This window comes from Balaenoptera acutorostrata, chromosome 15 (genome assembly GCF_949987535.1).
Source record: "Balaenoptera acutorostrata chromosome 15, mBalAcu1.1, whole genome shotgun sequence".
Lineage (NCBI taxonomy): Eukaryota > Metazoa > Chordata > Mammalia > Artiodactyla > Balaenopteridae > Balaenoptera > Balaenoptera acutorostrata.
The window spans coordinates 69839409-69911497 of NC_080078.1; positions in this window are offsets into that span (position 1 = coordinate 69839409).

A 72089-nucleotide genomic window follows, 5' to 3' on the forward strand; every position below is an offset into this window, starting at 1 on the left:
ACTGATGGCTCATGAGGCAATGAGGAGGAGGAAGAAGAGGAGGAAGAAGACAGGAAATGGGATGGATCCTTCTAGGGCACTGTGCTGTCCAATATGAGAGTTGCTAGTCATATGTGGCTAGGAGACACTTGAAATGTCACTAGTCTGTATTGAAATGGGCTGTAAGAGCAAAATGCATACAATGATTTCAAAGATTTAGTATGAGAAAAGGAATGTCAAAGATATCAATAATGTTTATATTGATGTCATATTGATATGATTATATTTTGCATCTAGTGGGTTAAATAAATGATACTATTAAAATTAACTTTACCTGTTATTTTCACTTTTTAAATGTGGCTACTATAACATTTAAAATTACACAGGTGTTAACAATAGCCAAGACATGGAAGGAACCTAAATGTCCATCAACAGATGAATGGATAAAGAAGATGTGGAATACTACTCAGACATAAAAATGAATGAAATAGTGCCATTTGCAGCATCATGGTTGAACCTAGAGATTATCATACTAAATAAGTCAGACAGAGAAAGACAAACACCATATGGTATCACTTATATGTGGAATCTAAAGTATGACACAAATTAACTTATTTACAAAACAGAAACAGACTCATAGACATAGAAAACAAACTTATGGTTACCAAAGGGGAAAGGGTGGTGGGGGAGGGATAAATTAGGAGTTTGGGATTAACAGAGATAAACTACTACATATAAAATAGATACACAACAAGGTCCTACTGTACAGCACAGGGAACTACAGTCAATACCCTGTAATAAACCATAATAGAAAAGAATAGGAAAAGAATATACTGAATATATATATATGTATATGTGTATAACTGAATCACTTTGCTGTACACCAGAAACTAACACATCATTGTAAATCAGCTATACTTCAGTAAAAAATTAAAAAGTAAAATAAAATAAAATTACATACATGGCTTACATTATATTTCTACAGGCAGTGCTGCTCTATAGCCTTCTTTCATGAAGAGATGAGGACAGTTTCCTACTTGTATGTAAATAGCATCTTTAGTAGAATAAGAATAGTTTATGCATTACTTACTTAAATATGTCTCCTAAAATATCAATTTCCCCCAAAGCTTTCGTCATATAGCCTTGCCCCTGCTACACACTCACGAATTATGAATTAGTGGATTCTAAATGGAATTAGGCTTGCCCCTCAGAGCATGTGAGACGAAGGGAAATTAATGTGACTCATCTGTAAGATTAAGTTTGATTTAGAAAGCCAATGATTAACATGACAGCCCCCTTCTCTAAATATACAAAGTGGAAAATCAGACTCAACAATCTAAATGGATAGAACCTATCATTCAGAGAGGTCTTGGGTATTGATGGAACTGTAGCCGCTGCTACCATTCTGGCACCTGTAAGTGCACACAGGTGTTATGGTTTTTCCATCATAGATGCTTCCTTCACCCCCATGAGATGGTTCAATGGGAGGGGCCAGTGGAGCTCTCTCTAGGCACAATTGCAAGAGCGCATAGACTGCGTGGAAGTGAGTGGGTTCCTTAGGTCAGGCCCGATGAAGTTGCCTGCCTCCATGCTCCCCATCACCCCAGTACATTGAGAACCTAGTCAAAGGACACTCTCTTCCCCGAGCTTGTGGATCCTGAGCTTATTCTGTGGGTCCTCTTCATGCCTACACCGCCGTGCACGTAGCAGTGACCTAGAAGCCTGGCTGTGTGTTGTTTGGGGAGGGAGACACTTGGCTTAATGACATCCACAGCCTATTGCCAACTGCTAAATTGCAGCGCTGTGGGCCAAGACTGAGGATACCTGTTACTGTAAGACCCCTTAACACGAGAAGGCACGCCAACGACACAGCTCTTGGTCAGAAACTACAACCAGAGGCAAGTCAATAGTGGTGGCAGAGAGGGGAAGGTTCCAGGGCCCCAAAGACAGGTATGTTATCGCACAGCCTTATCTTTAAATACTCAGAAAAGTAATGTGCAATGTTCCCGAAAGCATAAATATGATGGTCCTGGGAGTCAGAGACAGAGATTATTAAGGGCTGAAGCCGTATGTATGCTGGTGAAGTGGAAAGGTGAGCCTTGAGAGGGGTTCAAGCAAGGAAAGGAAGGTGGAGGTAGGAGGCAGTGTTATCAAAATAACATTGACAGCAACCACTGGACTACCGTGTCCATACTTTGCATCAGAGACTATAACTGCTTCACATGTGCACATTGGCGCATATAGTCTTTGGAACCTCTCTGCTGTTGTTCCCTCCATTTGAGAGACAAGGGTACTGTGGCTTGGGGTGGTTGAGTGAGTTGCCCACTATCAGAGCCAGTACGTAGGTAGACCCGGGATGCAAACACAAGCCCGCTTGATTCCAAAGTCTCTGAATTTTCCACTGTGCCAAGAGGCCAAGTCATGAACACGTCCTGTTCTCTTACTCTTCACAAGGTCGAGGATTATGTGAATGCTGTGCACGAAATTACTGTAAAATCACTTCTGGCTGAGCTATGGCGAATAGCAAGTTGATTTTCACTTTGTAAATCTAGATCAGTGGCTCTCAACTTGAGACAACTTTGCCTCCCTCCCCCAGGGGACATTTGGCAATGTCTAGAGACAGTTTTGATTGCCACCACTGGGGTGCGGGGTGCTACTGGCATCAAATAAGTGGAGGTTCAGGGAGTTGTTAAACATCCTACAATGCATAGGACAGTCCCTGCACCAAAGAGCATTACCCAGTCCCCAATGTCAATAGCATGGAAGTTGAGAAGCTCTGCTACAGAGGAACGGCTTGGCTATCTATGTAATCACCTGCCTGGTCCTGTCCCACCCAGGCCACTTTACAGCTTAGTTGACCATTTATTCATTCAATATATATTTATTAAGTGCGGACTAAATGACCAACACTATATTGGTTTCTGTAGACATACATTATTAAAAAACCAAATGATTTGATTCAATATTTGTCAAAAGAGTAGTTGAAACCCATAAGCTACACGTTTAAGGGGTATGTAATGGAGAAACTTTCTGTGATGAAGTGGTTAACACACCAATAGTTTTGAGAATGCAATACATTGGGTTAGCCTTTCAATGTTTTTAGAAAGATAAGGAAGAAGATTAAAGAATGTGTCCATATCAGTTACTAAATTTGTATTTGCAGTTAAATCCACACTTATTCTGTATCCTGTCACTATAATTTTTTTTGTTTAAGCAAATTTACTAGAAAGTCCAAGAGCATTCCTATAACATTGAGGGATTTGTTTGAAATGTATCTGCAAAGAATATTAACTTGTAACCTTCAGATTTCTGTGTTAGTTATTGAAAATGATATTTATATGTTGGCTGGAGTGTTATAGAGAATTGCATTTATTTACTTATAATTTAAATACTGTTTGTCATGAGTTGAAGTGTGCTCACCTATCTTGTGTTTATTAACCCATTGACAAAGACATCACTAAGTTTGTGAAAAACAGTGGTATTAGACTAGCAATACTCTTCAAGGCTTTCCTCCTTGCATCCATTTATACAAGTAAATATTCAAAAATACCATAAGGAGATTAATTTTTAAGGTATCTCATAATCTTCCACAGCACTAGGGATTCAATGGTTAGTAGAAATCAGACGTGGTTCTGAACCCAAATGTCTGACAAGGGGAGACAAAAATCAAGGAAATAATCCCACAGAGAACTAAAACTACAACTACACCTGTCATAGATGCAATGACAAGGAGATCCGTAGCACAGTGAACGAATAAAATTGAGAGCATGGTCCCATCTGAAGGGCCAGGGGAAGCTTCTCTGAGGAAGTGGCAGGTGAGCTGAGAACTCATCAAAGTGGGCAGTAGTTACTCCAGGCAGAGGAAAGAGCTTGTGTAAAGGCCTGGTGTCAGGGAGAGTTTGGTGGACGGTGTGGCAGGAGCTAAGAGAGTACAGATGAGCGAGGCAGCATGTGATGGACTTAAGGGGGCAGATAGGGGGTGCACATTTTGGGTCCAGGCAGGCTATGTCACCGAGTTTACGTTTTCATCTTGCCATCAGTGTGGAATCACTAAAATGTCAACATCGGGAGGGCAAAGAGAGAAGTGAGCATTTTGAGAAGCTCTCTCCAGCCGTGGGGTGGTGAATGGATCATCATAGGAGCAAAGTGAAGGCAAAGAGGCCATTTGGGAGATAACTGTGTCAGTCAGTATAGAGATTCTGATGATTAGGAATAAGATGGTGGCAATAGAAATGGAGAAGACTAGGTGAGTTTGAGAAAGGTTTGGGAGGTAAAATCCACAGGGCTTTATCTATAATGCTTAGGCTATGATGGGGGCAGATGAGGGAGATGGTGGTGTGGAGGACTTGCTCCTGAATTTGGGGTTTTTATCTCATACACTGGGGACATTAGAAACTATGGCTGATGATTCAGTGGATGGGTTCTGATGCACCTGCACTGTCTCCTATGAAAAGAAAAGGGAGAAAGACCTATTTCCCTCTAATGGTATACTTTCTTGCCAGGTGCTTGTTATGGTCTTTAATCCAGAGGAAAAGAGCCATCAGCTCTGAAACAGTAGGGGAAATCTGGGACATTTAAATATTTAACTCAAAGAATTTGAGCCCTGCCAAGTCTTAATCACAATGCAAACCTTTATGGCCCTATTTCCTTCTGTGCCAATAATGACATTTGAAACAGGAAGGAGAAATCTACTGAAAATCAAGATCGCCCTAAGTGAGCACACTGGACAGTGCTTGCTAGGCTGTCTGCTTCAGCTGTTAATTTGCACAGGAATAGCTTCTGGGCTGATTCTGTGATGGGTTTGTTGCCAAGATCAGCCATTTAAAGCTTGCGTGCATTTCTGCTTTCTGCACATGACTTATCACAAGGCCAAGAACGAGTGAATAGGTGCAGAAACCATAGCCCAAAGAAGAAGGAGATGGGACGATTGCCAGAAGCCAAGGAAAGGAGTAGGGATGACTAGAGGAGAGGTGAGGGGCAGAGTCCTCTTAGACGGAGGCAAGGTCTCAGTGTGAAGCCCAGGCAAAGGGCAGCAGCACCCCAAGGGGCCGCAGCCTGGGTCTCTAAAAGAACGTTGGAGTCTAGCCTGGGTTCAAATTCCAGCTCTGCAAGTTCTGAGCCTGAAGATAAGTCACTTCACCCTTTGAACCTGTTTCTTTTGAAATCATAATGTCTACCTTGCATGGTTATGAGAATGGAGTGATTTTGCCATAGATGTTGGGAAACCCTACACTTGCCTCCACGTCTGTTTAGCAAACATCTAGTTTTAAGGAATGAAAGAGTTCATATGAGAGCTCTCCTCTAGGTCCTTTTCTGGACCAAAACGATATGGGCCCCTAGATGTCCGCAGTCTTGGGTTCAATGCGTTAGCTGATTTAGTAACTTTCTCTCTTGATGCAAAGCAGTTGAGGTCGACATTTAGATGAATCTTCCAGTCTAACACACTCATATTTCTGAATCAGCCGGGTGAGGTAATGGGGTGTTAGTCACATGCACACTGAGTAGTTAGGGGGTTTTAAACTACATCACTTCAATTTTTATTATTTCATCTGTTAAAATTAGGTTTTCTCCTGAAATAGCTTAGTGACAATACTGCTGGCCTTTCTTCCAAAAACCATAAAGATGGTCTCTTAAATTTAGAAAACGCTGAAATTGTTGGAAAGTTTTATTAAGCTGTTTAGAATTTAAGACAGCAGCTTACAGCAAAGCAGTTAAGAAATAAACAGCTTCTCAGGGTGTTTTCCAGTCCCTTCATGAAGCAATAACTCAAAGTCTTGTCACATTTGGAAAAGGAGACAGATCAGGTGTCTAAACATCCTAAGTGTCTTTAAGGAAAACACTTTTCCCTCTGGAACCATGAATCCAACGTTAACAACATGGTTGCTTGGTGAATTGTATCATAGCATTTTAGACCTGGGAAATACTTTACAAGTCATCCCTCAGTCATTTTCCCAAGTCAACAAAATTTTTCTTTAGTTTATAAACAAGGGGTAAAGTTTCCCTTGTAAAAATGTTAAAGGCTAATTGCATCCATTGCAATTAGTGAACAATAGTCTGTGTTTCGTTTCCAGTCTGCACTCCTATCTGTGTCTGTCTTGCCCAGGTATCTGAAAAGACAACCACTTTCTCACCTGAAAAGATCTTAACTTTCTCTCTGACAGGATTAGAGTCTCTCTTCTGCCAAAGTTTATCTTTCTTATAACCTCCTCTGTGAGAATCTTTCCTCACCTTTGGCAAAACCATACTCTTACCTGTACTGGGTAATCTTGTGACAGTGACCATTCTTTTTCCTCTTTAGTATATTTCCCTTTGAATGAGTTCTTCAGTCTGAGGTCATATTTTGGGGGGGTCATTAGGTGGACCATCAAGGCTGGCAATTAACAACATAGTACTGTAAGGTATCAAAGAGCTACTGTTAAAGAAACCTCACCTTACAGATGAGATAACCAGGGTTGAGAGAGGAGACACCATTTATCCAAGAACATGTAGGTACATAATGGCATAACCGAAGTCCAAACCAGACCTCCTGACTCTCAGTCCAGCTTTTCCTCATTTAGGATGACATGTCAACAAGTCTGCAATTGACCACATTTTGTAAAAGAACATGGCTCTTGGTTCCCAATAGACATTCACTGAAGTCTTATTGAGTGAATGAATGGATGCTGAATGAGTAAACAAGAATATTTTTTTAGGCATTTGATTTTAAGTAAAACATTCATGCCATGTCACATGGCAGCACTCATGATTAGCAGTCATTGGTCATATATGATTTTTGTGGAAGTTATCAGGGATAAAAATAAGGGTCTCATCCTGGAACTGACTAGAGATAGATCAGTGCAAATCAGGAAACATCTGATTCTGCTTTGATTCCAAATCTTGTTTGCCACGTCATCTAGTTGTGAATTTGGAAGTTAATTAATTTACTAACTCAGTCAAGGCCAATGATTCTGGAAAAGGTAAAACAGTGGTATTGGATTGAAGATAAGAAGACATATCTTCAATTTTCCTGCACTCCGTGGCTCAAGCTTGCCGGGGACTTTCTATTCCTGCCCAGGAAACCGGGAAACTCTCTGTGTCACCTCCCAAAATTTCTCTCCTCCTTTGGCTTCTGAATATCCATTGCTCCCACTGATAGGGGTATTAATACTCCTTTACATCCGTGCACTCAGTGAAATCACTTGGAAATATTTTCCTTTATTTACAGAGGCACCTGCTTTAATACCTATTGACCCTTACTTCTCTCTCCCTAGAAAACAGGGGGCACACAAATGGATTAATTAGAACAAAGTTAAATGAGGTTGAGGACTCCTCCATGGAAACTTATCCCTATGGTATACTTCAAAACTACTAACAGAGGAGAACTCTTAAAAATACTTGGATCTTTGCTAACAAAGAAAGAGATGTGCAGTGTTGCTGTAAGTTGAGTGTCAAATGGCTTAATTAATGTTTACAGTCTGGGGGAGCCAATGATGGATAAATGGCTATGTTACTGGATAGATAAATGGATGGACTCTTGGGCAGAGTGATCTGTAAGCTAAAACATTTCTTATAACAACATGGAGCAACTGACTTGGCTTTTCAAAATGATAAGCCTGAATATTTTTCTTAAGGGCTAGGAAGGCAATGAGTTTGCCTAACTGAAACTTAGTGCCTTTTCTAGAAAATGTCTATTCTCTTTTACTTCCAGAAATTATATCCCATCCTCTTTGCCCCCACTGTAGTTTACTGAACTATGTTTATCTCTTTATGGTGACTTGCCCATCTGTCCCCATGAGGCTATGAGATACTTGGTGGCAGAGACCATGTCTTCTTTTACAAACTTTCTATTTTTATTTTCACTTTTTGTTTTGAAATGATTTCAGACTTACAGAAAAGTTTAAAGAAGCGTATAAGTAATTTCCATATGACCTTCACCTAGATTATCTGCAAATGTTAAAAACTGACATTTCCTTTATTATTCTATCAATCATTCTATCCTATCTATCTATCTATCTACCTATCTACCTTTCTATTTATCTATTTCCCTTTCTATATCTATCTATCTATCTATCCATCCATGCACACACACACACACAAACTTTATTCTGAAATGTTTGAATGAAGGATACCTCTTTGCCTCTAAATACTTCAGTGTGAGTTATCAAAGATCAAAGGCATTTTCTTACATAGTTCAATTATCAAAATCAGGAAATGATCATTCATTCAATACTATCATCTAATCTGCAGCCTTATTCAAAGTTCAACAGTCACCCTACTAAATCCTGGGACCAATTCAGGATCTAATCTGGGCGCGCGTAGTTGCATTTAGTTGTCCTGTCCCTTTAATCTGTCTTGCCCCTTTGTTCTCCTTTAATTTGGAACAGTTCCTTAGCTCTTCTTTGTCTTTCATAATCTTGACATATTGGAACCGTACAAATTAGTTATTCAGTAGGATGCCCCTTAATTTGGGTTTGTCTGAGGTTTCCTCATAATTAGATTCAGGCTATGCAATTTTGGTAGGAAAACCACAGAAGTGATGTTATGTACTTCTTAGGGCTTCATATCACGAGACAAGTGATGTTGATTTGACACCCCCTCTCCCCCATTTTTTGGTGATGTTTACTTTCATTGCTTTATTTAAGTGCTGTCTGCCAGGCTTCTCCATTGTAAAGTTACTATTATTCTTTTTGTAATTAATTAGTATCTTGTGGGGAAATACTCTGAGACTATGTAAATATCTTGTTTCTCATAGTACTTACACCCACTAATTTAGCATCCATTAATGATCCTTGCCTGAAACAATTATTATTGTAGTGGTAGCCAAGGGGTGATTTTCTAATTCCATCTTTTCTTCTCTATTTATTAGTTGGAATTCTGGCATGTCTTCTTCATCCATGTCCTCTTTGCCTAGTTCAGTCTGGTCCAAAGAAGGCATTATTTTGTGAGTTGTTTTAGTAGTTACTTACTTGGTGTTATCATTAAAATATTTGAAGCGAGGACATTGTTTTAAAGAGGAAATTCTGCCAACATAATAGGATGTGTTGTTCAATAAATTTTAAATGGATTGCAAGTTAAGTGGGTCTTTAAAAAATTAGCACGGATAAAGGCATTTTGCAAAATTTGTCAAAATAAACTGGTCCAAGATCCCTTTCCGAGCTCAGTAAAGGGTTCAGGGTCAAGTCTTCATTGTCTTATCTCTCAGTGGGAGGGCGTTGACTCTGTCAGAGATGGAAGACTGCGTAACATCAGGCACCATTTTTTGCTCATAGGTCAGTAAATTGCCCACGTGATACTTGATACTGTGATGACACAGTTGAGGAAGAGTGGGCAATCGTCACAGACAATTCCTACTAATTCTCTTTGTTCTTTAAGTTCATGGTTTTGTTTGTTTGTTTCTCCCTGATCCTCATACAATGGAGTTGATCTATATGCTGCCCCATTATCCTTTGACAGCATATTGTCACATTTAGGCATACATGATGGGGACCACAAGAAGGGTTAAGTAAAGCCATTTATATAGATGATCCAACTAACTCCTCAGAGTCCCACCAACGCCTTCTTGCCTGCTCTCCCTCTCTTTTCTCAAGTTCCTTGGACAGTGCCCCATTGTCCCAAACTTGACCCTGGCTGCTAACCAGTTTCCCCCATGACTCAGTCCAAACACTGCCCAAGCCTTTACCTTCACCCCTCTGGGGTTTTGCATCTGGGCAAATGGCTCTAGTTCCTGGCCAGCCTCTGATCTTTCTTCCTGGAATCCTCCACTGCCACATCTGTCAGTTTGAGGTCTCTGACCCCGTCTGGCTTCTCTTCTGGGCCACTGGCCCTCTCCCAAAGACAGCCAGTTAATGAGTTAGGGTCACATTGCTTCCCTGTCTATCCTGACTTAAAAAGGGGAAAAATCCATTTCCCATTTGGTTCTTCAAAAGAGACTAGAATTTCTCAAAAAGAATTTCCACTGAGAAATAAGGATAAAACAGAGACCAAAAGATTAAACAAGTAAACAGTTTTTTTTTTTCTTAATGAATTTATTTATTTATTTTTGGCTGTTGTGTCTTTGTTGCTGCTCACGGGCTTTCTCTAGTTGCGGTGCGTGGGCTTCTCATTGTGGTGGCTTCTCTTGTTGCGGAGCACAGGCTCTAGGCATGAGGGCTACAGTAGTTGTGGCACACGGGCTCAGTAGTTGTGGCTCGCGGGCTCTAGAGCACAGGCTCAGTAGTTGTGGTGCATCTAGTTGCTTTGAGGCATGTGAGATCTTCCCGGACCAGGGATTGAACCTGTGTCCCCTGCATTGGCAGGTGGATTCTTAACCACTGCGCCACCAGGGAAGCCCCAAGTAAATAGTTTAAAGAGACCCCAAGTTTCATATCAAGTTTAATTTTGAGCACAGGTTATATTAAGTGGCCCAAGTTAGAAAACAGGGACCCAGAGTACTGATGACTACACCATCCTTCAATTTTATCTTTTAGGGAAAGCCTTTGGTGGGGGAATGTCTTTTTGAATTATTGAATGTTTTCTTGTCTCAACTTCTAGGAAAGGGACAAAAGTATAGCCTCACAATCTCACAGTCTCAATGAGAGCTAAGCATAGGCCTGTGGTGATCAAAGACAAATCACCTGGGGCTCATACAAAGTCTGAAATAGAGTAGGTGACCCAGTGAATGTGCACTTGAATTTTCTTAGAACACCCTCCTTAAAACTTCCGTAGATCCCTGAATTTCCAGTATTTAGGCATTGGGACTATAGCTTCCAAACTGGAGGACTAGAAAATAAAGTTATATGCAAATAGGCAACTTTCAGTTGGCATTAGAAACTTATACCAACCTAGGTCCACATCAGGCAGCCTGGTGTCTACCCAGTACATTCCTTTCTAGGTGGTTGGAAGGACTCAGGGCACTTTATAGCTTTTTGTGCATAAATTCCTAAGACCTGAGATTGCCAAAGGGTTTTGAAAAGGCAAGTGGAAATATGGAAGCAGGGTTAATGTGGTGTGTAGCTGTCTCTGGTAAGCTTGCCAATGGCCTCATCATTTTCCAGAAAGAAATCAAGCCTTTAATTACTGCCTGATTTCCACATTAACATGTATTTTCTCTTATTTTCAAACAAAAACTTGGAGTCATCAGTTAGACTTACAAACACTGAAACCTTGGGGGAATTGTTCAATTGCTGAAGAGTTTCTTCATCTGTAAAATGGGATCATGGCTTATCATATAATGTTGTTATAAAGATTAAGCGAAAAAGAAGGGACCTTGCAGGGAACCAGCTTGAAATAACTTGGAAGTGGTTTCATTCCAGAGTCTCAGGATAAGAGCTCAGCCCAATTGACACACTGACTTCAACCTTGTGAGATGTTCAGCAGAGAACAAATCAAGCCCCCCTGGACTTCCAAACTTACAAAACCATGAGATAAATGAGTCTTGTTTTAAGACATTAAAGCTTGTAGTAATTTGTTATGCAGTGGTAGAAAACCAGCACACATTCCTTCCTTCCTTTTTCTTGCATTTGTAAACATTTATTCTTGGCATAGTCTGTGTTGGGTACTGTTTCAGACACCCTATAAAAATCGGGACATTTAATACACAGAACACTGCTAAGGAAGTGCGTTTTCACATCCCCATTTCCAGAAGGATGACTGTAGGGTTATAGAATTTTGGAAACCATCTGGTCTCTCACCCAAAGCCTTCTGCAACACCATGTTATCTCCACTTTCCCCTCTTCCCTGTAAGATTTGGATTTTCCTCTGCCCACAAGGCTGAGTGGGGTTGAAGAACCTGAGGGCAGGGGAGGAGTGGGGAACATTACTTCTGAGGTTACCATGGAGATAACACAGCACCGAGGTGGGAGCAGCACTTGGCGACTTCTGAAAACCTTGGATTATTGTCCAGCTTGCTTTCATCATCTTCCTCTCAGTTCTTCAGAACTGTATTTGGCAGAGTCAGCCGGAAGTCCTGCTTCTGATTTGGAGCGCAGGAGAAGAGATTGTGATAACAATAACAACTAACACTTAAAACATACTTATTCTGTTCCAAGCATTAATTAATCTTCAGATCTATCCTCTGCCTTGCCCAGAGGACTGCCATGCCAAGTCATATTGGAACCCGAGACAGAAGGAAATATGTGTGCCCTGGATTCAATGAAAGCAAACACATCAACAATATTTTCAAAATTGACTTCATTCCTTGTCTCATTTTCAGTTGAGAGAGTGCCATGTTGATGAATTTTCTTCACCAAGTGACAATCTTACACAATTTTTAGTTAACTTAAGCTGAAGTAAAATGATCATAAATTATAGTTTGGTATAAATAAAACACTTAAACTGAAAATAATGTCACTTTTAGTCCACTTACACTTCAATTTTCAATATTTTCCCAACTATTTTAATGTTCTGCAAAAAAATTAGCCACTAATAAAATATGTAAAAACATGTGTATAGAGACACACATTTTTCCTGTTGCCTCAAGCTCCATATGACTCAACAGAGAAATGGTCTTTATTTAAAATATTGATATTTTGTTCATCGTTGATTTGTTTGGATTAATTCTGATTTCTTACAAAGATATTGCATTAAATTATTATTTATCTTGAATACTGCGTTTCTCGGCATCCCCTTAAATTTGACACCTGAGGTGAGTACCTCACTTGCCTCACCCTAGTCCTGGCCCTTGCTCAGGGCACACACACAGCTTCTAGAGAAACATCTCTAGACTTTTCTGTACATTGAAGAAAATCCTGATATTGGCTGCCTTATTCTTCAGGGATGTATTGACAGATTTTGGCATTTCAAAACTCTCAAAGTGTATTGCCTTCTTGGTAACTTTAGTCTATCCTAGGCTAGATTAGAAAAACACAGGGCTTCGCAAGGATTCGGTATGGAAAAAAAAAAAAATCTTGCAAAGACCATAGTTGCGCTAGTGTAGCTGGAATTGTAAGTTTAGTCTGAGACACACTCAAACTAATATTTAAGGGGATCCAGAAGGCTGCTGAGGGCCAGTTTACAAGCCGAGTAAATGAGCCTCCTAGGAAAGAGAGAAGGCAGGTGTTCAGTTTTCCGCAATGTTAATTATTTGACCAATGGTGTCTTTATTGTTTTAATAATAATAGTAAAAAAGCATCAGTGCAAATATATTCTGGGTCATAGAGACAACTACTCTCTACTTATATATTACTAGACACTAGACACCTTTATTTCCCAGTACTCCCATTTGTGTTTATATCAAAAAAAAAAAAGATGACAAGAGATTTAACTGCATAACTGAGGTGTCCATTTCCAAGTGAAGGTCAATTAATGTCCTCAATCCATTTGTAAGGACAAAGCTTCAGTAACAGCTCAAACAGGCAAACGATGTGAGAGAGTGGGATGGATATTGACTCATCACACAGTGCATTGTAACATCAGCTTGCTGGACAGAAAAGATGCTGTCGAAACAGAACAATCAGTGCGCCATGTTTAGATTTCAAATGGCAATTTAGTTTCAGGAGCACAACACAAGACCCACATTGAATTAATATTTTAACTCAAATGTAATGGCTATTGTTGTTTTGTTTCTGTTCCAGTTGTGAATGGGCCTTGTATTATAGTTATATATGAGACATGAGGATAAACAGTTAATACAAAGCTTTATGTTTGTATACATTGAAGATATATTGTGATAGAAATTATATCAGAGCTTGGCATGCATGCAATCTTTTTCTTCCTTCAGACAAGGGCCATTATGTTACCCAAGTGTAAAATTCTGGGGCTGAAAGCAATATCTTGGCTTCATAGTGAATACTTGGGAAGGAGAGAGAAGGTGGTTCTTAATCCAGATGAGCTTATAGCTTGTGGCTCACAGTCTCTCAGCCATGATGGAAGAGACATTTGGGGGCACTGAGTCTCCTGGACCCCCTTCAACCATAGCTGCAGCCTTTGCCTAAGGAGGAAACGGGTCTGAGCAGCTCTGTAGTTTGTTCACAAAGTGTTAGAGAGAAGTTAGAAGGGCTCTTGCTTCCTCCTTACACCAAACAGCCTAATGAGATTGTTAACAGCATTGTGAGAATCCATTATCACCGTTACGTTTTAGCAAGAGGGTGTGTACGTGCGGGGGTCGGGGGGATGCGGCAAGCCCACATGTGGACAGAGTGCAGAATTATCACTGCCGCTACATTTCCAAATCCCGGAGCTGTGAATTTGGCTGGTCAGGGTCTGGGCTTCCAGCCAACTGCTAAGCTGTCCAGGTAGATGACAAACTAATTAGGGAGCTGCGAACCAATTAGCACTTGGGCTGGGTTGGCTGGTCTGTCTTAAAGATTCCTTCACTGAATGTTTGGCAATAAGAACCAGCTCCATGCTCCCTCCTCCCACTGTCTAGATGGGTCATCCAATCTGTCTTGGAAAGGGGGGTGCTTTAGCCCTAGAGACATTATTAATGTTCCAAGCAAAGTTTCAGTCCTACAATGTTAGCCTTCCTTTGAAGGTGACAGTTGCCTCCCGAGAGATGACCGTCATGCTTTAGGGCAAGTGGAATGGGCCAACCCTTCCACAGTGAAGAGGCAAAACAAAGCAAGCTCTCCTGGGAGACTGGAAAGTAAATATCTCCCTGACCAACATATTAATCCATATGTCACTGTCACCTCTGATACAGATTCCATAAATGGGTTTATTTTCTTATCTTCTGAGGCATCCTTGACCTCCCCTTCCGTAGATCATAGACACCTGACTTTGCTGCTCTCCTCCCTGGAAAGCTCTGCCTTTTGCCTTCACTGGTGCAGGTCCCCTACACCCATCCTGCCCTGTTGGCTTCTGTTGTCCTATGGCTGAGGAGGAGAGGGACACCACAGAGGGGCATCTTCTGCTTAATTAATGTTTCCTGTTATATTTTAAGAGCTATTCATGCATCTGTGGAAATGGTTTACTTCTGATCAGTAACAACAAATAGTCAGGAAACACATTTCTCATTTTTTTAGCAAGTATGTTATTTTCTTAGTATATAATACCCACTGAGTGGCAATAAAAATTGGGACAAAGGAACAAGGGACTCTGTCCACCACTAGAATCTTTAATAGGAATGAGTGATTTCTAGGAATCACCTCTGAGTGCCTGAATCTAGATGTTCTCCTGAGTGTGCACCGTGGGGGTGTGTGTCTGTGTGTGCACGAGTGTGTGACCTAGGACCACAGTCTTACTTATAGCATGTCAGCCATTCCATCCTAAATGGAGTCTGACCCCTCCCATTCATAAGGAAAGGTGATTTTAAGAGACCTCCTCTTTGAGAATAGATGTGTCATGGCACTCAGGGCAGTGTTTCCTTGGTTCATGGTTTGTGTGCATGATAATATGTTTGACCTCCCTTATTCTAGAAGAAACAAATAAACAAAAAAATGATGTGTATGGATCAAATGGTAATTCTCATCCACCTTTGTATCAGCAGCCTCTGCTGTTCTCATCTTAGCACCTTGACATGTCAAGACAAGCCAGTAGAGTTTTGCATGATGGGGAACAGGACATTGGATTGAAGACAAAGAAGCCTCTTGGGATAGGATTTACTCAAAATGTGGTTTATTTCTTTCTCCAGATCCAATCAATTTACTGTGGAGTACTGTGTTGAGAGAAGGTCTGAAGTGTGTTCCAGATCCTCCATCAAGCATGCTGGACTCTGTGCACCAAAACTGTCATGGAGGTAGGAGGTGGGGACGGTGACATTTGTAATCTCTGCCTTAAGGACAAGAGAGAGTCAAGATAAAAATAAAAGATTGATTAATGGGTTAGATCTCATTATAGTTCTTATTCTTCACTGTTCCCTGCATCCACACGTGCACATGCTATGGCCTTATCATAGGTGGAGTACATTCCTCTTACCCTTGACTTTGGACTTGACCATGTGATTTGGCTTGACCAACGACATGTGGGTAGAAGTGAGAGCCAGCTGATTCTGAGACTAGGACTTAATAGGACTTATCTATTTCTAGTTGCCCTATTCTGTCTCTGTTCCCACCATGGATGACACATGCCTTGGCTAACACCCTGGTCCCAGGAGGAGGTTGAGAGATAGAGCAGAGCTTCCCCAGCCAAGCTTCTCTAGCCAAGCCTAACCAGGTCAGCTGAACTCTAGCCACTCTGAGACATGTAAGTCTTGATAGTTTGTTACACAACAGGAGTGAACAAGACAATCCACAAACAAAAACCTTGGTTACAAAATGAAAGTGTGACTCTGAGTACAGAAGAGTGTCATTTTCCCAGTCCAGCATCAAGTGACTTACATCTGAGTCCCAGGGCAAGGGGACTGAAAACAAATACTTGCCAGTAAAATGGCAAGAGGTGTTTCATTAATAAATCATAATAAAGACTCAGAACCTGCTAATGCCAGGCAAAGCAGGGTTTTAGCCCATATTGAAGAATGTAATACTTATGGGGCTGGGTGTAAGGGTGTGGTGGTTTCAAAATATGTCTGTAAATTCTGGACACTCTTACCACCAAAAGGTGGAGTCTGATTCCCTGCTCCCTTGATTACGTGCCAGTCTTAGTATTTGGAAGTGACTTGCTTCTAATAAATATTATGTGTTGCTGTGACACCATGTGGCTTCCAAGGCTAGGTCATACAGCTCCATCTCTCTCTCTGTCTCTCTTCCTCTGTCTCCCCCGCTGCAGTCACTCCTGCCCTTGGAACCCAGATACCGGGCCATGGGGAAGCCAACCAGTTACATACAAAGACCACATCCAGGTGGTCCAGCCCTAGCTCCAGCGAAGGTTCCATCTAATCCTCAACATTAATTGTCAGAGATGGATGTGAATAACGTTCCAGATGATCCCAGCCCCCTGTGATGCTGAGTGGATCTGAGGTGACCTGTTCTCTGAGCCCTGCTCAAACTGCAGATTCACGAGCAACATGAATGTCATTGCTTAAGTAGCTAGGTTTGATGCCGGAAACTCCATCTCTGTGCACCAGTGTCGAGTCAAATCTCAGAGACAGAATTTTGAGGGAAGTAGAAAAGAATAGCTTTATTGCTTTGCCAGGCAATAAAAGAGGACACAGTGGGCTCGTGTCCTCAAACACTGTCCCAACCCAGGGAGATTTGGTGAGGAGTTTTATAGCACTGGGTCAAGGCCGGGGTCGCTGACAAGGATCAGGGTGTGTGCAGGGCCTGAATTCCTTTAATCTGGCCTCAGGTGGTCTCCTGATGAGCTTTTGTGGTTCTCGAGGTTATCAAACTGTGACCTTCTCTCTGGAATGAAGACTGCTTCATTAAGTAGTTAACACCTCCGTTTGTTGGGGGTTTTAGTTCTGTAGAAGAACTCAAAGATACTGATATATGTATCCCTTGAGGGGGAACCAGGACCCTGCCCCAAGGCTGCACTCTTGTTTCTTGACTGCTCCTCCGTTGTCTCTGCATCCCCTCCCTTCCCTGATTAGCAACTGTTTGAATCTGCCCTTTGGAACTCCGGGAAGGTCATGGAGACTGGAGCCTATTTCCTACAAACAAGAAATGGGGGACACAGAAGGGAAGACCCACAGGGTCTTGTTCAGTTTCAGGTTTGTGGGGTGATATTTTATGCAGCCACAGGTAACCAGAATGAGGGTGTTTCTTTTTGAGGGATAATATTGGCCTGGGGAGGACACAGCTGTATAAACCAGCAAGCTCCATGACTGGACCAAGAAGAAATCACTTTCCAAGGGCTTGAGGAGGAGGTGGCCCTGGCAGCTTCAGCATGGACAGGAGATGCACCCACATTTCCCCATGACTTGAAGGCACCAGGAGCCGGAGCAATGAGAACAAATGCTGCAGAGTAACAGAGAAGTCCATGTGTGTAAGAATCCAAAGACACCCTGGGGGGCCACCCCCAAGTGTGTGTGCGGCCTGGCCTTCCCATACTCTGGACTGATGTAGGTCCGTGTGTGTGACTGGCTTTTCCTCCTGGGCCGCCTTGGCCTGGAAAGCTGAGCTTGCACATTTGTTATGACACTCCTGTTTCCCAAAGCCCTCGCATACATCATCTGTTTCAGTGCTCACATTAACACCTGTGAGGTAGGTATTATCATTCCCAGGTCTCGCAGCCTGTAAATGGCAACTCTGCCAGGAGATCGAGTCTTGGTTCATTCTCTGGACAACAGCTGCCCTGGAAAATCAAATCTTATTTTTAATGTAAGTCCAGAGAAAGCTTCTTAAATTAACTCTGGGGTGAATTTTAACCCTTATCCTAAACCCTCAATGATTCATCCATCCTGTGAGCTCAGAGCGCTGCATAGTAAAATCCCATGAATTCAATTTCCATGAATGTAGACTTTGGGGTGGGAACCAGATGGATGGTCTCTCCTTGATAATGTAGACACACTTAGTCTGGCCCGTTGAACCAAAGGTTTTATGTTAAGGCCTTTCTTCAAAATAATCTCTAAGGCATGCACTTTATAAATGGAGGCCACATAAGCCTAAGGCTTGGTGGTGGGTCTGCCTTGGTCTTGCAGGTGTCACTTTCATACCTGCCTGAGGAGCAGGCCTGCCCACAGGTGCTTAAGGTCCTTCTAGCTTGACCCCTTGACTCTTTTGCACTGTGTGCAAGGTCTGGGTTTGAGGACACTGATTCCTTCTCATTGGCCTTTCCCACCTTGGAATCTTGCTTCGTAGGCAGATCAGCATCTTGGCTGATACAAATTCTGTCTCCAAGGTTCAGGAGAGCTCACACCATGCCTTAATGACATTGACCACAGACCTAGGTCCCAGATATCTGCCAGGCAGCATGGGTCAATGATTGACCCTGGTTTGGCCTTCCCATAATTATACACCCTGGAGAACTCCTGCAGTCAGTCTACCAGTTGGATTGTTTATTAAATAATCACTATTCTGCTGGTGAAATGGTGCCTCTGCAGAAATTGAACCTGTGGCTGGTAAAGAGCAACCCCCATTCCATACCTCCAAATCCTCCTTCCTTAGTATAAGTGTTGTCATTTGAAATTGATGATACACAGTTCAGGGGATTGCCCTTAACTATTTGGAGTGTGAATTGGAGGCAGTTTGCCAACATCTATGATTTCTTAAAAATGCACATAAACTTTGCTCCAGCAGCTAGATTTTCAGAAATGTATCCTACATCTGGGTGTCATGAAACATCTGAGGAGTCTTATTGTAACTTTGCTTACAAGGATCAAGTATTGGTAACAACCTAAATACCCATCAATGGAAACTAGTTGAATAATTGGTTTCATCAATACATGGGAAAGTGCTCAGTCTTTACAGAGAATTAGGGGAAGCTTTAACAAACTTTGTAAGACATATTTTCAAGTAAACACAAAGAACAAATGAAAAGAACAATGACATGATTCAGAAAAGTGTGTAAAGTCAAGCACAAAGAGCACACACACAGACATACATGTCAGTCCTACAGAGAAGATTTTGGAAAGATAAAAGAGAAACAACTGTAGTAGTTACATCTGCCATTCTGGAATGGGAAGAAAATTTACTTTCAGGATACTCTTTCTGATGTTTGAAGTTTTATTTAGTTTCTTTCTTTCTTTTTTCATGTACATGTATTAATTTTTTAAACTAAAAGGAACCAAAAGCTAAAAACAATATTGACATAGAAAAGTTGGTTCAGGATTGTCAATATGTAAGGTATGAAAGCACAGATTTTTCAAAACTGAATCACAGGGCTTCCCTGGTGGCGCAGTGGTTGAGAGTCTGCCTGCCAATGCAGGGGACACGGGATCGAGCCCTGGTCTGGGAAGATCCCACATGCTGCGGAACAATTAGGCCCGTGAGCCACAACTACTGAGCCTGCGCGTCTGGAGCCTGTGCTCCGCAACAAGAGAGGCCGCGATAGTGAGAGGCCCGCGCACCGCGATGAAGAGTGGCCCCCACTTGCCGCAACTAGAGAAAGCCCTCGCACAGAAACGAAGACCCAACACAGCCAAAAATAAATAATAAATAAATAATAAATAAATTTTAAAAAAAAACAATAAACTGAATCACAGGAAAGTCAAGGGATATTCACACTTTGGAAAACAAATTGCGTCCCAGTCCAGGGAATAGGGTTAGGAGGAGGTGGATGAGTTTGATTCGAAGACTTGAGGCCTGGAGAATTTTGCTGCAAAATTGTTCTTTATATCCTAAATTGGTCATGGTCCTTGGGTTGACCACATTCAAAATTTTATCAATGCACCTTTTCTTATATTATAGAGAAATGCTATATAGCACTATTTCCAAATCAGATTTGGGCCACTTTGTACCAGCTGGTGGAAGCCAACCTCAAAGTGGCATACATGGTGCTGCCTGCTGGTCCATAGCTTTATTTCAGAATGTTTCCCACTTTCATGAAAAATACCATCTTTGTTTTCATTTACTTTTTTTTGAGACTATGATTGGAATTTTACAGCTCAAAGTTTTCCAGGCTGAAAATTTAGGTGTAGTCCAGGGGAAGGGAGCAGCTGCAAAGACCCTCGCCTCCTCCCCCTCCCCCAACCCCATCTTCTTCCAGGACCCCCCACTTACTCCTCCCACTTCAGTTGGAAAAATTTAACACTTTACCTATCTTGGGATTTGGGGTAAATTTTTATTTGAAGGATTGAATGCCGCTACTCAAACACATTTGGAAAATAGTCTTTTATTGCAGTTTGCACATAATGTTGTTTCAAAATAAATAGAACCCAGACGAATTCAGAAGCTAATGCTAGTGCTGAAAATGTGACTTTCCTAAATGTAATATAATTGAGATAAAGATGGCAATCGCTGGGCTTGAAAAGAGGTGACAATTTGAACAGAAGAAATATGAGGTAGGGTCGAGCACAGGGTTTTTAGAGCCAGAATGTCTGGGTTTGGACTCCAGTGTTGCTAATTACTAGTGATGAGACCTCAGGAAATCACTTACACTTTCTGCCCTCTTGTTCTCAAATATACAACATAGAAGTGATCATTGTGGTAGCCACAACCGTAGCTTTGTTGTGTAATTAAATCAAATACCTGAAGGGCTTAGGCAATGGCCCACGCACAGTAAGGGTTATATAAACATTAGCTCTTGTCCTTACCTTCCTCATTTGGCTTAATGCCATGTTCAAGTGTGAATCTGCATGAAATATTGGAAACATTTAATTATTTGGAGTTTTGTGATATGTTTTGGCTTTGGGGGAATTCAATCACTCTTAGGATATGGAAATGGATTATTCAACTTCTAAACATTTGAATTCCATACACATTGTTCAGGAACACACTAAACAAGACAGGTGAAGCCGTTCTGTCCAAATATCTTGGTAAGTGTTTTAAAATTTATTTATTTATTTATTTATTTATTTTTGGCTGTGTTGGGTCTTCATTGCTGTGCACGGGCTTTCTCTAGTTGCAGCGAGTGGGGGCTACTCTTCGTTGCGGTGCGAGTGCTTCTCATTGCGGTGGCTTCTCTTGTTGCAGAGCATGGGCTCTAGGCACACAGCCTTCAGTAGCTGTGGCACGTGGGCTCAGTAGTTGTGTTGCACGGGCTTAGTTGCTCTGCGGTGTGTGGGATCTTCCCAGACCAGGGCTCGAACCCATGTCCCCTGCATTGGCAGGGGGATTCTCAACCACTGTGCCACCAGGGAATCCCTCTTGGTAAACTTTAGATGTAATTGACATGCAGTGAGGTCTACAAATCAATTGTTCAGATTGATGAAATTTTGCATATGCAGACATCTGTGTAACCAGCACTCAGACCACAATGGAGAAAGTTTCTAGCAGTCCCAAAACACCTGCTCCTTCCCAGTCAATATCATCCATACAGGGAAGTCTCTGACCTCTAGCCATATAATTAGCCTTCTCTGTTCTTAAACTTCATCTAAATGAACCATTCAGTGTGCTGTCTTTTGGTCTGGCTCCTTTCCCTCAGCACATCTGTGAGGCTCGCCTATGTCAGTGTGTGTCTCAGCTGGTCCATGGTGTGGATATACCACAATAATTTCATCTGTTCTGTGGTCGACCTTAAGGTTGTTTCCAGTTTTGGGCTTTTTGAATTAAACGGTTTTGAGTATTCTTGTTTGTGTTTTTGGTGAACATCAGCCCCCATCGTTCTTGGGTATATTTCTAGGAATGGAATTGCTGGGCCATGGGAAGGCTTTAGTTTGGTTCAATATATAGAGCCGACCAATTTTTTCTTAGCATCTCCTAAAGCAAGTTAGGCCATTCTCATCCCAGAATGGAGGCCAACCTTCATGCAGCATTGTGGCAGTTTGGGCTGTTCTGTGGATACATTCACTGAGCAAAGAATCCTTAAGCACCCGGGGGAGCATTGCACTAGCCGACGGAGGGGGTCCAAGAACAGACATCTGAGCTGGAGACCCTCAGACCTCAGGCTTCGTTTCTGCAGTTTCTATGGAGCAAGGCTTCTTCTGGCAGGCCAGGCCCCCTGCCTTCAGGGACGCCTCGGGCAGTGAGGGTGCACCTCTCCCTCCTGGCAAGGTGAAGTTCCACATTTCTGAGTCAGGCAGACGAATCATTTGTGAATTTATGACAGAAAAAATATTCTTTAAACAGAGTCTTCCCTGATTATTGGAGCAAACTTGACTACTAGAAACTGCTTCTCTCCATCAGCTCCTTGGTAACAGAGGTAAAAGTTTCTCGTTTTGCTTAACCCCCGATGGTCCTGTTTCTTGCTATACAAGGGACCGGATAAATGCATGGTGAGTGCAGTGGAAGAGATTGCTCCGCCTTTTAAATGTCTCCTCAGTACTGCTTGTCATTCACACAGTTCAGACTTCAGGATCACCTTCTCTCCTCCTACCTAATCCTCATGGCTTTTTTCCTCTATTCATCTTGTTTGGAACTAGACCCATGGTATGGAATAAGAATAATAGCGGTTAAAGCACAAATTCAGGGGCCATATACCCACATTCAAAACCCTGTTTCTGTTCCTTAATAGCCATGGGGTCTTCATCACATACCTACACTGTATGTAAGTTTCCTTGTGTGAATAAATAGGTTAATATGCATAGAAGTGCTCAAAACCATGCTAGGCTAAGTCCTATATAATTAGGACTAATTATTATTCAAGAGCCCAGAGAGGACACAATGTTCCCACCGCATGCCTGCACTGGTAAACATCATGAAAAACAAACAAAATAAAAATAACAAAAGTTCTTTGTTACTCCGATAAAAAAGTTATAATCTACTTTAATTTGCATTCATTTTATGCACAATAAGATTAAACATATGTTCATGATCTTTGTTTTTTTTTAAATTTTTATTTCATATTGGAGTATAGTTGATACACAATGTTGTGTTAGTTTCAGGTATACAGCAAAGTGATACAATTTTACATATATATATTCTTTTTCAGATTCTTTTCCATGATAGGTTATTATGAGATATTGAGTATAGTTCCCTTGCTATACAGTAAGTCCTTGTTTATTATCTATTTTATATATAGTAATGTGTATAAATTAATCCCAAACTCCTAATTTATCTCCACGCCTCTTCCCCTTTGGTAACCATAAGTTTGTCTTCTATGTCTGTGGATCTATTTCTGTTTTGTAAATAAGTTTATTTGTATCGTCTTTTCAGATTCCACATGTAAGTGATATCATATGATATTTGTCTTTCTCTGTCTGACTTACTTCATTTAGTATGATAATCTCTAGGTCCATCCATGTTGCTGCAAATGGCATTATTTCCTTCCTTCTTATGGCTGAGTAATATATATATGTACACAGTGGAATGTTACTCATTTTGTTTTTTATTTTAACTTCTAAAGCCATATAGAATTTATATTATTTTATGGCAAAAGTTAGGGAGCAAACATATTTTTTAAATTGTTTAACCAGTTGCTCTCTGAACTGTGGTTAAGATCCACTGATATGAAACCTCACCAGTTCTTTGAACAGTGGTGCACATGGCTTATCTCAGCGTGGTCCACCTTTTCTTTCTTCTTCCCTACTGTTACTCTCATCCCTTCCTCCTGGGCTCTATCTTCATGCAACTTTCCTCTATTCCTGGGGCTTGTTTAGGTCTTTACACCATTGTACACACCTGCAATGACTTCCTTCACTCTCCACCCTCATCCAGCACTTCTAGGAAAATGAGACATCTTTTAAGATCCAGGGAAGGTGCCACCTCTGCTGTGCATCCTTTAATGCTATAGAAAATAACCTCCTCTTTGGGCTGCAAGCCCTTCATGAGCAGTGGTCCAATCGTGATCATTTCTATATCCTCAGCTCCTCTGGTAAAAGTCAGATGCTAGAATAAATTCCCTTCAATGAATGAATTAATGATTGGCATCTAAGCAAAGCATCATGCCTGTAGAGGTAAGCTACAACAGGGACATTTATTGGTTCTCTTCCCAGCACTCAGGACTGGCTTCTCCTCCTAGAGTGCGCTGATTGCCAACAGGGAACTCACCCTTCCCCCATCCCCCCACTGTGCATTTGTGATGAGATTGACAGTCAGCCCAGAATGTGTAATTGACTTAGGACAACCAGCCCACTCTGGCCACAGTGATAACTTCAGGACCCAGCATGTAACCTGGCCGGCATCCTTAGCCCAAGGGGACATGTTCTGAGGTCGCAAGGAGAGGACAGCCTGTTTCTTCAGAGAATGAAATCAAAAGGTGCCTCCCTCCTTCCCCCCAACACACACGGGATGTGAAAGAGGAAGGAGGTAAACCTCAGAAGCTGTTGGTGGTCCTCATCAGACCTAAATAAGAGCTTTTCAGAAAACGTTGCCCATGCTGAACAAACACAGCCAAGAAATGATGAGCTAGAAACCTATTCTTCAATATAACATTTAAATCCTGGATGGTACTGCACCGAAAGTGGACTCCCTTGAACCACTGAGTTACATGAGCCTTTGAATTCCCCTTGTCATTTAAGCTACCCTGAGTTGAGGTTTATCTTAATTGTAACCATCAAAGCAAGATATGGTCAGTTAATGCTGTAACTAAAGCTAACCATCACCAACCATGGAAACTAACATTTCTAGACAGCTTTCTAGATACCAGGTCACTGTTAGCAAAGCAATTTCCCATGTATTTTATTAGTTATCTCTATAGATTAAATGTTTGTGTCCCCCCCAAATTCATAAGTTGAAACCTAACCCCCAAGGTGATGATATCAGAAAGTGGGGCCTTTGGGAGCTGATTAGGTCATGAAGATGGAGCCCTCATGAATAGGATTACATCGTGTTCTTTTATAAAAGAGACCCCACAGAGCTCCTTAGCCCCTTCTACCAAGTGAGGGCACTGAGAAGGCACCTTCTACAAACCCAAAAGTGGGTTCTCACCAGACACTGAACCTTGCGCTTCCCAGCCTCCAGAAGTGTGAGAAATAATGTTCCTTTTTGCTGTTTAAAAGCCATCCAGGTTATAGTTTATGTTACAGCAGTCTGAAGAGTCTAAGACAGTTGCTTTGAATTCTGTGACATTCCTAGCCTAGTTCACGGCACAGAGTAGCCCTCAATACACAATAATTTCCATAACGTCACTTTTACCCAATACCCTTCAGGCATAAAAATCAACAATTTGATTTAGGATAATAAAATAACCACTTACAAGCATGAGCTGTTATCCTCAACTTTAGAGAATTCATGGAGTTTAAGAAGGCATCAGATGGAAACTATAAAAAAGTCGCATACCCCAGCTGGATGCAAAAGTGAAACACCAAGTGATCCTTTTTGGAGAAATTCAAATAGTCACAGCCCTGGGAGATACAACACAGTCAGAGGAAACACAGCCACGTCTCACCAATGGTGGTCCAGCCCATATCTGACCTGGAGAGATAGTGCTGGAAAGTCAAGCATTGGACCTGGCCTCGTGGGCCTTCTATTCTAGTGGAGAAAACAAACAATGAAGCTAAATGTGGTCATTTCACTTGTAATAAACTGTGTGCTTAGGGATGCTCCAGTAGAGAGTGGTCATGGGAGGCCTCTCACAATGGATGGCTTGTCAGCTGAGATATAAGGTGTGAGAAAGGGTCAGCCAGGCAGAGGACGCGAGGAAGAAGAGTCCAGGCGTCTGAGCCAACATGTATAAAGGCTTCAACTGCTACATGGAAGAAAGAGATGCACAAAATTCCATCCGCCTCCAGAGAGGACAGACATGGCAGTTTACAACTTGCGAGAGCCGGGATGTGGTTATGGAGAGGCTTGTGAAAGATCAAAGGTGGGGACCTCCAAGGACAGGGGTGTAGCTGGGACTGACGGATGCCTTTAAACCTGCGCCAGCAGTGACCACAGAGATGGCTGAGGCCACTGACACCAGCATGACCCTGGCTTGGCAGATACTGACATTCCTCTACTCTGTGGTTCCCACAGTGCTGGGGCTATTCATTAGGAATGAGCATTATTAGTGACCAGACTCAGGGGAGGGAAGAGGCCACATATGCAGAAAGTGGGAGGAAATAAGGCAAGTGGGAGAACAGGAGGGCAGACCACATCACGGTGCTAGGGTCCCAGGGTCAAGGGTGCGGGGTCCTCTGGTTCAGAGGCATCGAGTTAAACCATGGGTGCTTGAGCCTAGGGACCCACTGTTGCTCCTGAGAAAGGAAGTGTCGGGATAGTGGGGCAGGGGACATTGGGTTGGGGTCATTTCTTATTGTGAGGACCTCACCTGCCTCCTCTAAGGGGCGCAGACAGTGTTTAGGGGTACCACCTCAGCCTGGGTATGATGCTGGTTCCCAGAGAACTAAGTACCTTTCAATTATACTAATACTTTGCAAGAAGCTACTGTGTTCCAGGCACTACAGCAAACAGTGCCTCTATATTGAGTGAGTACATAATGTGTTATCAAACCCGGGATATTTTTTTTCTTTCTTTCTTTCTTTTTTTTTGGCCATGCCACATGTGGGATCTTCTCAGTTCCCCAACCAGGGTTTGAGCCCGTGCCCCGTGCGGTGGAAGCATGGATTCTTAACCACTGCACCGGCAGGGAAGCCCCGAACCTGGGACTTTTAAGAATGATAGGGAGTGGGATAATTTCTAAACTCACTGGAGTTCCGGGACAACTGATAATTACTAGGTAAACTGGGGTGAATGGTGGCCTTGTATATACCTCCCTGCCCTTAGGATGGTGTTTGTTGATGGACTTAATGTGTGATGGGTATTAAAAATTGTTTGCCATCATCTTGTCCGTTAAGAGGTGAGCAAATGGCAGAACTGGAGAGTCAAGAATATACTGGGGGGCCTAGACTTAGATACTCCTTGATTCATATTCTCCCACCACTGTTTACTCTGAGTTGTTTGACCTCTCTGAGCCTCAGTTTCTCCATATGTAAAATGGGAATATTGATTATGATACCTCCTTTGCCAGGTGTTATGAGTTTGAAATGAAATAATGTGTACAAAGGGGTTAACATGGTGCCTGGTACATAATAAGCAGCAATAAATGTTAATTTACAGGATTAATTCTCAGGGATGGAGAGTGACCAATAAAAAATTGCATCAAGACTTTGTCAAACACACCTTCAACAGAACTGTGTCACCCAGCTCCAGGACCTGGTAGATACTCTCATTTACAAAGGGCATGCACACACACACATACACCCCTCCCCAGAGCATTTTCCCCCCTGTTCCCCAGGGGAGAACGTCCTGATCCACTTTCCCTCCTAAGAGGCTGAGTGGAGAAGGCAAGGGGAGATCCGAGGTACACATAAGCTCCAATTCAATCTTTCCAATCACTAGGGATTACTCACCACCAAGTGACAGATGAGAAGAACTTAGTAATTTGAAGGGCTGGGCAAATAACACATAATCTAACATGTTGCCATCGCTGGTTTGGAATTACTGAGCATTGCTCATTTCAGCATTCAGTGAATTGTGCTGTCCTGAACTGGGGTTGGCAGTTCTGAGGAAGTCCTGAGATTAACCCAGAGGCTGAGACTCAACTCCAGGGATTCATACCTTAGCTGGGTTTCAGATCATGGCCGTTGGCTTCTGAGCTTTTCCAGCACCTATATAGCCATTCCCTACCTATTTCCTGTCTTCAGTACTTAGCATAGTTTCTGTTTCTTGGTCCAACCACAGAATGGAATAAATATGACAAGAGTGCTAGGCAGGAGGTACATGAAACACTGGAAGGGGCACAAGATGTTTTCTTTGGGTACCAGCAGATCAGCGGAAGCTAAACAGAAAAGAGGCGACATGCAAATAAGACCTTGGAGGATGAATATGAGCAGGGAGTTTAAGGAACAGAGAGAAGGAGGGGCATTAAAACCATAGGAATGATATGAACACATGTATGGAGACAAGGTGTGTCTGGCAGATAGACCAGTGTGTATACATGGGTAACTTTTAAAAAAAACATTTTATTTTATATTGGAGTATAGTTGATTTACAACGTGTTAGTTTCAGGTGTACAGCAAAGTGACTCAGTTATACATATACATATATCTATTCTTTTTCAAATTCTTTTCCCATTTAGGTTATTACAGAATATTGAGTAGTATTCCCTGTGCTATACAGTAGATCCCTGTTGGTTATCTGTTTTAAATATAGTAGTGTGTATATGTTAATGCCAAACTCCTGATTTATCCCTCCCCCCACCTTTCACCTTTGGTAACCATAAGTTTGTTTTCTAAGTCTGTGAGTCTGTTTCTGCTTTGTAAATAAGTTCGTGTGTATCATTTTTTTAGATTCCACATGTAAACAATATCATATGATATTTGTCTTTCTCTGTCTGACTTACTTTGCTCATGCAGCTCAATATCAAAAAAAACAAACAACCCAATCAAGAAATGGGCAGAAGACCTAGAGAGACATTTCTCCAAAGAAGACATACAGATGGCCAGGAGGTACATGAAAAGATGTGTAACCAGTAGGATGTTGTCAAAATTAGAGTAGCCCTTTTACAGTGAGGTTATAAAATACTGCTTGTACTTGGCTCTCTCTTAGCCCACTAGCTGTGGAGAAACCAACAGCCCCACCATGAGGACACTTGACAGCCCCATGGAGAGGGCCACTGACTGAGGAGCAGAGACCTCCTGCCAATAACCAGCACTAACTTGTGAGCAGGTAAGGGAGACACTTTGGCAGTGGATTTCCCAACCCAGTCAAGTCTTCAGATGAAGGCAGCCATGAACAATAGCCTAACTGCTACTTTGGGAGCCAGAATCACCCAGCTAACCCTCTCTTGGATTCACAGAAACAGTGTGAGATAATAAGTGTTTAATGTTTGAAGCTGCTATGTTTGGGGATAATTTGTTATGCAGCATAGGTAACTAATACATAGACCACCAAAGTTACCTCTATGTAACAGGGAAGAAAAAAATATGACTCCATGTTGGATCTGTTTTTTTTACTTTGACCTTTGCTTTCCATTGCTTTTGTTCTGTCTATAACTATAAGCATACATAGTGGCCTTCCTTGGGGAACCCTGCTTCTCTGCCTGAATATTAAACTAGAGTGCCTTTGTTCAGCTCACAGGGAAACACCCTGACCCTGCCCACCTGTGAATGACTGCAGAAAAGAAGAAATTAACACACCCCCTCTCTGAGGCTGGCCCAAATCAGGAGATATTTTGCAAGACTTATGACTTTTTACTTTACTTCCTCACCTCCTCCCCCTCTCCATTCTATAAAAGAAATTAGCATCCAGACCCTGATAAGATGGTACTCTAGGATGCTAGTCCGCCATCTTCTCAGACGCCTGGCTTTCCAAATAAAGCTGCTATTCCTTGCGTCAACACCTCGTCTCCTGATTTATTGGCCTGTTGTGTTGCCAGCAGACAGAGAGCTTGGACTCGGTAACATCTACTTTGAACTCTAAATCAGAATAGTCCTATGCTATGTTTTTTTGTTTAGAGCTGCCACACAAAGGGACCTTCATCATGGATGACATTGCTGCAATAAATACAAGAACCCCCAAAGTGGCATATTTGAGGGACATGTGTCATGAGGCAACCTGGACCCTAGATGTTTGTCAATGTGGGTCCATATCTTTGCTTTTCCCTGTACAGACTACACCTTCCTCTCTGCAGGCCACTTCCTTTGGAAGGCTATAGGTTTCTTCTTCCTTATAACTCTAGTTGGCATATGGTTTGTATAGCAACACTGGCTCTAGCCTTGTATGACCTTATTGATTGAGAGTCAGTCCCAATCTTACAGCATATTTCATGAGGCTCAATTCATTTCCCAAGAATAAAGCTGACTGGCTCCACCTGAGTCAGGTACCTGCCCATGAACTTTGCAGGTGGGACCCGGAAGCAGAGTCACCCAGTACCATCATGGCTATCCTGGTCTCTCTTTTAGGATGGAATAGGAGATCCATTTCCAAATGCGGTTATGGAATCTGGCAAGTACTTCAAATGTGTCTAGCATATGTAGCCCCAATTAAGAGCTTCTGAGAAAGCCTGATGTGAGATCAAGATCACACACTCTCTCCGTTTTTATTAACTCACTGGGGTGTGAAACACTCCCTTCTGAATGAGAAGAGACAGGAAACATCCTCCCCCACATGACAAAAGCCTGTTGGCAACAAGGCATTAGGCTACATGACTCAAGCCCATAGTTCTACAAAAGCAATTCCAAACTCTCCAAAGCAATTATACATCATATGATATCATCAGAATAAAATAAATATAAATCCCGGGATTGATATGAAGGCATAAACAACTGCTGACAGCCTATAAATTGTATTAGGAATACTTTGATAAACTCCTAGTTTTCTGTACTTCCTTCATCCTCATGACAATAGCTGTTGAGATTCAGCACATACTGGGGACATATGTGGTAAGTGTCTTGGTGGCAGGGGGGAGTAAGGAAGGTTGGGAATTAAGAAAAAAAAAAAAGAAAGAAAAAAGAAAAAGAAACAGAAAGCACGAGAAGTGGATGGATGAGTGATGACTTTAAGGCAGTGGGGTAGGGGGCCCTGCAGAAGAAGTACATCTCCAGTGGCCAGGGAACTCCCTTTCTCCCTTATGACCTCTCTATAAAAGGAGGTGGCTGGCAGTATCTTTATGACTTTGCTCTTTGTGCTTCCCCTCCAGCCCTCAGCAAAAAGGAGGCAATTCTGAATGGGTTATTTCTTCCAGAAACATTCACTGAACATCCATGGGCTGAAGGGTCACGATCTTGTGCAACTCAAAGACCGATGCAGGAGATAGTTGAGCAGACAATTAAAGTTCAATGAGACCATTGCTATATAATGAGTATTTTTAGGAAAAATTAAATGTGTGCCCAGGGATGTGGAGAGAGCTTTCATCCCTGTTGTTTTGACTCATGGAAGGGGCATTGAATTGTGTCCCCCTAAATTCAGAGTTGAAGTCCCAAACCCCAGTACCTCACAAGGTGACCTATTTGGAAATAGGGTCATTGCAGGTATAATCAGTTAAAATGAAGTCATTAGGATGGACCCTAATCCAATGTGACTGAAGTCTTTATATAGAGGGGGAAATTTGGACGCAGTGACATGTATACGGGGAGAACGCCGTGTGAAGATGAAGGCAGAGATCAGGGTGCTGCTTCTAAAAGTCAAGGTGTGCCAAACATTGCCAGCCAACCACCAGAAGCTAGGGGAGAGATATGGATCATATTCTTCCTTAACCTTCAGAAGAAACCAGCCCTGCTGACAGAAGACCTTGATTTTGGACTCTAGCCTCCAAAATGGTGAGAGAATAAATTTCTGTTGTTTCAGCCATCCGGTTTGTGGTAATTTGTTATGGCAGCCCTAGCAAACTAACATAAGCTTTTTATAGGTTCTAAAGATTAAAAGAGGGAAGGTCCTCCAGGCTGAGAGGCCAGAATAGGGATGCAGTTGCTTGAAGAAAATCAGCTTTCAGGAACATGGCAAGATGCCTTGTGTTGCTGAAGGGAATGGTAGACAGTGGTATGAAGTATGGCCGTAGAGAAAGACCAGGGGGTTGTAAAGTGATGCTTTCTGAGTTTGCAACACATTATTCTAAAACCTGATGTAGAGAGAGGGATAGAGGCATTGGAATAGTTTGAGGGCTGCCCTGAGATGTGTCCACAGCAAGCCTGGTATTAACAGATATTCAAAAGCTATTTGTTAGTGAATAGGCAAGCTTTAGCTACTTCAGTGCAAATAAGCAAGACTTGGAACCCTGGCATATTCAGCCTCTGTCTCCATCCAGGTAGCCTCCTGCATGAATGTTGCTTTTGCTTCCTAATCCCCAAATGAAAGAAGAGCCCTAAAAGTAGAACCCTACAATTATTCCTGGAATGAAACAGCCAGTGTTAGCGCAGGAGGGTGTGGGTCCCTCTGCTTCTGTTTCTCCCACGCTCCTCTGCCTTTCAACCTCACCCATTGGAACTATGGGTTGTCCAAGTTCACTCTAATCTCAATCATACGTTTTGGCACTTAGAGAAAAGTCTAGGATGTGTTGAGATGCCAGAAATGGTAACTAGAAGGGGGGAAAAGAGTGACCAGCAACTCGGAACTGCTCTCTTACAAGGATTGGATTTCTCCACCAATAGCATTGTGGTGGGAGCCAGAGGGGGGCAGCCTTGCAGCAAAATGCCCCGAGTTAAATGCATTCACTTCTTTCCCTGGCAACTTAGAAGGCAGCTAATTTACATGCTACCTCCTATTAGTTTTGGGGAAAAAACATAGCTGACAATAAGGAAGAGAATGCCATCTCTTTCTTTAGCTTAAACATGCCTGCTTCGGTGATCTCTAAGCTTACTGTTTTCAGGCTATAAAAGCTGTTTATGTCACTCTATAAAAGAACATTTGAACTTATTTAGCTATCTGAGTTGAAATGTTTGGGGGGAAAGAAAAACGCAATGGGAATTAACAAAGTGAAGCTGTAACCTGATCGGTGAGGGCTGCAGGGCTTGCATAGAAACTTACTTCATTAGGAATCCCTCCTCCCTGCGCCCCATGCACCCAGAGCAGCCCCCCATGCACAGGAGATGTATGAGCTGCCCAGCACTCCAATAGCAGCCATCATTTCAGCAAAGCTCTCCCAGTCACTCATTTCTCGTGCACTGCTGTGATCCACATTCACTGGGGACCCTTTGGCTCTTAAAAAGCTGCGGCTGCCTGGAGGAGGTGACAAGACGTTGACAAATCTGTGTTGTTTTTCTCCTAAAAACTGTGAGTTTGTGCGAGTGCCCTAGGTAGAAATGTGCTTCCCCCGCATCCAAGGTGCCTCTGTTTTGCTTGCTCTGGGAATGTGAGGCCCCGAAGTTCTGACAGATTAGCTAAGTACCCGCACTGCCTTCTCCCTAAGCAGTGCTCACCCCACTGGTCAGCCACCAGGACGCTGGCCTGGATATCTTACTGGAAAGGTTATAGCATCTTCGAGACAGGCTGACCATGGACCAATTTGCCCAGCACAGTATCCTCTTGGCGTACTTTTAATGGTGCCCCCTTCATGCTCCAGAATGTCCTGGTTTAGATCCTCTATCATATGATCGATCTATTCGTAGAAGTCTATTCATGCTTTTTCGGATGTATTTTGTGCCCAACTTGGGGGGATATGGGAGCTTAGGGACTCAGATGAGTTTGAGTGAAGCATTCTCTTGGTTTAGGTTCCCATAAGAGCAGAAGTGAGTCAAGGAACTGGGTGCAAATGGTGTATTTAGGAGGTGCAGAAGACACCTGTAGGGGAACAGGGGAGTAAGAAAAAGGGACAGTGGCCGAAAAAGGTGTGCTAGCAAACCATACTGTGGGCACCTGGAGCTTAATTCTCTTGAGGACATGCTGGCAGACAATGAATGCCTCCGAATTCTTCCAGGCGTGGGGGAAGAAGGCTCCCAGGGGTGTTTTTCTCGCATTTTTTGTCTGCCTTCAGGAGGGCAAGGCAGCCTTCAGCTGCTTTGGAGAAAATCTATAAGCAGAGTTACAGACACTGGTGCATATTCTGAGCAAACTGAAGGGATATGGCTCAAGGCATACAGGTAGGCACTGATATTATCGGCTACAGGAGGAAAAGATGAAATAGAGAAAGAAAACACGAATGTTGTGGAGTACCCATATTTTTCCTGATGTTTCAGAATTTAGCTTGATAGACACATACTCTCCTTTAGCGGCTCCTTCATCCTAATAGTGACATTATTTTAAGTACAATGTGTCATGTATGTCTCTCCTGCAAAACTGATCTCCACAAGGAAGACCACATTCAGTGTCTTCACCATGTTCCTTCAATGTAGCATGATAATATTTGCTAAATGAATTAATAAATGAATGAATTGTGCTAATTTCTTTCATATAATTTATCACTCTACATTTTCCACTCTATTTAGGAGGTATACATTATTATCTCCAACTTGTGGGTAAGGAAACAAGAAGAAACTTTCCCCAATATCACATTGCTAAGAAGTTCAAATCCAGGTTTGTCTAACCTCTAAGCTCACCCTCTTCCAGCATAATCTTCCCATAAAGGGGAAATATTGATACACTAAGTCCCCTACATACGAACTGTCAAGTTGCAAACTTTCAAAGATGTGAACGTGTGTTCACATGTCCAATCACGTAAGTTAGTTCACATGTCTGGTTACATTGTCACGTGCGTGCATCTTCTACAAGTGGTTGTGCTTTTGTGCACTTTACTGTACAGTACTGTATAGAGTACAGTAGTACAGTATCTTTATGTCAAGCCAAGGATGTCCAGAAGCAAGCGTAAAAGCAGAGGTGATGTAGCTGATACTACTGTACTTTTCAAGGCATGGTACTATAAGATTAAAAATGTTTTATATTTTGTGTTTGCTTGCTTTTTACGTATTATTTGTGTGAAAAGTATTATAAACCTATTACAGTACAGTACCATATAGCTGATTGTGTTAGTTGAGTACCTAGGCTAACTTTGTTGGACATACAAACAAATTGGACTTACGAACGCGCTCTCGGAACAGAACTCGTTCGTATGTAGGGGACTTACCATACATAAAGATCTTCCCGCTTCTTCTGACCTCTGTATTTCAGCAAGCTGTGTAACAAATCCCCAGGTACTGCCTAATCCTAGTTCCCATTGCCTCCCATTCTCTTGGCCCCTCATTCAATTTATCCTCCTATTTCAGAGTATGTCAGACTCAAGCCTGCTCTAACTACTTGAAGTCCTGGCCTGGAAAAGGAACATGTTTTTGTTTAAACCTTCAGGCAAGTGAAAAAAAGCCAAAGTTTCAGAAACTAATGCCTACCTTTCCCTTGAGTGATTCTCCTCATCAAAGAAGTAAAGGCATTTCAGGATGTGTGACATCATTATTTTTTTTCTTCATTGTTCAAAATCTGGTTATGATTCAATGGGGAGGGGAGACCACAGTGTTGGGCTGATAAATGTTCAATAACCAGCTCTCTTGGAAAAACCAACCAACCAACCAACCTTTATCTGCAGCATATGCAAATTTCCATGGTGTTGATATTCCCACTATGGCCAATTTCAAACTACCCACGTGAAGTCATTGAATGCCTATGTCAGGAATAGATGGACAGCAGCACATTATATTATAGTATTTCCACCACATGAATACAATAGATGTAAATAACCTCACATGCATAAATAATAGTAAAACATAGTGAATAATTAGAAAGCAATGAATTTTGAGTATTTATTATCTTCATTTTTTAATGCAACTTATTTCATTGTGATTTATTAATTTAATTTTTAATAATGGCTGTGTCTAACAACTGGTACCAAAAAATCTGAAAGTTTAACAAGCAGCTCTCATGACCTGGTGTAAGCTGACTACAGCACACCATTTTGGAGACTCTTTCTTGAACAGGTACTTCCTTTTGTAGACTCTGCTCAGATCTTTGTCCTAAGTCCATAAGAGGAAGGGGAAATTGGTCAATGACTAACTTAAGATTCTGGCTGAACAGCTAGAGTGAGAACCAACTATCTTCTTGATGTTATCAAAGTCGGAGACCCTTTTTGTATAAGTTAATGTTTGCCACAACCCTCATCCCTGACCTGCCCTCTGGTACCCTGTGTGTCCAGAGGCTGACACCTGAGTACTGTTCATGTTGTCTTGCTTCTGCTTGAGCTCAGCCTAAAGGATGCAAGCCAAATGAAGGCAGAAGAAGAGAAAATTAGGAGGATGGTGTATATATGTATAACCACTCTCTTTCTGCCTCATGGCAGTTCTGACATGAGCCTTATATGACTCCTCTTGGGCAGCCATTACCCATGGCTCTCCCTGGACCAGTCCCAGCTTCCTCCTCTTGGCTTCCTCTGTAGCTGTGACTGTTCCTGGGTTGCTTCATCAACCCTCAGTCCACATCTGTGTAAATAGTCCTTTTATTAAACTATTTTCAGCTAACTCCTTTGCACTGTGCCTTGTATGTTACCCGCACTCTATATGATATACTAAGTACATTTATCCAGTGATATATCCTGCTGTGTTGATCTGTAGGAAACCTAGTAGCCTGATTCCTCATATGGGGGAACACTTTTCTATGTGATATTCTCATTGTGACCACCCCATCACATCCAGGAGTTCCTGAATATCATTCTCTCTGCCCAGTTACCAGCCATAAGTAGGGAAAAGGGGGTGGAGTCAACTACCTTTTCCAATATAGAGTTTCCTTTACCCCCACATGCAACTTCATCCACTCAGATGGGTGTACCATCAAGTCACCTTGGCTCATTAGCTGAACATGACTCATGCTTTGCTCTGAGAGCCAGGCCTCAGCTCCAGTGTCAGGTACTGTCTGTCCTACAGGACCTATAAAGAAACCAAGCACCTGCTAAGGGCATTTCATAGTTCCTATCCTGTTCTTCTGGCACCACTATTCTCTCTGGGTCCTTGCCTTGCTCTTATGCACAACTTTCTCCAGCCTGACATCTTTCCTGGCCCAGTGTCCCATCCCCATGCATGAATTTGGTTGTCAGAACTTCCTAGAATCCATAATAGGTCATCAGACTGTTATGAATTGAGTGTGTACCATGCACCATACACTGTGCTAAGGATTTCACATGTACAGCCTCCTCTACCATGGAAATAATTCAAGGATACTGGCCCCTTCATGATCCCACCCCTCCAATCTATCACCTACCAATCATGCAGGCCATTTGTCTGTTTACACTCAGATGCATTCCCTACCCTTTTCTCCACCTGCTCTGTGTTACAGGGAACTACATTTCCAGGCTCCCTTGACTGATAGCTTCTGGAAAGGCACTGCCAATGAAAGAACTTGGCAGGAGATAGAAGGACAGGAAAAAGGTAAGGTTCTCCCTCTCTCCGCCAGGGGCCTCATCTCTGCAGCAATTGTGCTTCTGTTATGTCACCAGCTCCCTCTGGACAGCCCGTTCCTTAATGGTCCCAGCAAGCCTGCCACAGTTCCAGCTTCTCCAGGGTTCCTGGGATTCCTTCCTTTGTCTCTCCAGCCCTAGATGAGACAGACAGTGGCTTTCTATAGTTGCTAATCTCTGGATTTCCCTCATCATCTCTTTGCTGTTTTGACTCTTTTTTTAAAAAAATTAATTTAATTTATTTTTTATATAGCAGGTTCTTATTACTTATCTATTTTATACATATTGATGTATATATGTCAGCCCCAATCTCCCAATTCATCCCAACACCACCCCCCATCCCCCACTTTCCCCCCTTAGTGTCCATACGTTTGTTCCCTACATCTGTGTCTCTATTTCTGCCTTGCAAACGGGTTCATCTATACCATTTTTTCTGGATTCCATGTATATGCATTAATATATGATATTTGTTTTTCTCTTTCTGACTTACTTCACTCTGTATGACATTCTCTAGGTCCATCCACGTCTCTACAAATGACCCAATTTCGTTCCTTTTTATGGCTGAGTAATATTCCATTGTATATATGTACACATCTTCTTTATCCATTTGTCTGTTGATGGACATTTAGGTTGCTTCCATGACCTGGCTATTGTAAATAGTGCTGCAATAAACATTGCGTGTCTTTTTGAATTACGGTTTTCTCTGGGTATATGCCCAGTAGTGGGATTGCTGGGTCATATGGTAATTCTATTTTTAGTTTTTTAAGGAACCTCCATACTGTTCTCCATAGTGGCTGTATCAATTTACATTCCCACCAACAGTGCAAGATGGTTCCCTTTTCTCCGCACCTTCTCCAGCATTTGTTGTTTGTAGATTTTCTGATGATGCCCATTCTAACCAGTGTGAGGTGATACCTCCTTGTAGTTTTGATTTGCATTTCTCTAATAATTAGTGATGTTGAACAGGTTTTCATGTGTCTCTTGGCCAACTGTGTGTCTTCTTTGGAGAAATGTCTATTTAGGTCTTCTGCCCATTTTTTGAGTGGGTTGTTTATTTTTTTAATATTGAGCTGCATGAGCTGTTTATATATTTTGGAGATTAATACTTTGTCCACTGATTCATTTGCAAATATTTTCTTGCATTCTGAGGGATGTCTTTTCATCTTGTTTATAATTTCCTTTGCTGTGAAAAGCTTTTGAGTTTCATTAGGTCCCATTTGTTTATTTTTGTTTTTATTTCCATTACTCTAGGAGGTGGGTTAAAAAAGATCTTGCTGTGATTTATGTCAAAGAGTGTTCTTCCTATGTTTTCCTCTAAGAGTTTTATAGTGTCCAGTCTTACATTTAGGTCTCTAATCCATCTTGAGTTTATTTTTGTGTATGGTATTAGGAAGTGTTCTAATTTCATTCTTTTACATGTAGCTGTCCAGTTTTCCCAGCACCACTTATTGAAGACACTGTCTTTTCTCCATTGTATATCCTTGCCTCCTTTGCCATAGATTAGTTGACCATAGGTGTGTGGGTTTATCTCTGGGCTTTGTATCCTGTTCCATCGATCTATATTTCTGTTTTTGTGCCAGTACCATACTGTCTTGATTACTGTAGCTTTGTAGTTCAGTCTGAAGTCAGGAGCCTGATTCTTCCAGCTCTGTGTTTTTTCCCTCAAGATTGCTTTGGCTATTCGTGGTCTTTTGTGTCTCCATACAAATTTTAAGATTTTTTGTTCTAGTTCTGTTAAAAATGCCATTGGTAATTTTGATAGGGATTGCATTGAATCTGTAGATTGCTTTGGGTAGTATGGTCATTTTCACAATGTTGATTCTTCCAATCCATAAACATGGTATATCTCTCCATCTGTTTGTGCCATCTTTGATTTCTTTCATCAGGGTCTTATAGTTTTCTGAGTACAGGTCTTTGACCTCCTTAGGTAGGTTTATCCCTAGGTATATAATTCTTTTTGTTGCAGTGGTGAATGGGATTTTTTCCTTAATTTCTCTTTCTGATCTTTCTTTGTTAGTTTATAGGAATGCAAGAGATTTCTGTGCACTAATTTTGTATCTTTACCAGATTCAGTGATTAGCTCTAGTAGTTTTCTGGTGGCATCTTTAGGATTATCTAAGTATAGTATCATGTCATCTGCAAACAGTGACAGTTTTACTTCTTCTTTTCCAATTTGTATTCTTCTTATTTCTTTTTCTTCTCTGATTGCTGTGGCCAGGACATCCAAAACTATGTTGAATAATAGTGGTGAGAGTGGACATCCTTGTCTTGTTCCTGACTTTAGAGGAAATGCTTTCAGTTTTTCACCATTGAGAATGATGTTTGTTGTGGGTTTGTTGTTTATGGTCTTTATTATGTTTAGGTAAGTTCCTTCTATGCCCACTTTCTGGAGAGTTTTTATCACAAATAGGTGTTGAATTTTGTCAAAACCTTTTTCTGCATCTATTGAGATGATTATATGGATTTTATTCTTCAATTTGTTAATACAGTGTATCATATTGATTGATTTATGTATGTTGAAGAAACCTTGCATCCCTGAGATAAATCCCACTTGAACATGGTGTATGATCCTTTTAATGTGTTGTTGGATTCTGTTTGCTAGTATTTTGTTGAGGATTTTTGCATCTATATTCATCAGTGATATTGGTCTGTAATTTTCTTTTTTTTGTAGTATCTTTGTCTAGTTTTGGTATCAGTGTGATGGTGGCCCCCTTGAATGAGTTTGGGGGTGTCCCTTCCTCTGCAATTTTTTGGAAGAGTTTGAGAAGAATGGGTGTTAGCTCTTCTCTAAACGTTTGATAGCATTCACCTGTGAAGCCATCTGATCCTGGACTTTTGTTTTTTGAAAGATTTTTAATCAGAGTTTCAATTTAATTACTTGTGATTGGTCTGTTCATATTTTCTATTTCTTCCTGGTTCAGTCTTGAAAGGTTATACCTTTCTAAGAATTTGTCTATTTCTTCCAGGTTGTCCACTTTATTGGCATAGACTTGCTTGTAGTAGACTCTTAGGCTGCTTTATATTTCTGTGGTGTCCATTGTAACTTCTCCTTTTTCATTTCTAATTTTATTGATTTGAGTCTTCTCCCTCTTTTTCTTGATGAGTCTGGCTAATGGTTTATCAATATTGCTTATCTTCTCAAAGAACCAGCTTTTAATTTTATTGATCTTTGCTATTGTTTTTTTTTTGTTTGTTTCTATTTCATTTATTTCTGCTCTGATCTTTATGATTTCTTTCCTTCTACCAACTTTGGGTTTTGTTTGCTGTTCTTTCTCTAGTTCCTTTAGGGTAAGGTTAGATTGTTTATTTGATTTATTCTTGTTTCTCGAGGTAGGATTGTATTGCTATAAACTTCCCTCTTAGAACTGCTTTTGCTACATCCCATAGGTTTTGAATCATCGTGTTTTCATTGTCATTTTTCTCTAGGTATTGTTTTGATTTCCTCTTTGATTTCTTCAGTGATCTCTTGGTTATTTAGTATCATATTGTTTAGCCTCCATGTGTTTGTGTTTTTTACGTTTTTTCCCCTGTAATTCATTTCTAATCTCATAGCGTTGTGGTCAGAAAAGATGCTTGATATGATTTCAATTTTCTTAAATTTACTGAGGCTTGATTTGTGACCCAAGATGTGATCTATCCTGGAGAATGTTCCGTGTGCACTTGAGAAGAAAGTGTAATCTGCTGTTTTTGGATGGAATGTCCTATAAATATCAGTTAAATCTATCTGGGCTATTGTGTCATTTAAAGCTCCTGTTTCCTTATTTATTTTTATTTTGGATGATCTGTCCATTGGTGTAAGTGAGGTGTTAAAGTCCCCCACTATTATTGTGTTACTGTCAATTTCCTCTTTTATAGCTGTTAGCAGTTGCCTTATGTATTGACGCGCTCCTATGTTGGGTGCATATATATTTATAATTGTTATATCTTCTTCTTGGATTAATCCCTTGATCATTATGTAGTGTTCTTCCTTGTCTCCTGTAACATTCTTTATGTTAGTCTATTTTATCTGATATGAGTATTGCTACTCCAGTTTTCTTTTGATTTCCATTTGCATGGAATATCTTTGTCCATCCCCTCACTTTCAGTCTATATTTGTCCCTAGGTCTGAAGTGGCTGTCTTGTAGACAACATGTATGTGGGTCTTGTTTTTGTATCCATTCAGCCAGTCTATGTCTTTTGGTTGGAACATTTAATCCATTCACGTTTAAGGTAATTATTGATATGTATGTTCCTATGACCATTTTCTTAATTGTTCTGGGTTTGTTTTTGTAGGTCCTTTTCTTCTCTTGTGTTTCCCACTTAGAGAAGTTCCTTTAGCATTTGTTGTAGAGCTGGTTTGGTGGTGCTGAATTCTCTTAGCTTTTGCTTGTCTGTAAAGCTTTTGATTTCTCCATTGAATCTGAATGAGATCCTTGCTGGGTAGAGTAATCTTGGTTGTAGGTTCTTCCCTTTCATCACTTTAAATATATCATGCCACTCCCTTCTGGCTTGTAGAGTTTCTGCTGAGAAATCAGCCATTAACCTTATGGGAGTTCCCTTGTATTTATTTGTCATTTTTCCCTTGTTGCTTTTAATAATTTTTCTTTGTCTCTAATTTTTGTCAATTTGATTACTATGTGTCTTGGTGTGTTTCTCCCTGGGTTGATCCTGCCTGGGACTCTCTGTGCTTCCTGGACTTGGGTGGCTATTTCTTTTCCCGTATGTTAACAAAGTTTCCAACTATAATCTCTTCAAATATTTTCTTGGGTCCTTTCCCTCTCTCTTCTCCTTTTGAGACCCCTAAAATGCAAGTGTTGGTGCATTTAATGTTGTCCCAGAGGTCTCTTAGGCTGTCTTCATTTCTTTTCATTCTTTTTTCTTTATTCTGTTCTGCAGCAGTGAATTCCACTATTCTGTCTTCCAGGTCACTTATCCATTCTTCTGCCTCAGTTATTCTGCTATTGATTCCTTCTAGTGTATTTTTCATTTCAGTTATTGTATTGTTCATCTCTGTTTGTTTGTTCTTTAATTCTTCTAGGTCTTTGTTAAACATTTCTTGCATCTTCTCGATCTTTGCCTCTATTCTTTTTCATAGGTCCTGGATCATCTTCACTATCATTATTCTGAATTCTTTTTCTGGATGATTGCCCATCTCCACTTCATTTAGTTGTTTTTCTGGGGTTTTATCTTGTTCCTTCATCTGGTACATAGTCCTCTGCCTTTTCATTTTGTCTATCTTTCTGTGAATGTGGTTTTTGTTCCACAGGCTTCAGGACTGTAGTTCTTCTTGCTTCTGCTGTCTGCCCTCTCCATATAGGCTTTTTTAAAATTGACTTTGTTGGAAATTTTTATAAGGAGTCTCAGACTGAACTTTTAAAAGGACCAGAAAAGTCATGCCAAGGGCTTGTCACAGATGTCATCTTAGAGATTTAGGTGAATTACCCCCCTTTCCAGGTCCCCCAAATTACTTGAGATTCCTGCACCTGTTAGGAGGTGGCCCTCCTAATTTATCTGATAAAGCTGCTGGGAACCTAAGAGTTTCCAGTCTCCAAATTCGTCTGGACTCTCTGAGGAGGCAGATGGGCATAAGGGTCCTCTGCTGGTACCAACGCTCTCGTTCTTCATAGAGTTTTGGCAAAGCAGAGAAGTCTGCTCTGGGTCCCTTAGTTGCTGCTAGTGTTGGATGGTCTCCTGCAAAGGTGGGGTGCTGCCGTGGCTCACCACAGGGACAAGGACACCAGCAGCAGAATTTCTGGGAAGTACTCCTTGTTTTGACTCTTCTTATATCTTGAAACTAATTCCCTGTATTGAATTCTCTCTATTGAAATACCTGACCTGTAATTTTCTTTCCTGGCTGTACCTTGACTGATACACTTCTCTACTTCTTTTCTTCTACACTCACACCTCTGTATGTGTGTATGTGTGTGTTTAACTTATTGAAAACATCCTCTCCTGTAACTATTTGTTCCCTTTATAACATTAACTAGCAATCATTAGCTATAACTAATTATAGTTATAGTAATAACTATTTGTTCCTGTTTCCTTGTTTATTGTCTGCCTTCTCTGATAGGCTGTGTGCTTTGTGAAGGTAGGCATCTTACCTATTTTATTCATTGCTGTATTTCTAATACTCCAGTAGATGATTGGTTCATGGGCACTCATGTCCAATAAATGAATGAAAAAAATTAATGAATCTTCATTTTATATATAAAGACACTCAAACTTAGAGAGATGAATTAATTTTTCAGATCACTTGATTTTAGGGCTGCCAACCAGCCCAGGGCACTGCCTTCCTCATGCCAACTGATGTTTTTCTTATGTAGTTTAGAATTGTGACCCAGATTCCTCATGGGAGAAGCCAACCTATTTCATCTTAGACCTCCCACTCATTATTTCCCTAGCCCTGTGTGAAGCCTTTATACAGTGTGTATTAGGCTTTTGAGCCCTCCTTCAACAGCATCCTGAGCCCTATTCCCCATTATCGCTCCCATCCCTTGGGTGGGCCAAATTTCATTCCAGCCTTGATCCCCACCCCTGTGAAACTGACTCCCAAGATTCTCAAACAGTGTATAATGTCTGGGAGAACTGAGGTATTCAGATACAGGCCCAAAACAAGTTGTCTCCCCAAATGGCTAATTATCAGAATCTCCCAAAGAGATTTTAAAAAGCAGACTCGCAGGTCCGATCCCAGACTTACTTGTTAGGTGAGAACTGGGGAATCTGTTTTTAAGAGGGTCCCTTGTAGTCTGTGGGTCATCCGGGCTTTGGAACAACTGTCACTGCTACCACAGGAGAACCAACGTAAGGGAAATCACTGGATGCAGGTGGATATAGAAACAAAACAAAACAAAACAAAACAAACAAGAGTTTTAGGTAAATGCAAAGAATGGGACAGTTTGATTCTCAAATATTGTGATTCTCTGGAGCAGAAGGGAGGGATTGCCTGTGCCCAGGATTGCTGACCAATCATGTCCTGGGACTGCTTCCTGCCCCTGGTGTCCATCCTTGCCTCCTCAGCACTTTGTGTGGTGGAGTCCCTGACAGTAACCAGGAAACACTAGAGTGTTGCCTAACCTCCCTGTTAAGTTTGTCAGATAAATTACGGAATATCCAGTTAAGTTTGAATTTCAGATGAACAATGAACAGCAAATAGTATATATAAAGTGTGTGTGTATATACATATATATATATATACATATATATATATATATATATATATATAACATATATATTACATTCAATTTGAAATTCAGTTTTAAATGGTTGACCTGTATTTTTGATTGCTACACGTGGCAACCCTATTCTCTACAGTGGTCAAAAATCAGGCAGGTTGAAGCATTAACCAAGACCATACTCCTTTCTAAGAGGACATTTTGAACTTCTGTTTTTGTGAGTCACTCATGGAGACGGTTATGATGAGGAGGTCCTCTTTAATAAACATGGGCTCTGCGAGCCTTAGCACTGGTAGATCCCATTTTGTACATATTTATTTAGTATATATGGCTGGCTGTTCTAAGGGCCCCAGGTCCACCCCAAAGATCTTGGAGGCAAATACTTAGTGCTCTGGAATGACTTGGGAGAGAAACTCCATCCATTTCAGAAGAGTAGTGTCAATTCAGCTAAACCAGCTCACTTGTTTTAGTTGTCCAATTTGTCTTTTCCATTTTTGGTTACTGAAAAGAAGTTTAACAAATTTGTCTGAGGACATATCCCGCCTTACTTTACCTTTCTCATAAATGTGTATCAAGCATTGAACATTTTCATGAGTGATGGGATTATTTTCTATTCTTGGAGAAGCCTCTGTATTTATCATTTATTTATTCATTCAACAAATCTTTTTTTGAGAGTATATTATGTGCCACATGCTGTTCTAGGTGTTAGGAATGTTGAAGTGAAAAAACAAACATAGTCTCAAGGAATTTGTGCTATGGAGAAAATAAGGAAGGAAGGGGGATAGAGTGTGCCTCTGAGGAGGTAATGGGGTTACAATTTTAAAATATTGATTAGGGAATATCTCACTGAAAGGTGACATTTAAGCAACAATTTAAAGGAAAGCTACTTTTAGGATTCTAAGAACTCTTTAGTGGGTTTGTTCAATCTTTATTCACTTTAAAATGTATACATTTACCTAAAAAGAAGTACTTCACAAAAAGTTTATCACTTACCAAGATATCAAATTTGTAAAATGATATTGGAATCCAATGCATTTAATGTAAATATCCACTTTTCCATTTCAAATGGACCAACTCAGGAATACATAGTGCATTACAGTTATTTCTGATTAATGTTTGACCAGGCAGAGTAGTATTTAACATGCACACTCTGGAGTGGGACCGCATGATTTCAAATCCTGTCCCCACTACTTAATAATGATATTATATATGACAAGTTGCTTTAGCTTTCTCTGCCTCCATTTCCTAATCTTAAAGTGAAATAATGATAGTAGTTACCTCAGAGTATAGTGAGGATTAAATAAGATAATGCAAGATCTTCTCACATAGAAAGTTCTTAATAATGTGCTGAGAAGCTGACTCTCCAGAAAAAAAAAATCCCTGATATGTAGCATTTGCCACTTTCCTTGGTGTAAATATTCCTATCATGGTCTGTTTCAAGCTACCAACATTGTCGTTGTGGAGTTGGGGAGAGATGCACACAGGAGGCTCTAATGAGCTGGTGCAAGCTGGCTGTAATGCACCACACAAATGACTCATGCTGCCATATTATCAATGGTATTTATTTCTAGAAATACAGTAGTCTGAAGAAAGTATCTTTATGTACACTTATTGATGGCCTTAGAGTAGTTTCTCAACCTTGGCATTTTGACATTTAGGGCTGGATATTTTTTTTTTTATTGTAGAGGGCTGTTTTGTGCATCACAGAATGTTTAACAGAATCCCTAACCTCTACCTATGAAACACTGGGAAATATCCTCCTGCCCCAGTTGTGAGACCCAAGAATGTCTCTGGGTATTGCCAAATATCCCCTAAGGGACAAAATGTCCCTGATTGAGAAGCATTGTTTCAGAGAAATATAAGCTAGAAAAATATAGTTCTAGAGGAAATATTTTTAAAAGAAGGCAAAATTAAAATGCCCATGTGGGGCATTTTATATGGCTGCAAATACAGCAAAAAGAGGATTGGTTTTAGGTAACTACTGGTTAGATAAATCGAGACTTGGATTAATATCAGGAGAAAAGACAGGCTCAGATGTCATAGTTGGGAAGCAGCATGGAGGGCTGGCTGGAATGCTGGGGGGTGGATGGTTGTGTGATGCCCCCACTTCAGTAGCCTGTTGATATCAGAAAGGTCTCAGCTCCAGCCTAGACTCTGTAGCTTATTAGCTGTGTGATTCTGGGCAAGTCACTTAACCACTCTGAGCCTCAGAGTCCATCATTAATGGAAAAATGATGAAGACTGACTTAAATGGGTTGTGAAAATAATAGTCAAATCTTATAAATATTTTTGAAAGAGGAAAGAAAAGATCCTTGTTAGCTCTGGGTTTGGGGGATTAGCAGTTCTCGGGTGGGGACTGATGGAGATGGGAAGGTCAATGGGAGGGGTGGGCTGGGAAAGCCAGTTGATAGAGTGCCTGCCCCTTCACACATGGCTGCAGGTCACTGCTTGGAAATGTGAGAGCAAAATGGGACCCCAAGCTAATGACTTTCAGGTGTGCTGGCCTGGCTGTCTGGCCACTGGGGAATCATGTCAAGGCCAAGGCTAACGCTCAGGACTGCCAAGGCTAACATCCAGGCCCAGGGTAAACCCACCAGAGCCTGGGCCCTGGGGCCTCCCACTAGACTGCGGCTGTTGATACCCACACCTGCCCACTTGTAGACACAGCAGGTGCTGCCCAACTGCCCCTGCTCCCAGAAGCTCCCATTCCCTGTCACCTGCCCAGCCCAGGAGTAGTGTCATTGTTCTTCCCTTCTCACTCCCAACCTGGTCCCCAGGGAAAGTCCTGCTGGCTGGAGTTAGTTAGGCACATAGACAGAGAATCTCTCCATCCTCCTTCCTCAAGACCCTTGCTCTATTCTTTACACCCTACACCCTGGTCCATACCTCATCAGGATTCCACAGTGTTCCTTTCTCCCTTTCATCAATCACCTATGGAGATGGACCCAACCCAAGCCGCATTGTACCCAAGCTCTTCCTACACAACAGCCTCTGATGGGCTGCATAGCAAAACTGAATGTCACAGATGTAGCATTCAAGACTCCCAAGGACACGAAGGAAGGTAGCCAGAAAGGTAGGCATGCAGATGGGCAGATTCAGCTCAGTTCACAGATGCCTGTTGATACCACACAAATTGCACCTGACCCCAGGCTTCCAGGAGGATCTGCTCTGACTCCACAAGTAAGACTATTGTGAAAGCGTTTTTGTTCTGGGCCCTACAGACATGTGTCAGAATCTAGACAACACTGCTTATTTCTTAGCTGTGTAAGCATGAGATTTTTAACCACTCTGTGTATCAGTTTCCTCATCTATTAAGCTGTAATGGTATATTCTTTCACATGATTATTAGGAGGATTGATGCTCCCTCAGCATTGGAGTTCCCACTTTGCGGAGGTGAAACCCCAGGGCCATTTTGATGGAAGGCACAGTTTCAATACACTCACACAAAGGAAGCAAACTCACGAGGTTTATTACTTACAGATCCCAGTACAGGGATGCAAAGAGCTGGGGGAAGGGCAGTCCTCCATCCCAGGTCATGAGTGAGCAGGAAATAGAGAGGAGGGTAGCAAGCACCTAGGGCGGTGGTCACTAATATTTAGTGGGCTCAATTCTACGTGAAGCTGTCCTCAGAAAAATCGAAGCGAGAATTTGTAGGGGGAATCCTAAACTCCAGTCCTTATCTAAATGGCCAGATTCTGGGTGTGAGCAGGGTTGCTATACTGTAAAATGGCTGGGCAGTAACTCAGAATGGCTGTTTTCTCATCAAACTCTTTTGGCAAGATTGGAATTGACATGGAACCTAGAACCTAATTTTAGTTTTAAAAATTAGGAAAGCACCAGACACACAAAAGATGCTCAGTGTTTTCCCAATGTCATCTTCTCTCCCCTACATCGATCTATGAGGGATACAGAGAAACCTTGAAGGGAATAGTCTATTCTACTGAACCCAGCCGGTCCCACAGTCCCCTTAAGCCAGGTGAGGGCATTATGACAGGTGAGACCTGGGGTAACTGGTGTTTGGACTAGATCACTCCATGGACTGTGCATTTCGGTATCAGTTGAAGCTCAAGGAACTGTTTGCCCCTTCCCAGAATTCAGCCAAGGCCAGTCAGCTCCAGTCCAGCCATCTGCCCCATTTTGAAATTCTCCATTCCAAATATGCTGTCCCCCAAAGTGTTGATCCAATCTCATTCTGTCCCGGTTACAGTAAATAAACCAGAGCCTATTTAAATGGATTTTTACCACAGGGTGATCTTTTGCAGAGACTTTTTATTGAAATAACATCACTGCTTTGAAGAAGGCTGGAGTTTCATAGAACAAGCTTGTGGCAATTTCTCCCCTGCACTGTTGACAGTCTTGGAGGAAAGAAGAGGATGGATGCTGAAATAAAATGAGGGAGGCTGAAAAACTCAGTGGAATCAACAATATTGATTCTTTCTCCAGTTCCTCATGTATGTCCAGGGTGTTGAAGAGATCATATTTTAAGAGAAATTGAAGAGTCATGGCAACTTCTGTTGTTTTGGAAATGCATTTTTTAAATGGTATTTCAGAAATGAATGAGCAGTCATTGTGGTATGGAGGCAAGGTGTGAGGTAGGGATGTGTGTGTGTGTGTGTGTGTGTGTGTATGTGTGTGTGTGTATGTGTGGTAATGGAGTGATTATGAACTCCAGGAAATGACCCCTTAGGTCATCCCCCTTGTAAATGGCATTAGAATTCACTCATGATTTGGGGGCCTCATCACCTATCACCCACAGCATCTCTCCCTTAATTAATCCCTGTGCCTCAAAGCTCACCCATGTCCAATCTACCCAAAGATTTCATCAGCAAAATCTTTCTAATATACAAATTGTACAACACATTCTCTTGCTCAAAACCCCTTCAGGATAAGCTGGTGTCCTACAGAATAATAGTCAAACTCTTAAACCTGGTATTTATAAGTCCTCCCAAACAGCTTTTCTTTACTTCATCTCCTGAACCCCAGCCTTCTACATTTCAGCTAGAGGAGATCTCCAGGGCCTGCTGTATCTTTTATCTTCACTGTTGAACATGTCTATTTGCCAAAGACCTAGTTGCCCTGCTGAGAGGTTGCCCTGAAAATATTTTCTACTGAAAAAATATAGGGACTCTGAAGGAAGTACACAAATACAAACATTTGTTTATGTTCTCTCCTTTTTATCCTTTGCTTTCCTGTGGTTCCAACATTTTCAAGAATACATAACTTCTCTGATGGAATCCACGAGCATGTAAGTCAAGGTTAGAGTGAGGGACATTGAAAGTGTGGATAAACCAAGTTTACTTCTCATTTCAGGGTCAAGTATTCTTAGAGACAAGGCTCATGCTTTATAAAGAGAGGACTGTGCCATCTTTGGGAAATTATTAAATAGCTAATCAAGAGACTCAGGCTGAATGAGGGTGAGGAAGACCTAGCCTGACCCAGCTAGGGAGAGAGAGAGGGTCGCTGGTGTTCTCATCCCCACAGATCTGCTCCTGGAGTCACAACCAGCCTCCACGAACCTTCTCCTCCTTCAGAGAAAACCTTTGATGGCAGCCTACTCTTGACAATGGCTGGTTGCCAGTATATGTTGAGTCCCAGTAAAAATCCAGCCCAGATAACCAGCATCTCTGCACTGACTACAAAGGAAAATACCACCATCTCAGAGAACCAGGACCATGACAAGCTGTAAATTGTCTGCTCATTGCAGAACTTTTTCCCCTGGCTCTAGAAGACAAAATAAGCCTTTTACCTGAAGTGCATCTTTTGGAAAGTATCTGTCCTGTGTTGAAATTAATTGGATCCTCGGTTATCTGAGATGCACTAAAGTCATTAGATTCACTAGAAGATGGAAATAACTGAGACCCATCCATGATTCTGAGGGGTCACAAAACAACAGATGCCACCACACACCAGCCCTAGATTCTGAGAGCTGTTCCAAGGGCTGGGCATATGTCAGAATCCAGCCAAACATGGGGAACTTAGCCACAATGGGCTAGATCCTTAGAAGGAAGCCAGAACTCTGTCTAATCGCTGAGCTGGGCCACTCACTTGGAAACCAAGAACCGGAAGATCCAGCTATGGTTGTCTGAATAAAGTCAGAGTGTGAATTCACGTTTTCTTACCTTCAAATCAACATGTACACATGCTACACTGTGGTCTCTACCTTAATTCCACACTGCTAGTGTTTTACTATGTGAGGCCATACCTAGAGGAATCCTTCACACCCTAAGTTTGGTCCACAATACATACAGAATCATGACTCTGGAGGCTGTGTCTCTCTGCCTTTGGTTGATTTTAATATGATATGAGGTCCTGGAAGTCCCTCTTATTCGTTTTATTTATTTATTTTAATAGCCTAAGTTCAACTCCACTAAGCAAATCAATTCAGCACTAAGGCTAAAATTTACAATATACCCACCAATACTTAGGCGCAACAAGATGCATTAAGAGGCTAGTTAAACACCAAATGCAGTATAAATCTCAGGCTTATAGGTGTGCTGAAAACGTAAATAGCTTCCAAAGAGCTTCGATCAATACCAAGATATATGTGCTGGCTCAAAGTGTGCAAATAATTTACATTTTAAATCAGCTCCGCCTTAGGACCTACCCACCCCCTTTCCTGGGCTCTGCTATTTCTGTTAATGGCACCAAATTTCTAGTCTCTAAATACTGGATTTTGGATGTCTGTTAAGATATCAAAACTGAGACTGAGGTGGCATCAGGGTCTGCATGTTGGTTGGAATCCAGAGATAGAAATGAGAAAGATCTGAAGAAGGGGATCACAGGAGATGAGATAAAGGTGGGACCACAGAGCATCACGGAAGGTATAAATAGGTAGCATAGAAAAAAGGGCAGGTAGCGGGTTGGTACTGAGAAATCTGGAAGCAGGTAGAAGGTGGCAGGTCATACAAAAAAAAGGTGTCTTGGCAATGCTTAACTGGGGCTAGACTGGACTTGCTCTAGAAGATCATAGATTCTGAGCACAAATACAAAGTAAGGGTCTCACCATGGGAACACCAGACATGACCACAAGATTTGAAGTGGCATGAGAAACAAGGCAGACCCAACGCTCACTGCCAAGCCAGGAAGTAGTTTTTTGCTTTATGCTGGTCTTGGCTTTGAGGCTGAGGTGGGGCTGAGCTCACAGGTGAGTCAGGGATGCAGGGCTGAGGATATACAGAGAATCTGCAATCTCTCTTCTCCTGGAGCAATTTTTGCAGCCCTTGCCTTCCCTGGGTTGTGGGACAGAAGTATTTTCACGATTCTTTCCCCCAAAGGAATTCACTCCGTACACAGCCCAGATTGCAAATACCTGGGCATGAAGCTATTCTTTACCTGGATTATTCAGGGATAGGAGACCTTCACTGATCCTCATTTTCTTCCAGATGTTTGGCATTGATCACCTTACCTAAAGGACCAGAGAATCTGACCATCTGGGCTGCAATCCCTGCTCTCCTGCCCACTGGCATTGCCACACCAAGCAAATTATCCCACCCCTGAAAACTCCCCTTTCCTCATTTACAAAATAGGAGTAACAGTTGAAGCTCCCTCAACGAGTTGATGGAAGGATTAAATAACATGAAGGCATTGAGCTTGGCCCATAATAATTTCTCCACTCACTCTTATATTCATTAGTATTTATTGGACAAACTCTACAAGGCAGACACTTTTTTACCCTTGAGAATACAGGGAAGAAGCACAACAAACCCTTGCCTTCCTAAACTTACATTCTAGTTGGGGAGGCAGAGAATCAACAGTGGACAAAAGGACACGTGGTATGTCAGGTGGTGAGTGTTACGATGAAAAGATAAAACAGTGTAAGGCAGTAGAGAGCAATGCTCTCTTAGCTAAAACAGTCAGAGAAGTCCTTTCCCAAGAGACTTTTGAGCAAATATGGGAGCGAAATGAGAGAGCAAGCTATGTTGAGTCATGCAGGAAGAAGGTTCCAAGCAGAGGAAACATGTGCAAAGGACCTGGGGCTTTTGGTCTCAGGAGCAACAGGATGGCTAGAGGGATTGGAACAGAGTGAGCAAAGGAGAGAGGGGTGGAGACAAGTGAGCACGGGTAGCCTTGACATCTCTGGTAGAGACTCTGGTTGTTGTTCTAAAGAAGATGGGAAGTAATGGGAGGATTCTGAGAAAGGCAGCTTCGTGATGTGATTTACAGATTGAGAGGGTAGCTGTGGCCACTGTATGGAAGGTGATGTGGGGACCTCTTAGGACTTCCTTGCAGTTATTCAGGGGAAAGTTGATAGGGATGGGAATGTTCCTGCCTCGTAGCATTGTCTGGTGCATTGTCTGATACAAATTAAGACCACAAAAAAATGCTATCCCAACCGCATAGCACAGGGAGATCAGCTCTGTGCTTTGTGACCACCTAGAGGGGTGGGATAGGGAGGGTGGGAGGGAGAGAGATGCAAGAGGGAGGAGATATGAGGATATATGTATATGTATAACTGATTCACTTTGTTATAAAGCAGAAACTAACACACCATTGTAAAGCAATTATACTCCAACAAAGATGTTAAAAAAAATAAAATAAAATAAAGAAATCATCCAGTATTATAGATACAGTAAAGCAGAATGAGGCTAGGAAAAGGCCACCAGATTGGGTCATTTGGAGTTCACTGGTGACTCTTGACATAACTGTTTTAGTAGAATTGTGGATACCGAGCAATTTATGAAACAAACACTTAGTGAGAATCTACTGTGGTAAGATACAGTCTTCACATTCTGAACATTTCCTTGACACAAGCTGTCTTGAAAAAGAGTGCTTAATCAGTTATCAAGTGCAGACCACCTACTTAAGATTGACAAAAGTTCCCATGGATACTTGCAAAGAGAATGTAGGCCGAAATATAAAGTTTACAGGTGATGGTAGTCAAGATTGCAGAGGTATACAAAAAAATTAATCACTAGATTAATTAATCAGTTTTAAAGTCTAGAACCCTAATAAAGATTTTAAGTGTATAATGGGATCTTCTTGTCATAAATAATGTAGGTGGATATGTAAAGTCTTCTTCTTTGAAATGATAGCATTTGAGATTTAGAGGTGTAAAAAGCTTTTGGAATTATTAAAATTATTGAGGATTTTCTTTTTGAAAGGAAATAACTGTGGACCACATTTTTCAAATCATCATCAATTTCCTTTCAACAGTTTTTGCTTCTATAACCTACTCTGTTGCAGTTTTAAAAATCAATGAGTTTTTCCCCCATATGAAAATGATGTACCTTTTTGAAAAATCCTAGTAGAGTTATTTAAACTAAAACGTGTAATTGGCCAGTAAGTCCACTTTTGGTCACATTTTCCTTCCATCTGACAGGGTAATATGTAGTTTCATTACCTGGGTTTTATGCTGGAATTCTGTTCCAAGGTCTTTGAGTTTTTATTCCTATTTTTGAAGCTTGTCTTGAGTTTCCGGTTGGGTTCTGAATTCTTCATTTTTCTGCAATGATCACCACTGTAAATGTACACATACTTTCAGGAAAGCTTTACATAATATGTATTAAATAAATGGAGCATTTTTTTTTGAAAAAAAAATACTATCTATCCTTATTTTATTCTTGTTAACTTCCCCTTAGGTGTGTGTGTGTCTGTCTCTCTCATTTTGCCTCTGTGGCATAGGCAGGACCCCTGCCCCAGCCTTCCCAGTCGTTCTATCTGAGAGCATTCTCTTGCCCACCCCCTGTGGAGCCAGTGATGCTGGATCATCAGAGAATTAGCCCATTCTTAGGGAGTATCCTTGGACCCCGTGTGTTGTGCTAATGACAGGAGATACACATTCAAAAGCATAGCTTTTCCTGGCAGGCTTGAGCTTCAGTGCAAAGCTACGGATCATCTTTCTCCCCATTCTCCTTGCTGCTCCCTTGACCCACTGGATGACCAGGCTAAACTACAAGTGGCCTGGAGTTCCAGGGAGAGGTCAGCAGGCAGAGGGCATTTCCAGAGGACATCAGTTACCATAACTGCTGGGTTCTGAGGCCTCACTCCCACTACCCAAAGGAGATGTCATGGTCAAAGTAACAACCAAAGGAAAAAAGTGGGAATGGATGCATCCCAAAGACAATATTGTCAGGGAAGATGGTCTAGCAGGATGTGGATTGTTCCATTAGTCTGAACTGCCAGACTCCTTTGAACTCATACTTCAGGTCACAAGCTGGCCCGACCTTCCCGGCCTTGATGCAATGGGGGAGGGCTTATTCCAGCTTCCTCAGCTTCTTCTGGGACTGACAAACAGCTGACAGGGATCTGAGCACAGGTCCATTCTGATTCATTTCACTAAGTTTGGTTGCTGCTCCAAGAAACCTCCTTCATGCAGATGTCTGCTAAGCCACCGGTTTACCAAGCCTTTCCATGAGCCTTCCAAATAGTCCTCTGGCCTTTCTCCCTCTACCCCAATGTCCTGCTGCAGATGAGTCTATAGCAGATGAGTCTGTATTGTCTCCAGAATGGGTGAATACACCAGCTTCTAGAATGTTCCACCTGCTGTCACTCTTGCCCTGTTTCTAACGCAAACCTGGCCAAGCACCCTCCCCCCAACCCCTGACTCCTTTGGTTCTCCAAGGGCCTCACAAAAAAGTACAGTCATCTCTCGATATCCATAAGGGGTTGGTTCCCAGGCCCCCACAGATACCAAAATCTGCATATGCTTACGCCCCCTGCAGTTGGTCTTCAGTATCCACAGGTTCCCCATCCAACTGTACAACCAAGTCTATGGGACTCATCTTGCACCTGCCATGACTCCAACCCTAGGCACTCTGTAACACAGCTTGAATCCTCAGCCCCCAGGGAGGATGCAGTCCCCTCACAGACTTCTGTGCCTTTACACACACCCTCCCTCCTGTCGTTTTCCTGACCTAGCATCCAGCTCAAAAGCCACATTCCCCCTGAAGCTTTCCATGATGAGCCCAAGAAATGAGACTGCTCATTCCTCTGGGTACTTCATACATTTTCCTACCTTTATTTAAAATTTCCCAAATTGTTTTCCAATTATCTGTGCATGTGGCGTTCTCTTGTATAAGTGCATCAACTCTCTGAAGGCAGTGGCTGTTTTACGTTGTCACACACAGAGCATTTGTACTGTTGGTCGCAGAGAGTCCTATGAAGTAGATTTAGGCAAAATGGATGAGTGAAGAGTATAATAACACAGTGAGTCACAGCTACAGTGGGGAAAATCCCAAAACACATTATAATAATATTAGCAAATCTTTTTCCATCATTGACTCATTTACTCTTGACATAAATCTCATGAGAGAGGTATTTTTATCACCATTTTGCAAACACCAAACTGAGGCTAAGTTAGGTTAATTGATTGTCCGAGGTCTGACAAGTAACTTGTGGTGTGGAAGCCAGAATTTAAAGCCCACTCCATCTAGCTTTGACACATGAGCTCTTAGCCACTGTAGAAATACCCACTCCCATTGTGGTAGATGTTGCTCCGTTGGCCTGTCTTTGACAAGCCCTGAGGTTGGACTTGCAACGAATTGAGGAATTAGGTAAGAGAGGCAATTGAAGGCGAATACGCAATGTGTCTGCCTCTAACAGGGTTTACAGACTTGCTTCTGTGGGATGTCACCAGTTCAAAGCACTTCATGCAAGAACGAATGAGGAGAACTCACATGACTTAGCTCAGTACTTTGTTTAGAATTCCAGTTCATCCTTATCAACTTCACCATCCAAAGAGGGTTCTTTTTTTCTCTGCATAGAGTTTTCAGACACGGAAGGAACTGTAGCTGATTGGTTATCATTATAAAGCTTTAATTTTGTGCTGGCTTTGATTTGGAGGCAATCATTTGTGCCTGAAAGCACTGTGCAAGGGTAAAGGAAGAAAAGGGGATGATGTTACCAAGGGCAGTTACCCTGAGCAGTTCATGGGCTGTTTTACCTCTGGAAGCTCTTTGTCTTAAAAGTCTATTTCATGGCCCACCCAGAGCCCCTTTGGACCTTCCTGTGTTCATTCAACAAACACCTGTTAACACCTAATATACCAGATCTTTTAGGCTATCATGGCAAACAAGAAGAAGGCTCTTAGGGCTTCCCTGGTGGCGCAGTGGTTGAGATTCTGCCTGCCAATGCGGGGGACACGGGTTCGAGCCCTGGTCTGGGAAGATCCCACATGCCGCGGAGCAACTGGGCCTGTGAGCCACGGCTACTGAGCCTGCGCGTCTGGAGCCTGTGCTCTGCAACAAGAGAGGCCGCGATAGTGAGAGGCCCGCGCACCGCGATGAAGAGTGGCCCCCGCTTGCCGCAACTGGAGAAAGCCCTCGCACAGAAACGAAGACCCAACACGGCCAAAATAAATAAATAAATAAATATTTAAAAAAAAAAAAAAAGAAGAAGGCTCTTAAAACCATGAACCTCATATTATACAGGGAGAGACAAAAAATACTCAAGTAGATAATTATAAAAATAAAACACTTTTCATTGCAATAAGTATTACCAAAGAACCTAATAGGAGGAAGGGAGAGAAAATCATGGAGGTTGCGTGACTTTATATAGTGTGGTCAGGGGAGCCTTCCTGGAGAAGATGTCATTTAAGTAGAAGCCTGAAGAAAGAGAAGGCCGGCACTGGAGCACGGTGGAAAGGAGGACTCAGGCACAGGGAGTCAGAAGGCTGGATTGGCAACCAGAGTGTTGAAGAGCATGTGTATCTGTGAAGGTGCTCAAGATCAGGATGGCATCAATGTTGCCTCTGAGACTTAATTTTTTTAAAATGACATATCGTTTTTAAAAAATATTTATTTATTTAATTTATTTATTTTCCTTATTTATTTATTTTTTGGCTGCGTCAGGTCTTAGCTGCGGCACACGGGATCTTTGCTGAGGCATACAGCATCTTTTCGTTACGGTGCGCGGTCTGCTCGGGCTTCTATCTAGTTGTGGCGTGCGGGTTTTCTTTCTCTGGTTGTGCCATGCAGGCTCCAGGGTGTGTGGGCTCTGCGGTTTGCAGCACGTGGGCTCTCTCGTTGAGGCACGCGAGCTCAATAGTTGTGGCACGCAGGCTTAGTTGCCCCGCGGCATGTGGGATCTTAGTTCCCTGACCAGGGATCGAACCTGCATTCCCCACATTGGAAGGCAGACTCTTTGTCACTGGACCACCAGGGAAGTACCTGAAACTTAATTTTGAATAACATGTTGCCTGTGCACCAAATGAACTAGAAAAAATTCTGCCTCTCTCCTCCATTTCTATATGGAGGACTATAGAACTATATGAACTAGGTCTCCTACCACAGTATTCTAGTTTATCCCTGGTGTTCATTCAAGTTGAGAACACATTGCTGGAGAATCTCCTCAGCTGAAAATCACCCCATTAACAGAACGATAAGGATGGTAGCTCTGAAGTCATCTGCAGTCACCAAAGCTTCTGTTTCAGGTTTGCGATGAGCGGGGGACCAGGGCAGCTTCTCTAGCACCAGGGCCAACATTTTTTAACACATTACTGAGAGAAGCAAGCAATTTCATATGAAAATGCTGAGTTCTCCTCTTTGTATGGCATTCTGTGGTTCAAAAACAGAAAAGTCCCTTGGAGGAGGTGACTCCAAGGTGTATACAATGCCAGCTGATAAAGAGGAGAAAGATGCACATTCGGGATAGAAGAAATAAGCTTCTTAGATTTAGAAGCGTGTATCAATTGACCCATGCACATGTGGAGATAAGCCAGATTGGAGAAGGTCTGGGCTGGAAAGAAGTCAAGGTCAGAGACATGAAGTTCAAAGGCCAGCAATAGGGTGCCTTGAAAGCCAGGTCTGGGCATGTTCATCTTGCACCTCCACTCTGGTCTCTCTCTGTTTTCTTCGGTGTGAATGGGACTTGTTCCCCATCCTCCTTACAGGACACTTCACAGCTAAACTCAATTCTTTCAACCATCTTGGGAGGTACAATTATTCCCATTTACTGGATAAAGAGACCGAGACTCTGGGATTAACTGAGTGGTGGTGAAGCATCATTCGGACTCATGTCCCATGTGTGTCCTCAAAGCTACACCACAGCTCCATCCTTTTCTTCCCTGCATCCTGCCTCATCTCCCTGTGTGCAGCTCGGCCTCTTTCTGCCTTCGAATCTCAGCCCACTTAGGTACCACGATCATCCCATTAGTACAGGTAAGCAAACTGAGGTTCAGGCATGTTAAATCAGTCGTCTAATGTTGCACTGCCAGGAAGTGGCAAACACGTTATTCAAACCCAAAGGTTCCTGCTCTTAACAACACACTCGTTGCCCCCCAGGACCCAGTAGCTGTGATTGTCAGATAATTATTATTGTTCATAGTAATGAATTATTGCTCTGGGTGATGTCGGAAGTGCAGCAGCGAGTAGGCGAGAAAGGTGCTGAGGTGGCCGGTCTGCCTGGGAGCTGCTGGGGCACCAGGGACCCTCGGGAGCCTTGGAGCTGTCAGCACAGCTCTCACTAGGGCGTGAGCACCACCCCGGCTTCCTCAGGCCTCTCTGAAATCCAGCCAAGGAGCAGGCGCTGAGCAAATGCTCAGACAGCTCCCCCAGCCCCCAGCCTCGGGCACGGTGCCCTCGCTCCTGGAGATGGAAACAGCAAGGCCCCTCTGACTCCAAGATGCCTCATTGCTCCTGACACCTCGGACTTCAAACCCACCATCACTGTCGTTCAGCATCTACCCGAAGGGCGTGATGTAGGGAGGGAGGGGGGGAGAGGAAAGGGAAGGGACCTCGGGGTGGCGAAGGCGGGAGGGGGAGAGGGGCCGGTGGAAAGAATTAAGGACCCACTTGTGGGAATCCTCTGGCGTGTTGAGCTAAAAGCCCAGCTGTGTGGGATCAAAGGGGAGCCCCCCAGCACAGCCCAGGGCCAGAGGATCAGCACCTTGCAGGGCTTGTTATGCCTTGATATTCCTTCTTCTAAGCCTTTGAGCGTAAACTGTAGCCCCTGCCTGACAAGATGCTGCCCCCAGGAGACAGGTCTCCAATCCGGGGTTTCCAACGAGAGGCCCCTAAGGGGAGTGTCGTAAATCTGGATTCTTCCACCAATCGTGAGGTGAACTCACATCAAGAAAAAAAAAAGTCATTCCCTTTTCAATTCTCTTTCCTTCCCGAGATTACCTTAAAGGCAATGCATCAAATTAGTTCTAGAGTGTCTAGAACCCCTCACTCCTTTCGAAGCTTTCGTTTAAACAAAGAAAGAGCCAGGTCTCTGGTAGGCAAGGGTGTCCAGGTAAAACATAATATCGTTGTCGAGTTTTCATTGTACTTGGACAGTTAATAGCTGCTCAGAACAGGAAGCATGGCTTGTCTCTCTCCAGTCATGATATAAAGTTTCTGTTTAAATCCTTATACTGGACGTTTTGAAAAGTGGAGGAAAATAATAGCTCAGGCTTTTGCAGATATTCTGAATGTCTTAAGGAGACTCAGGGCTAACTGAAGACAGGGAAAGAGGACCCAGGATGGCAAACCTGGAGAGCTGGCCTCCCAGGCCTCCGGGAATGTCCTGGAGACAAGACAGCCAGTGCCGGGGCTGCCTGGTGGAAAGCCAGCTCCTGGCAGCCAAGGGGGCCCCCTGAGCCCCTTTTCTCTCAGCAAACATCCGTCTCTCTCCTCTTTGTCCTTAATGACCACAGCCAGAGGGGAGCGGCTTTGACTCCCAAGGAGGCTGTTTGTATCCAGCCCGTGAGGAGAGGCCCAAATTGGCATTCCACATCATAATAAAAAAATTCCCAGCAATTATTAAAAGATTCTTATCTCTTGCTCCCTACGTGGATAATGAGGTCCTTCTCTGCTGGACTGAGACAGGCTGTCTGGGCTCTCATTTAATGAAACAGGACCAAGTTTGCAAATGAGCCTGCCTGGCTCTCCCCCCTTAACCTCTGCTTGTCGACTTGTACATCAAACCTCCTGGCTTCTGTCCTTCCTTATTAACAGCCTGTAATCTTAGCAGGGCCCTTGCCTTGGCACTTCCTCTTTGCCTGTACAGATCTGGTTTTCCCTGGACATAACTGGGGTGGGGGGGTTGTTGGGGGGCTAGGGTGTTGCTTTTGTCTTTCTGGGACTGAAGTTTCAGGGGCTCTGGGTGTTCCTGGTTTCATCCAACAAGAAGCAGGGGTGGGCAGAAAGAGAGAGAAAGTTTTAGCTGGAAGATCATTAGTACTTTTCTCCTGGGAGCCATTGGTGCTAAAAGCTGGGTTTGGGAATGCTTCTGATTGCAAACCTCTACCTGCAGCTGTGGGTTTCAGGGGTTCATTGTTATTGTGGTTTTTTTTCCCCAGACCCAGTCTACTCCTGAGGGCGGGATCAAATCAGCTGAGTCATCAGGCTAAGAGTCACTGCATTCTACTTTCCCAAGTCACTGTGTCTTGGTCTTCCAGGGACTTTCCTTGATTTTGACTCCATTTCAACGAAAATCTTTGAAATAGAAATAACTCTTTTAAGTGGAATGCTTGACAGCTTTTCCTTAAAGGCTCACACCCTGCTGGGGAAGGAAGGAGAGCGTGCGTGTGTGTAGAAGGGGCAGTTTCTCCGACTGGATTGATCCATTGGTCTCTTATGGATATCAGCTACTGTTGTCCCAACATGGGAACTGATGGTGTCTCTACTCCCAGAAGGTGCCGACTCTCTCTGTCTGGTCAAGTGTGGCCAACATTATAGCTCTTGAGATAGATGGCATTTGGAATAACAACCACCCACCATTCTAGGAGGGCTTCGCTCAGATTCTTCGAGATTCTGTTCCAGTTGTCTATTGCTAGCTAACCAAGTATGCCAAAACTTAGTGACTTTGAACAAAAATCATCTTATTGTATGGACCTCATGACTTTGTGGGTCAGGAATTCGAGCAGGGCTCCGTGAGCCTATTCTGCTGCTGCTTGCGGCATTGACTGGGTTCTCTAGGTGACCTTCAGCCAGTGACTGGCTTAGTCTGAAGATCCCAGGTGGATCCACATCTGGAGGAGGACAGGTTCTCTTAGCAGGCTGCTCCGCTCACCTGGGCTCCTTTCCCTCATCATGCTTCCCAGGGACTCTCCAGTGGTCTCTCCAGAAGAGTGCTGGATTCCTTACACAGTTGCCCAGGGATCTAAGAGCAAGTGTTTCCAGAGACAGGAAGTGGAAGCTGCTGGCTTCTTAGAGCCTGAGCCTGGACCCTGGCTTTGCATCACTCCCAAGTCATCCTGTTGGTCACAGCGCCCATAGACTCTGCTCCGCTTCCAGGGAAAGGCAGATACTTTAAGAGTAAGAGCTGGGCTCCCAGGCCGATGCCTTCAGAAGAAGGTACCGGCAACACACAGAAATGCCTGGAAGAGATACTGGACGTGGCCTCTTGATGGACATGACTGAAGGGGTAGCGGGAATGGGGCCAGTCCTTGTATGAACTCAAGCTTAGAAAGTGACAATCACAGGAGTATGATTCCCAGTATCTAAAGATGTTAGGGGAGGGACTTCCCTGGCGGTCCAGTGGTTAGGACTCCACGCTTCCACTGCAGGGGGTGCGGGTTCTATCCCTGGTTGGGGAACTAAGATCCTACATGCCACATGGTGCAACCAAAAAACAAAAACAAAAACGTTAAGGGAAACCAAGGTATCTAGGGAGATGCAGAGCCTGAGACCTAGGTTTCATCTTCCAAAGGAACTCAGAGCAAAGAGCTTAAATGAATGCCAGTCTTTATGTCAGTTATGCCCACAGATGGCCCCTCACAGCTTGGGAAATAGGGTAACCCAGAGTCAAGGCTGACACTCGCACCCAGTAGAGTCAAGCCGTGAGCTGCTGCCTTCCTTTTCTGCGCCATGAGCCTCCTAGGGAGTCACCCAAAGCTAACGTTATCACTGCCTCAGTCAAATGAGGTCCTTTTCAGGAAGTTGGGGTGTGGCATTGCATTGCCATTGGAGGTCTTTTCTGCTTATGTAAACATTACTAGAATCTCAGTACTTACTATGTGAGTCTTGGGGCGGAGGGAATCCAGAAGCAGTAGCTTCTTACCAAGGCAGGAACACTGTCTCCTCTTCATGTCTGTGCCCCTGCCCCTACTATTGTCATCCGTTCTGCCGGCCACAAGCACTCCTGAGAGATAAACCTGAGATATATACACTGATTCTTCTTCCATATTTTTCCCAACTCAACACCGAGAGCTCCCCATTCCACTTGATTATCCTCAGAAGCACACCAGAGGGGAGGAGATTTCAAAGGTTCCCAAACCTAGCTGTGCATAAAAATAACCTGGGAAATTTAAGAAAAATATGCAGATTCCTGGGATTTCCTTAAAGAGATTCTAATACAAGAGGCCTGGGTTGGGACTCAGGAATCTGTAGGTCCCCAACTTCTCCCTGGTGATTTTGATTTGAGCCTGTGCCCTTCTAGATACATTTTATTAACTCCCAGCTATGCTGGGTCCTCATTTCAAAGGGATGGAGCCAATTAGCCCTCTCTGTTGGTGAGACCAGCTTGGTTATTGAGGAGACAAAGGCACAGGGTGTGTTTTCTATAGCTAGAGCCTGACCTATGACCTTAGCCAGCTGCCTTGCAAATGCCATTGGTCACCAGGGCAACCCAAACAGAGAGAGTTAATGGTTCAGAGCAAATGCATCTTCACTCTTGGCGTGGGAGGAGGGAGGGAAAGACAACTCTCTACTAAGAACAGACCATACTGAATCTGTCACTTATGACCAGCGTCATCATCTTTTATTCTGAAAATATATGATGGAACTAGACACCTCCTTGGCACTTAGCATGAGGTTTAAGACTGTCTGCAATCTCAGCATAGAGTTTCATCCCTACCCCTTTCTTCCAAGGAGATCTTTGTTTAAACCAAGATAAAATAACACATCCATGTTATATAGTGGTTAAGACACAGGCTCTGGATTTAAAGACATGGGATGGAATCTTGGCTTTCGTATTTGTGAGTGGTATGCGTACAAGCAAGAAAAGTCACCTCTGTGCCTCAGTTTACTCATTCTGCAACATTCTGGTAAAATTAATACCTATCTTGTTCTTAAGATGACATATGAGATAGTACTTGTAAATACTAAATTTGGCAGAGTGCCTGCTGCCTGGTAAGGTCTCAAGAAATATTCACTATTGATAAACCCCTTTCTCATACGTGGCTCTCCTTCTGGTCCCCAACTACAGTAAAAGGCACCTTGATACCCCAATTGGCCAAGGCATAATGGCGGGGTCTTCTTCCTCTCCCTTCTCTCTCCAGCTACCATTCAAATATCTCTCTGATCTAGCCCATTCTTCTTATTACCCATAAAATGTCCAACTTTGCCTTCATCACCTCTGCCTTCACGACTGACATCAGCCCAAGCTTGTCCCCCTACCAACAGTTTCTCTTCCTGGTGATCATTCTCCAACTTGGTCCAGAAAGATCCTTATAAGAGTTGAATCTTAATAGATCATTCTGCTTGAAGAATTTACTGATTTCCTTTTCCCATGACACTGAGTTCAAGTCCTTTGCTCAGTATACCAAGCCCTTCACACCTTGTCCCAAATCTCCCCTCCAGACCACCCATGTTGCTTTCCTCTGTATCGGTTAGAATTCTACGACTATATAGATGTCCTTCTGTGTTTCTCTCTACAGTATCTTTCCTTCTGGCCAAGACACCCATCACCTTCTTTTCTCCATGGTAAGCCTCAAGTCATGCTTAAAAACCTGGTCTAGTGTCAGAGGTCCCTCTTTGATGCCCTTGGTGGAATCAGTCTCTTTGTTACCATACCTTGTTTCCTTTCTCATCTCAAAGTGGGGACTGATCTCAAAGGACTTGTTTAAGGACATATATCAAAGCTATATTGCAAGCATCTGAGGTTCAAGCTAATGTGATTAAGAGCTCAGGCTCTGAGGGCACATACTTCTGGGTTTAACTCAAGTCCTAACCTAGCTGTGCCTCAATTTCTCCTCTACAAAATGGGCATAATAAGGGCTTCCCTGGTGGCACAGTGGTTGGGAATCTGCCTGCCAATGCAGGTGACACGGATTCGAGCCCTGGTCTGGGAAGATCCCACATGCCGTGGAGCAGCTGGGCCTGTGAGCCACAATTACTGAGCCTGCGCGTCTGGAGCCTGTGCTCCGCAACAAGAGAGGCCGCGATAGTGAGAGGTCCGCGCACCGCGATGAAGAGTGGCCCCCGCTTGCCACAACTGGAGAAAGCCCTCGCACAGAAACGAAGACCCAACACAGCCATAAATAAATTAATTAATTAATTTAAAAAATGGTGATTGTTTCTGTTTAAAAAAAATGGGCATAATAAAAATATTTTTTTCCTGAGTTATTGTAAAAATTAAATGAAATCATGCAAGAAGAATATGTAGTATAGCATACTAGTACTAAATAAATGCTGGCTACTTTTTGTTTGCTTTTCCTTGTCGGCAGGTTGGTCTTCCATGCGAGTTGAGGGCAGAGCCCTGGTCTTTTACAGCTTTGTATTATGAGCTCCCAAGGCAAAGTCTAGCACTTAATAGCTGCTCAATGAATGTTGAAAAACGAATGAATTAATCCCAATCCTGAGTTTATTATTAACATATCACCTGATTATTCTACTATCTGAAATGTGATGAGCCCTAAGCTCAAATATGAAGGACCTAGCTCCCTCTCTATTCCTTGCTCCCAACCTTCATTCCTTTTCCCCTCCCTCCCTCATTCCCTTCCCTCCCTTCCTCCCTCTTTTTCTTCCTCTCTGCCATCCTCTAGTCCTTCCTTTTCTTCTTAGCTGCTAATATGATAATTCATTAATTTACAATGAAAAATAGATCTGTTGTAAGAACAAGGAACACTTTTATCCTAGTGATAAGCCATCATATTACCAATTTAAGCTGTTTGAGAGCCCAGATCATAATTAAAAATTACTTGTCTTACTTGGTGAGGAACTAATGCCCCCCGCCAACAGGCACATAAGTAAATTGAGAGTTAATTCTCTAGTCCCAGTTCAAAGCCTGAGGAGATGTTAGTCCCAGCTGACAGCTTAACTGAGGCCTTATAAGAGCCAGACTCATCCAGCTGAGCTTCTGGACCTGTAAACCTCAGAAACTATGTGAGATAATAAACCTTTGTTGCTGAATATAAATTGCTAAGTTTTGGGTCATTTGTTACACAGTAGTAGATAACTAATATATTCCTTGTCAGCAATGCCTTCTCTACTTACAGACAAGGAGAAAATACTTGGAATTTAGAAGTTATTCAAGAAAGAATTATTTTGCATAAAAGGGGATGTGATAATCAAGTGACTGACGGGTTATTTTTGAAAACAAAAAGTATTATTAATATGGTTAAGACTTAAATGTTAGTAGTACAAATTCAAGTAGTGTAAATAGAAAATAAAATTTAAACTCCTCTTCATTCCCCAGTCCTATGCCCCAAAATCAACAATATAATTTTATCTTAGAATATGTATAGTCATATACAAGTAGACATACAATAGTATCATATCCTGCATCAATGGATTTTGAAGTTTGGTCCCAAGACCAATAGAATCAGCTTCACCTGGGAACTTTTTAAAAATGCAAAATTTCAGGGCTTCCCTGGTGGCACAGTGGTTGAGAATCTGCCTGCCAATGCAGGGGACACGGGTTCGAGCCCTGGTCTGGGAAGATCCCACGTGCCGCGGAGCAGCTGGGCCCGTGAGCCACAACTGCTGAGCCTGCGCGTCTGGAGCCTGTGCTCCGCAACAAGAGAGGCCACGATGGTGAGAGGCCCGCGCACCGCGATGAAGAGTGGCCCCCGCTTGCCACAACTAGAGAAAGCCCTCGCACAGAAACGAAGACCCAACACAGCCAAAAATAAAAATAAATAAATAAATTAATTAAAAAGAAACCAAGGTTTAAAAAAAAAAAATGCAAAATTTCAGATTTTACCCCAGATCTATTGAATCAGAAATTCTAAGGTGGATCTAACCTGTGCTTTAACAAAACCTTCAGATGATTCTGATATATCATAAAATTTGATTCTATGTATTCTGTAGCTTACTTCTTCCACTTGGTAGACTTTGGACACCTTTATGTGTCATTAAATATATATATATATATATATATATCTGATGTATTCTTTAAACTGCCACCTAGGGCTTTATCATAAGTATACATCACACTTCATTAAACAATTCCGCATCAATGTTTCTTTCCAAGTTTCTTTAGTATCATAAGTAAAGTTAAAATAAAAAGGCTTGTGTTATGTTTATATATGGTAGATAGATAGGTAGGTAGATAGATAATAGACTTTATGAACATTCTCTAGGAGAAATTCTTAGAAGTAGTATAGTTGGGTCAAAAATAAATGCATTTTGACTTTGGACAAATTTGATAGGTTCTCTTCAAAATTATTGCATTGATGTTTATTAGTAGGTCTAATCCTTGAAATTTACTTCTATATTGGGCATTGCTATAAACGTTTAAATATCACTTTCATGGGTTAAAATCATTACTCCCTTTATACTGCATTTCTTAATTTATGAGTAATATTAAGCACTTTTCATAGTTTTATTGACTTTCCCCTGTTATGAACTGCCTTTTTCAGATCATTTCTTTCCAAAATGAAAATTTCAGCAAAGACCTTATTCTGACTGCTTTGGGAGTCTTTCTGAAGAAAAACCGTATTATTAGCATCCTGACGATTGCCCTGAATGTTTTATTATGATTTGTGAGGAGTGATTGATCATAATCAAAAAATTAATCACCAATCAGCACTAGTAATTAAGTCATAATCATATTTGCATATATGTGATAATTTATGCAATCTTTAGAGAAGGAAATTTAAATGGAAGTTATTGATTGTGGAAAATATGTCAAAGCTGCCAGTTACTGGGAAAGTGATTTTTACTACAATGTTGTTGGACCCCTAAGGGTTAATTCATTGGACTATAGGGGGCAGGCTGGGAGAATGATGCCCATGGATTGGTTGGTGTTTTCCTACCTCACTAGCTGCAGGCTGCACCCTGGTACACTGTTCTACCAATGAGGTGTGTTAATCTCAAGGCCCATGATGATAAAATTATGGATGGTTCAGGGCAAATCCAGCTCTATTGCACAAGCAAAGCTCATAGTGCACCTGCATAGAATGGATCTAAAAAATTTGACATTATGAGCTGATTTCGTTCAGGTTCAGTAAACATTTTTGGTAAAGGGCAAGATAGTAAATATTTTTGCCTCTGTGGGCCATATGGTCTCTGTCATAACTACTCAATTCTGAGATCATATCTCAAAAGATCATATCTCACAGACAACATATAAGTGAGTGTGCATGGCTGTGTTCCAATAAAACTTTATTTACATCAACAGACAGTGTGCCAGATTTGACCCATTGGCCTATAGTGTGCTGACCCCTGATTTAGACACTCTTAGTAGATGAAGAGTTTGCCCTCATACCTGTGATTAAAAATGATTTTTCCTGGTTCTCCCCTTTTCCCATCTCTACTTCTCCTCATTTTTCTCCTCTGCTTTTACTTCTTTCTCTTCCTTCCTTCCTTTCTCACCTCTCCCCTCCCCCTCCCCACCCTCTTCCTCCTCCTCCTCCTCCTCCTCCTTCTTCTCAATAACTTAGTAACGTAAAGCTAGTTTCTTCAAGTCTCTGTATCTCAGTTTCCAAATCTATAAAATGGTAATGACAATAGGACTATATAGAAAGGTCATTGTGAAGGGTAAATTAAGAATTCTAGAAAATTCTTTGAGTGATATTCACATCTATATGTGTGTATATGCAATATCTCAAGATGGGGAAGAGTCATAAGCAAGAAATAATTATAATTCTGAAATGAAATATTTAGCTTTCAGACGAGCATATCTTTTAATGTGTTTTCTTGTCAAATTTCAATATTTTATATATTGTACAAACTGTCAGTAGTGTTAGAGTGCCTTTCCACTCCTTGTGTTCTGGTTCTGCCTGGTGGATGAGGAGCTCTTCAGAGGTCCATTCATTTTACCTGGAGCCAGAGCGTCTTCTACTGACCCATTTCTATTCACTAGCTGGAGCTCAAGTCTGTCCAGCCCATTTATCAAGGATGGTACAAGTACCCACTAGTCATGTCATGATCTTTTACCAGGCTCAGCTTACTAAATTGGAATGCTTTGAATAGGTAGAATAATCTGAATCAAACTTGATTTTGCAATATCATTTTGAGCACTTTCTGTTGAACAGTGAGTGGCCTCTGCACTTACCCAGCAATTCTAATTGTATGAGTTGTCCCAACCTCTGATTCTGACTTTTTCCCATCTTCACCAGCCCTTGCTCCTTAAGTGTCAACATGACAACATGGGCCCTCTGGAAGGAAGTATGACCAGGCAGTCTGAAGAAGTTTTGTTTTTTTTTTTTTAATTTTATTGAAGTATAGTTGATTTACAATGTTGTGTTAATTTCTGCTGTACAGCAAAGTGATTCAGTTATACATATATATTGTATATTCTTTTTCATATTCTTTTCCATTATGATTTATTATAGGATATTGAATTTAGTTCCCTGTGCTATACAATAGGAACTTTTTGTTTATCCATCCTATATATAATAGTTTGCATCTGCTAATCTCAAACTCCCAATCCTTCCCTCTCCCCACCCCACCGGCAACCACAAGTCTGTTCTCTATGTCTGTGAGTCTATTTCTGTTTTGTAGATAAGTTCATTGAAGGAGGTTGAATGTGCTGCTCCTTCAAAAAATACATGGTTATAAATATAGAGGTCTAATATTATTTTAAGTATAGTAAATATTATACTTTTTGTTATGGATTAAATTGTGTTCACTCAAAATTTATATGTTGAAGTCCTAATCCCTAGTGCTTCAGAATGTGGCTTTATTTGGAAACCCTGGAAACAGGGTCATTGCAGGTATAATTAAAGTTAAGATGAGATCATACTGAAGTAGGATGGGCCCCTAACCCAATATGACTCATGTCCTTATAAAAAAGGGAAATTTGGAAACAGGCACAGACACAGGGATATGAAAGCATGTGGAGATGAAAGCAAAGATCATAGAAGCATCTACAAGTCATGAAACACCAAAGATAGCCAGCACATCACTGGAAGCTAGGAGAGAGGCATGGACCAGACTCTTCTTCGCAGCCTTCAGATGGAAGCAACTCTGCAGTGTGATTTTGAACTTCCAGCCTCCAGAACTGTGAGACAATAACTTCTGTGTTTAAACCACCAATTCAGACTTTCTTATCATAGCTCTAGCAAATGAATTCACTTAATACTAATAGTAGTAATAATAATAACAAAACTCTGCATTGAACAATAATTATCCTCCAGCCTTGTGCTAGGTCTTTTTTTATGTGCAATGTTTCATTTTGTCCTCCCAAATACCCCTATGAGGTAGGCGTAATTATTAGCCCCCTTACATGGATAAACAAACAGAGGCTTTTAGAGATTTTTAGAAGCATTTCCAAGATTACACAGATGGAAAGAGGTGCAGCAAGGATTTGAATCCCCCTAATGCCAAATCCCGTGGCCTGATTCACTTTGTAATTCTATGGAAACTCAGGAGAGTCCCTCCAAGGAGCGATCACTTCCCATCAGCCTCGGTAAATGAGAAGTAATAAGAGATACGGAAAGTAGGATGTTGACAATGCAGCAGTTAAGTGGCAGAGAGAAGCCCAAATGGACAGGTGGTTATTTGTGGGTGCTGCTGATTCAGATATCAGCTTGCAGATCTGAGTCATCTGTTTGTCCTCCGATGTTCTGTGCTCGAAAGCAATCGAGGTGCTGGCCCTGGATCAGCCTCCCTGAGTTTGAGCGCTCTCCCTGCAATCACTGGCCTATTTTCCCGCACAACAATCCTGGTTATGAATCCAATTGGTCCTTTCCTCATCAGGACCCCAGGGAAGCTGCTGGAAACACACGTCACACTAGTTTGGGGGCCTGGGTTCATCATGCTGAGAGTCAACAGATCGAGCCAGAACTAAGTTCAGAGGTTAATTGGAATCAGAACTTTGGAAACTGTGAAGTTGCTCAATTAATTATCTGTGACTCCTCCTTGTCCTCCCCCTTTTTTGCCTCCACACCTGAGAAATGTCCAGGGAGAAAAGGGTCCTTTCCTCACACAGGTGTTCACCCTTGTCCCAAGAGGTCAGTAGTGTCTTTACATCATGTGGGCACCCTAGAAAATACAAATACACATTCTCAGCGCTCTTACAGATGGTGCTTCGGAGATGAGAGAGCTTGCCACATAACCTCAATTCCTCCCTGAATCTAGAGGATTCCACACTGTGGCAGGAAGCTGGGGAAGTTATCTGGAGGCAGAAAATCGATGCTTTCCCCCCAGTGTGGCTACAAGCAAAGGCTAGGAAAGCAGACCAGCTTGGGTTTTCTTCTTGGGTCTCTTCTTTCTTGGGTCTCTGCACTCGCAAGCTGTGTGCCCTGGAGAAATTTCATATCTTCTCTGGCCTCATATGCCTGGTCCACAAAATGGGAGTGATGCATTCTCGTGGTGGTTGTGAAAAACAAGTGAAATTTTGCATCTAAATCACTTAACACAGCACTTGGTGATGTAGCAATTACTGAGTCAAGGCGAGTTCCTTGGGGATGCATTGCTGTTGACAACCCAGGACTTTCCCACTCCCATCTCCTTGTTTCTCTCTATTGTGACAAACTGGCAGACAATGGCTCCATGTCCTGACTGATCCCTTGTGTATGAATGGCCCTGACTCCTGAGACAGCTTCCCAGATGCTGTAAGACGTCAGCGTGAATTGTTGGCTTGGACTTTACTCTTTCCAGAAAGACGGGTCCCGGGTGAGATGGATTTCAGCTTCCAGTATTCACCGTGGGGCCCCTTTCCTGCTTGTTTACTAGGTGGGCTCCCCTTGGCGTGAGGGAGCTAATATGTTTCACAGGGTGTTTTTTAGATTGCATCTGCCCAGATGTTCCTCTGTGTGGGCTCCCTAAGCGATGTGGGAGGGAAGGAACACCCTGGTGTCAATGGAATTTCAGCCAAGAGGGGTTGCACTGCCTTGCTCAAGTCCAACCACCTCCTTTGTTGCTCTCGGGGAGAAAGATTGTATTTCAGACTGAAGGCTCAGAGGCAGTGGTCCTGAGACCACTTTTGATATTTTCTCCCCTTTCATTAGGTCCATACCAATGACTGCTTATTTGATGATACAGGCATTAGTGCCTGAGCCATCTTTGAAGAAAGGAGCCCATTTATAGATAGATCTATAGGTAATAGGTATTCCCCAAAGTGGCCATGGAAGGGGTAATGTGTAATGGCCAGAGAGACTATAGCTCTTTGTTTGCTGGAGACAGCCCCATCCAGTCCTGTCCATTGTCCTAGTCAGCTTCTCTTTCCTCTATCCAGTTTGAATCTGGAAGTATATAAACATGCTAGCTATGGCTCAGAGTCAAGGCATCTTGCCCGGAGGTCCAGGGTAGACATATGATCTTCATAGGGAGGCATCATCACCTCCAAATCAAAGGATGAAGGGCAGTGGTAGAAAGTTATCATCAAGAGGTCAGCTACTTAACCAAGCAGGATAGACAGAAAACAGAGAGTGAAGGCCTTGGGACAGGATTGGAAAAGGAAATATTGGAGTGACTGTGCTTCTCTCCCTTGATTGAAGAGCTTAGATTCTAAAATCCAACTCACATTGAGGGTGCTGACCAGGTGCTGGGCACGGTGGAAGATGGTGATGAAGTCCCTGCCTCCCCCTGGTCTTGCCTTGTAAAGAACAGACTTCATCAAAGGCAAGAGGTTGGGGTTTCCAGCCCACACGGGCCTAGAGAGGATGATCTTTAGATGGGGGTTAGGAGTAAAGGGACAGGAACAGCAATGTCATAGTAACATGACAATAACAAGAAACACAGAAAGAATGGGAAGACAGAATAACCCCTTTATTTATTTTTTTGATCTCCCATGAATCTCTAATGACAGTAATCGTAAATGAAGTATTCTACTTCCCTTAAGGGAGTGGAGTTGGGAGAGGGTGGAAGAATGAAGAGGGTTAATCACTGAGGATATGACTTCTAAGTTAAAGCTAGGTTTGTGTTCATAGGGAGAATAGTCCCTTTAAAT